We start from the raw sequence: 56,245 nt of genomic DNA, 5'->3' as shown, positions 1-56,245 counted from the left end.
GTAACTCCATACAGTTGTGTTCATGTAGTCAGCTAACAGAACAATCACTTCTCTAAAATTTCTTCTACACTTTTGACAGGTGCCTTTTCCTTTAGCGATAGCTCCTTTCCCAGTCTCACCATTAGTTAGCTTTCTTTCTCCAGTTAGCCTGCTAACACTTATCTACCGCTTCACAATGCCCGCCCAGAGCAATCCATGAGTTTCCTACACAATTTCCAACAACGTTCATTTTGGAATAATTTGGCTGCGCTTGGTTTATAATACCGTGAAGTCTGATATTATTGCTTTTATCGTGGAATTTTCACAAGTTCCCGCTAGTATTATAAATATACTGTATGTGTATATAATATACATATATACACATATAGTATATATATATATATATATATATATATATATATATATACACACACATATTTGTATAGACATATTGTATATTTATACACACACACACACACACACACACACACACAAATGTATATAGTTATAACGTCACACCTTTATTCGTGCAAATAACTGAATCCTCTGTTCTCTGATGGCAGCATTGTATTCAAAATATCAATTATTAATCTAACTGATACTTTCAGTATCAGTTATAACCTTTATCATTTTATTGGATGTTTATTCTCTGGACTCTGATCTCATGTCTGTTCAGTCAGCGTTTGCGTTTGAAGGGTGAATAGAGATCAGTTATGGAAAATAAAGACATTGATTGTGTGTTCCAGGGGTGGTAACAGGAAAGTATGTTTATTCAGTCATTTATAACCAATTTAGAGAAGAAAAACAGAATAAATAGACTTAAAATGAGCCAACATATTTAATGAAATGTTAACTTCCCATTGTAAAAACATTCAGTTAAAGGTTCTAGCTATAATTTCTATTCATACTGACATAGTTCACAGCTGATTGATAAGTTCACAGCTGATTGATAAATCTAATTATGATGAGATCAGTGCCTCACCAGCCATGAACCTCACCTCACGTCACTGATATAAGTTATCTCATAGATAGATAGATAGATAGATAGATATATACTTTAATGATCCCAAGGGAAATTCAGGAAATATTTACTCATTCATATTCCTTTATTCTTTGTACTACATAGCATGACCATATAAATGTTTATATCTATGTGTGAGTGTCTTGCTATGCTTTGAGTTATTTTTCAGGGATACAACAGTCACAATGGGATCACCGGAGTGATAGCAGAAGGGCGAACTCTGAACTGCTGATAAGAAATGTGCCTTCTTGCTTTCAATGCCATAAAAAGAAGATTAATTACTTTTTTATGGCATCATGCCACAGGTGTTGCTTTACTGTTGTTTTCTATCCCCCAGCCCTTAGAAAAATAATGTAAACAGGAAACATACCAGGAAAATAAAAAAGAGGGTTAGATGGAGGCAACTGATTCGCTGTGGCGACCCCTGAAGGAAAAAGCCGAAAGGAGAAGAAGAAGAAGAATATGACTGGAATTGGACAACGACTAGGAAACCCCTTTCAAATATCATGTGATATTTGAGACACTTTCTGTTCCGATCTTAAAAATAATCAGTTAATTTTCTATTGTCCAGCAGTCCTGAATGCAGCACCTGAACCAGGTGTGTCGGTCTCAGCGCTCAGCTGACTGCTGATAAGGAAACAGCCGCCACGAAACGAAAGCGAAATCTTTTTCTCAAACATTATTTAACAGCTCCAGGTTCAGAACTCCCAGGTAGTCAGAAGAGTCCTGAGTGAAGATCTACACATCATGAAGAGGAACACGCCACCGACAGTCAGGTGGGGTTTGATCCAAGTTAAAGTAGTTCTTTATGACAGAATCCTGTCTCCATTCGGTTAACTGCTTCACAGCCTTTCAGCTTTATTTTGATGTTGTGACTATAAAATCAGTTTTATTTGGACCATATTTGAATGAAACAGCATACATGATTATAACATGATTAATTAATCAGTAACATCAGCCTGTCCACAACGTTCATTTCCTGCATTGCATGTTTTTGTTTCTTTCTGTGGTTTTCATGGATTCAGTCGACTTTCTACTTGTTGAGTTGAGTTACTGTTTCTGAACAAACTTTACCCTCCCTGATAAAGATAAAGTAGTACCTTGACATATGAGTTTGTGAGATACAAGCTGTTTCTCTGTCCATATTTTTGCTCGACGTACGAGCGAAAAACTACGTTAGGAGTCGTGCTTTAGGACACCGCCGCTAGTTGGAGGATGGATACATCAGCTGAGACCCTATCTCGTCCTCGTTGGTGGAGTGAAGATGTAGCTCCTGTGTTCTTGTGACTTTTGCGTAATTTACCGTATTGGCCCGAATATAAGACGGTATTTCTTGCATTTGAAATAAGACTGAAAAAGTGGGGGTCGTCTTGTATTCGGGGTCTAGACATTATACCCATTCACAACGCTAGATGGCGCCAGATGTCTCTAAAGCGAAAGCTGAACTTAATTCCCGAGGCCAAAGCGAACCCGTCACGAAAAAAAAAAAAAAAAAAAATAGAGGAAAGAAAGAAAAGAGAACAAAATAAGAAAAGAGATAACAGAAAATGGAGAAACGTAGAGAAAATCTGGAGAAATGTTCTGACATGACAGATCTCAGCTACTCTCAAGTTTAAACCAGTTTGCATCATTTTATTGCAATGTTTTTCCTTATTCAAATTTTTTATAAGACTACAGTTACACTTCACTTTGATGGTTAATGCAGTTATTGCAACTTTGTTGTTTTAACACAGTAGATTCATTCATTTACATTTCAAAAACCAGAAGCCATTCATTTACAAATGTGATTGCACTTTAGTTTACATATTTAAATGTTCAAATATTAAGATGTCATAGACAGTTTTTGCATGATTTGAATGAGGCAAAATAACATGCTTTTTCTCTCGAATATATTGTTATAATCATTTGTTTCAGATGTACTGTAATTATTTTCAGTATAAAATTTGGTGTTCAAAAAGTGTTTTTTCAAACTTGAGTCTTGAAAAAGAGGGGGTCGTCTTATAATCAGGGTCGTCTTATATTCGGGCCAATACGATATATATAATTAATTATACTCGGGGGGTAAAGTCTGCATTTCTATTGGTTGCTAAAAATTGTTTTATTTCATAATTTAGGGGGTTTGGAACGGATGCTGGAACGGTTTAAAGTTATTTTAGTTACACTAATCCCTTGCGGTTTATGCGTTCCATCAACTTCTTCTTTTCCTTTCGGCTTTTCCCTTCAGGGGTCGCCACAGCGAATCAGTGTCCTCCATCTAACCCTGTCTTCTGCATCCTCTTCTCTCACACCAACTACCTTCATGTCTTCCCTCATTACATCCATAAACCTCCTCTTTGGTCTTCCTCTAGGCCTCCTGCCTGGCAGTTCAAAACTCAGCATCCTTCTACCAATATATTCACTGTCTCTCCCCTGGACATGTCCAAACCATCTCAGTCTGGCCTCTCTGACTTTATCTCCAGAACCTCTAACATGTGCTGTCCCTCTGATGTACTCATTCCTGATCCTATCCTTCCTGGTCACTCCCAGAGAGAACCTCAGCATCTTCATCTCTGCTACCTCCAGCTCTGTCTCCTGTCTTTTCCTCAGTGACACTGTCTCTAGACCAAACAACATCGCTGGTCTAACCACAGTTTTGTACACCTTTCCTTTCATTTTAGCTGAAACTCTTCTATCGCACATCACACCTGACACTTTCCTCCACCCGTTCCATCCTGCCTGTACACGCTTCTTCACCTCTTTTCCACATTCTCCATTGCTCTGGACTGTTGACCCTAAGTACTTAAAATCCTCCACCTTCTTGATCTCTTCTCCCTCTAACCTCACTCTTCCACTTGGGTCCCTCTCATTCACACACATGTACTCTGTCTTACTGCGGCTAACCTTCATTCCTCTCCTTTCCAGGACAAACCTCCACCTCTCTAGCTTCTCCTCCACCTGTTCCCTGCTCTCACTACAGATCACAATGTCATCTGCAAACATCATAGTCCATGGAGATTCCTGTCTAACCTCGTCTGTCAGCCTGTCCATCACCATAGCAACAAGAAGGGGCTCAGAGCTGATCCCTGATGCAGTCCCACCTCCACCTTGAACTCCTCTGTCACACCTACAGCACACCTCACCACTGTCTTATCAAAAGCTGTTTAAGTCAATCCACAGGATGTTAAAAAAGTTCCTGAAGATGTTTCGTCAATGAGAGATGAAACGTCTTCAAGAACTTTTTTAACTTCCATCCCTATCCTTAATAATAAAAAAAATAAAAATAAAATAATAATAATAAATTTTATTTATATTGCACTTTACATTATAAAAATCTCAAATTGCTACAAAGACAAAGAGAGCATAAAACCTATGGTGAAGTAAACTAATTAAAACAGCACAACCCATCATAAAGGCATATATGAAAGGCTAAGGAAAGGCTTTTTTAAAAAGATGAGTCTTTAAGACACGTTTAAAAGAATCCACACTCTGTGGGGCTCTCAGATGGTCAGGGAGAGCATTCCACAGACTGGGAGCAGCCGAGCAGAAGACTCGATCACCCATGCTGTGCAACTTGGTTCTGGGGAACTTGAGGAGGTTGGCTGTGCTGGAGCGGAGGATGCGTGAGGTGGTCTGGGGGACGAGGAGTTCCTTTAGGTAGGCTGGAGCGTTACCGTGTACGCACTGGTGGGTGAGGAGGGAGATCTTATATTTGATCCTGAGTTCCACAGGGAGCCAGTGCAGTGATTCCAGGATGGGGGTGATGTGGTCATATTTCCGCACCCTCATCAGGAACCTAGCAGCGCTGTTCTGTATGTATTGGAGCTTGTGAATGCTCTTGTTAGGGATCCCAATGAGGAGCGCATCACAGTAATCCAGCCTGGATTATTATCAATCACCCTAACCTGCTGCACGTCCTTCCCATCTCTGTCTCTCTGTCTTGCCAACCGGTATAGATCAGTCTCTCCCTCCTTACTGTCCAACCTAGCATACAAGTCATCATAAGCTTCTTGTTTGGCCTTTGCTACCTCTACCTTCACCTTACGCTGCATCTCCCTGTACTCCTGTCTACTCTCCTCAGTCCTCTCAGTGTCCAGCTTCTTCTTAGCTAACCTCTTTCTCTGTATAGGCTCCTTCCTAAAAGTCATGCAACACTCTTCCTTTTTCAGCTTCCACCATTTCGACTTCTGCTCTGCCTTTGCCCTCTTCATCTTCCTCACCACCAGAGTCATCCTACACACCACCATCCTATGCTGTTTGGCTACACTCTCACCTACCACTACTTTGCAGTCACTGATCTCCTTCAGGTTACACCGTCTACACAAGATGTAGTCTACCTGTGTGCTCCTACCTCCACTCTTATAGGTCACTCTATGTTCCTGCCTCTTCTGGAAGAAAGTATTCACTGCAGCCATTTCCATTCTTTTTGCAAAGTCAACTACCATCTGTCCTTCTGCGTTCCTCTCCTGAATACCAAACCTGCCCATCACCTCCTCATCATCTCTGTTTCCTGCACCAACATGTCCATTGAATGTCCATTAATGCATTCCATGACCACCCGTCAAAAACAAAATTCTGCGATACAGCGATAAACTTTTATTATTTAAACATTTATAAACCCTTCTCATTCCGATATTAAACCACCTTCTATCTGTATTACCTTTTCCCATCTTCTCATAGACTGTTTAAAACACTTTTGCATTAAAGAGAAGTTTTTCTTCAATACACGGAAATGCGCTGCGTTCTGTGAGTCTCGGAAAGCAGCGCACAGATGGATGTCGTCAGCCAATAGAATGGTATGGTATGATATCACGTGACTGCATACTAAAAATCCACAATGTTGAGAAGCTGTGCATCTTAGAGTGCGAATAAGCGAGGGATTACTGTGTTTAAAATGAGGAAAATTCTTTTGACGTCTGACCTCAGTCAGGAAAAGGATTAAACTTGTATCTCGAGGTACGAATGTACGTAGCTTCTGCGATGTGAGAGTAACAACACATCAGCAGTTCAGCTAAATTCATTTTCACACCTCAAAAATATGTTTTCTGATGATTTGTTTCACAGACAAAAACTGCAGGAGGCCTTTAGCCTATACACTGCAGATACGCTCATTCACATCAACACAGTGACTGAATTCTGTTTCAACATCCCCAAATGGATGCTTCAGAGAGAGTCAGATTTGTTCATGATGATAGACATCAAGGACAGGGCTGACGCCATCTACAAAGGTAAAGCCGGTTGGAACCTGAAGAGCAAGTTCACTTCAGACAACCAGCTGGCTGAGCTGGAGAAGGAACTGGCTGCGGTGCTGAAAGGCACTCTGGCAGGCCTGGAGAAGCTCGACTACTTCCTGGATGCGGTGGAGAAGCTGGCGGTCACTTCGCTCCATGTGTTCATGGAGGACAATCGGGAGCTACATCTACCCAAAGGGTTCAGCCTGGAGCGTGTTCAGGTCATCATCGCTGCTGCCCGGATGACCTGCCCTCTGCTCATGGCGTTCAAGAGAGATGCAAAGGTCTTCTTCCTGCCCAGACTCCAGAACGTAGAAGTGCTGGCCTATCAGCTGGACAGCTACATACTGACCGTCCAGAGAATCTGCATGTGTATGATAATGAGGTAAAGTGTCACGTAGCATACAGCTAGTCCTCAACCTACGAACAAAACTGGTTCTGAGAAGTTAGAAGAAGAAGAAGTACACTTTAATGATCCCCGTACAAAAATTATTATTTTTTCACTCGTGGTTAGTAATCATACATATCCAGTATTTTCTGCACTATAAGGCGCACCTAAAAGCCTATAATTTTCTCAACGACTCGGTTTTTGGTACGTGAGAACAGCCTCTGTGTAACATATATCGCTAACTCGTAGCACCTGGCTAAAGAAAAAAAATTGGTGCCTGACTAAAAATAAATATCACAATAACGTAGAAAAACAGGGAATTTTCAACAGTTCTATTAATAAAGTTTGACTGACTGACTTTTCTTATTATTTCCCAACCACTGTGCCGCCAGAAATAACCCACTTTAAACTTAATTGGTCTAAAAAATGCCATTGTCGAGTGTCAGTGCCAGTGTCAGTGTCAGTAATCTTGAATCTAGTGACGGTTCATTTTATTAGGCCCCTTTCAGACTGCAGGCATATCAGATTTCATTCAATATCTGATTTTTAGGGATGACTGTTCACACTGATTTTAGGAAGTGACCAAATGCGATGGGGCTCTGTTCAGACTGGGCCACATTATCGGCAGATCTGATCGGTTGCCGTAGCAACGATGTCAGGGCGGAGTCTTCGTTCAGTGCGCATAACATTGCAAAGGTGGCAACAACACTAGTCATAAATGTGAAGTTTTGTTACCTTAGTGTATTAGCGATATCACTGTCTGGTAGAGGTGGAGAAAATACACACACACACACACCAGACATCGTCAGTTTCTTCTTCGGTGTTTTACTGCTCTGTGATGCACGACACTCTTCCTCTGGAGCCTCCCTCTCGCATAGCGAATATGACGTCGCGGTCTGCCGTATCCGATCGAGCTGTGACTACAGATGCCTCTGGACCTATTCGCCACGAAACTACCTCCCTAATGTGGTTTCAATCCGTTCCGCAAAAATCTGATTGCGACTATTCAGACTACGTGCGAGACATGCAACATCAATCTGGATGGGCTAAAAATCAGATATAGGCGACTAGTCTGAACAAACTAGTCTGCGGAAACACAGAGAAACTGGCATAAAGGTGAATGAAAGCTGAGTCAGCTAGACAAAGGTGCTTGGTGATGGATGGATGGATGTAGATAGATAGATAGATAGATAGATAGATAGATAGATAGATAGATAGATAGATAGATAGATAGATAGATAGATAGATAGATAGATAGATAGATAGATAGATAGATAGATAGATAGATAGATAGATTACAATCGATTTGCAAATGTAGTTGATACCTGAAACAACAGGTAACTGTGTGTATGTGAGTGTTTTTGTGTGTGTGTGTGGGAGGGGGAGGGGTGTGTCGCAGTTTAGGCTTGTGTATTCTGCCTGGCAGCGACGTGCGGTGAGATTCACGTTGGTAAGGCATCAACTCTAAAGTCAGTTCTAGGAGTAAAACAGCATCGCATTTGCCAGTAAATTATCAGCCTGACATTAAAAACTGGTTACAAAATTATTTAGGACACTGCAGCAGGAAATAGCTGCGCCTCACCTCCGATTGGACTACCGATCGATCGAAAGAATATTTAATTAATAAATAAAGACAAACGTCGGAGTTTAACAATTTGCTTCAAACGTCAGATCAGGAACTAATCCGCCCTTTTCTGCTCTTCTCCTCTCCACTGCTTGCGCCTGGAGAATTCTGTTGGCTTTCTTTAAATAGGCTTGACAAAGTTCTTTAGACCAGCTCTATATTGAAAGATCCATGAGATGACTTCTGTTAGGATGTGGTGCTATCGAAATAAAATCTAATTTGACTATGTTTTTAGATAATTTTGTACTACAGTATTTTGTATTACCTTTATCATTAAATGTCAGCAGCTAAGGCAAAAACTCATGTGTGCTGACTTCTTTCTAAGATGGCAAAGTGATCAGGTTTCCTTGATGAGGCTCAGGCCCCGTCCACACGATAACGGATTTTTTAAAAACGCAACTTTTTTGTTGCGTTTACTCCTTCCGTCCACACGACAACGCTGATATGCGGAACAAAAACGCACTGGTGTGTTTACATGTGGACGAAGATTTTTAAAAAAACGCTGTCGTGTGGACGCGAATCGTTTTCGATGCATTTTTAAAAGGTTGTGTTTTTTAAAAAATCCGTCATCGTGTGGGCGGGGCCTCAGAATGGCCTTGTTGACATAACAATAGGGGCCGTTCACAGCTGATTAAAGGTAGTAAGACAGTCATGAATGCTTCATCTAGTGGACGGATAGCACAACTACAGCCGCTACAGTTTTTAAAAAATCAATTTTAATAATATGCGCCTTATAATCCGGTGCACCCTATATATGAAATAAATTGTAAAATAAACAATTCATTAAAGGTGCGCCTTATAATCCAGTTTGCCTTATAGTACAGAAAATACTCTTTATGCTTTTGTACAGGCCCCTGTAACAACCAAGCACACACACAAGAGGAGTGTAGGCAAGTAGTAAATACAGGGAGGCCGATTGATGGGCAGCCCCATCTTTGGAGCGCCCCCAATGAGCAGCTGGTGGAGGGGACGGTGCGTTGCTCAAGGGCTACTCGGCAGTGCTCAGGAGGTGAGCTGGCACCTCCAACTGCCAGCTCACAGTGAATGGTCGGGAGCTGGAATCGAACTGCCGTTCTTGGATCATTGGACAACTCGCTCTACCGACTAAGCGACAACCACCCCTAGGTTGCTTTAAGTTGAATTATTAAGTCATAATTTATCAAATTTCAATCTATATTCACCATTTGAGGTCATTTTAATGTCATTTTCAATCTAAATACGAATGCACTGTTTTTTAAAACTTACTAAAAACAATGTTCGTATCTTGAGGACTACCTGTACATATTTTATGCACATTTGTAAAGACCAGTTTCATTAAGGAAATTTAACCATGTGTTGCAGCTTTTTCAGTGACAATTACCTGAAGTTGAAAATGAAAACTGTGGTGGACTTTGATGAAGATGTTTCTGATGATGACGTTCAAACAATGCTTCATCACATTAATCAGCTTGAAGATATCAGGTGAGCAGTATGCTTTATGGGCCCATGGGGGATTTTCAAAAGTGGCTTTAAACACTTTTTTACATGTTGAAATTTCTTTTTCACACATCAATATTTGCAGTTCCTGATATGTTTGACATATCAAATGTTCAACAAATAATTTTGGATGTTTCTTTAAATTTCAAAATCCTCATTGGTATTTCTTCCATCTTAATTATTCTTTACCTGTCAATTATTTGGTCTTCACCAGGTCAAACCAGAACTTCAAGATGGTGTTCTTGTTCCAGGACATGTCCTGTTTGAGCTTCATGAAGGAGTTCAGCGACCGTCGGCTCAGGATGCGGGAGTTTCTAACATCCCTGGAGGAGAGTGCTGTTCAGCTAGACAGGATGAAGAAGGGGGCAAAGATCTCCAGTGTAGCCGGCAGCTCAGTGGGGGTTGTTGGAGGTGTGCTTTCCATTGTCGGTTTGGCACTAATTCCTGTAACGGCAGGAGTGTCTGTAGGTCTGACAGCCACTGGGTTGGGATTGGGAGTAGCCAGTGGAGCTAACAGTATTGTCACCACTGCCACTGAGATGGGAGTAAACAGTACACAGACAAAGAAAGCCGAAGAAGCGTTCCAGAGCTTCATGGAGGATGTGGAGATTATTCAGGATTGTATAGAGGATGTCATCAACAGGAGAATGAGCAATGTAAATGTTGCTGTGGAAGTGGGTAAGATACTCTTAAAAGGCGGAGTGCTGGCGATAGCCATTGATGCAGTTTCTGCTCTTAAGCTGTTAAAAAGTGATGAGCTGATCACAAGCGCTGGAAGAGTGGCTGTGCAGGAAGGTAAAGGCTTTTCCAGGGTGGCTTCAGATATCCCAGATATTGGACAGGCAGCAGTCAAAGGGCCTCTGGCTCTCTCCAAGTCAGCCAGGGCAGGTCTCATAGTGGCTAATGCCCTGTTCATAGGCGTAGATGTCTTCTTTATCTGTAAAGACAGCATCAGTCTGCATCAAGACAAGAAGCCTGAAGCCTCCCAGTTCATTAGAGCCAGGACTGAACTTTGGAGCTCAGAGATGGATTCATGGAAGAAGATTCATGACTCCCTACATGAAGGTCTGCTGACGTCACAGAACAACCAAGCTATCCTGGACAAGCCATTTTATCCAGAGATGGAGATGAAGAAGAAAAGAGAAGCCAGGAGAGAAATGGAATCTGATGAAGTGGATGAAAAACCAGGAGAAAACCAGTTTTGCGTAATCCAGTGAGCAGAGGTTCTCTGAGATCATTATGGGATGGAACCGTGCTTGGAAGTTCATCTCCACCAAGCTTGACTTTCTCTGCATGTTTTAGGATCTTATGTGGTAAATCAACAATACAAGTCCAGTTAGTTATGAGTTACTAATTTGTTTCCCCATTGTTTTATGACTTCTGCTGTTTCTGAGGTAATTTAGTCTGGTCAAAATTCATTTTTCTTGTCATAAATTACAGTAATTATGAATTTTGAATGTTTAACTATAAAAAAAAGTTAAATGAATGAAACGGTTACAAGAAGAAAATGAATGGTGAAAATGAATGCAGTAATTTTGAAAATAAATGAAATCATGAAAATGGATGAAATGGTGATTATCAATGATTTTGTAAATGAATGAAATGGGACCTAATGAAATGAATGAATGAATGATGAAAATGAATATGATTATAAAATGTTTATAAATGCTTATAAATATGATTAACAAAGTCTTCATTTTAAATTAAAACTTCAATGCAATAGTGCTGAAAGTGCTTCTGCCAAGACGCCTGTTCTCTTCCGTAGTAACATTGATTGACTGCTGTCTAAAGGGGACATACCAGACGCCCATGATGATGTACCCAAACCCTGAGCCCAACAGATAGGAAACGAAGCACATGTACGTTGGGATACAAAAGTGGTCACATACAGACCACGGTGATGAACTGACAGAGGTTGTAGAGGAACTTCCTAACACTACATACAAAATAAAAGACTGACTTCGCACGTCTGACCATTTTGCACTGGATGTGTAACTTTGGACACACGTAAGCGAGGGGACCGAGAACCTTGGCCATAAGGGGTTCCATTTCACGAAGCAGTGTTAACAAACTCTGAATTAAATCCTTGACTCTGAGCTGACCGATTCTGAGCTTCGAAACTCTGAGTTTTCAGATCCATAACGGCTGTTTTGAGTTAGTTTGATCAACTCAGAGTAGGCTCACTTGGAGCCAAGTGCATGTAACTCTAATAAACTACTATCAATAGAACCCCGTTTGATGAGTCACCATGGCAACAGGCAAGAAATGGTCGACATATTTCACGAGGGTAGAAGTACAGATTTTAACGCAGGCATACAGTGAGTTTGAATGTATTTTTAGAAGAAAGAGCAACAGCGCTGCAGCTGCAAAAGAGAAGGAGATGATGGGGGGGGGGGGGAGATTGCTGCTCAAGTCAATGAGTAAGTTTAAATGAGTAAGTTTAAAGTTTTACTGAGATTGCCTGTTACAAAGTCGATAAAATTGTGGGGAAAACTGCTTGATGGTAGTCTATGAATTTCTTTTATTTAGGCGCAATTCCGCAGGGGAGGATCGCTCGTAGCCACAGCTGAGAATGAAATATAAAAACATTGCTCAAGCAGGTCAGACTTCTGCATCACCTCATGGGGTTCCTGCTCATTTTCATCATGTTTGACATTGTACATTAAATATTAAGGGGTCTTCTGACTCTTCAATTCTTTTATCATCAGCATAATTAAATAATGAAACGTATTTGACAGGTTATTCATTTTAACTATTGGAACCTTAAATATTAGCAAGATACAAAAAAACTAATTTTTACATTTGTGGGAAATTAAATATACATAGAAATATAATGATACATATTCACACACACACATATATACACATATACAGTATGTATATGTACACACATATACATATATATGTATATACAGTACATATACAGTGTGCCCTCATTCTTTGCGGTTAATAGATTCCAGGAACCACACACAATTGAGGAATCCGCGATTGAGATCGCATTCTATTTATTTTAATATTTACGGTAAATTAAACACCTATGAACCCTCCCCATACTGATATTAAACCACCTTATATCTGTATTACCTTTTCCCACACTCTTATCGACTGTTCAAAGCACTTTTGTGTCTCACGAAAGTCTGAGACTGACATTATATATGTATGTATATATATATATATATATATATATATATATATATATATATATATGGACACATGGAGCGATATATATATACATATATATACAGTATATGCATATATACACATATATATGCATATATATATGCATATATATATATGCATATATATATATATACACACACACGCACACACACACATATATATATATACACATTAACAAAGTGTTAATGCACATCAACACACGCAACTTCACCTCATCATTTTTAGTAAGTACTCAAATGATACCGTACACGAATTCTATTGGCTGACATCATCCAGAAGTGCACTACACTCCGTAAGTCTCAGAACGCAGCGCACTTCTGTGAGACACAAAAGTGCTTTACATAGTTGATAAGAGTGTGGGAAAAGGTAATATATATAAGGCGGGTTAATATCACTCTGGGAAGGGTTCATAAACATTAAAGTTACTGTAAATACTAAGATAGTTTGTCACTCCATCACGGAATTTGTTATTCGCGTGTTGTTCCTGGAACGCATTAACTGCGAGTAACGAGGGCGCACTGTAACTTACATATTTAGTTATAACGTCACACCTCTACTTGTGCAAATAACTGAATCCTCTGTTCTCTGATGGCAGCATTGTATTCAAAGTATCAATTCTTAATCCATTTTAAATTTTTACCCAAGAGTATATTTCAGAGACACACAATTTTAAGTGCATTGATTTACTGAGTAATAAAAACATTTGATAATGAAAGTAAAATTCCATTTAATGTCTGTTGAACACAAAATTGTTCGACAATATTCCATGTGAAGATGGGAGCGGTGCTTTGGGTCTGTTGTATGATGTGTTGGTGAACGTTTGTAGATTGACATGCTGTAAATAAACACTTATTTACTACAACCCCAGATCCATTCTGTCCATCTGGAAGAAGAGGACAGACCTGATAAGATGATTAATCCTGAAAATTTTACTTTGTCTTAATTTGTGTTTGAATAATTGAGATGGATTTTAACAATTTACAGCATGAATATGTACTTCTTTTTTCATCATTTTACTTTCACTTTTAGTCATTTTACCAATTTAGATTACAAAAAATCAGAAGACTTAATATAAGACAACATATTTAATCAAATGTTCACTTCCCATTGTAAAAACATTCAGTTAGTTTTTCTTCACAGCTGTTTACTAGCTATAGGTTCTATTCATATTGATACTGTTCACAGTTCACAGCTGATTTCCCTCCTTTGACAACTTCCTCTGATTCCTTCCGGTGGGCTGGCCTTGCTGATCCGTTTGTCACCACTAGATGGCGCAGTTACGCAACACTGTAACGCAACCGGGAGCGCTTTAAATATCTACTCTGTTACGTTACCTGGCCACCACCATTTAGCAATGTGTGTGTGTGTGTGTGTGTGTGTGTGTGTGTGTGTGTGTGTGTGTGTGTGTATATGTGTGTGTGTGTGTGTGTGTGTGTGTGTGTGTGTGTGTGTGTGTGTGTGTGTGTGTGTGTGTGTGTGTGTGTGTGAGCGAAGCACCGACACCGGCTCTGCCTTGCGGCTCTTTCACCTGTTGCGTCTCCTCTAACGCGTCTGCCGCAAATATGACGTCATCAAACAATGAAATGTAGAACCGTTCCCCTAAATAATATTTCTATTACTTGAAAATACCCACATAACTTATGCAAATTACGGCGATGCTAGACTGACGACTGAAATCGACTTGTTGCACCGGTCTTCCTGTTTAGATCTTAAAAATAATAAATTAATTTTCTATTGTCCGACAGTCCTGAATGCAGCACCTGAACCAGGTGAGCCAGTCTCAGCGCTCAGCTGACTGCTGACGAGTAAACATCCGCCATGAAACGAAACTGAATTTGAAATCTTTTTCTCCAACCTAATTTAACAGCTCCAGGTTCAGAACTCACAGGTAGTCAGAAGAGTCCTGAGTGAAGATCTACACATCATGAAGAGGAACACGCCACCGACAGTCAGGTGGGGTTTGATCCAAGTTAAAGTAGTTCTTTATGACAGAATCCTGTCTTCATTCGGTTAACTGCTTCACAGCCTTTCAGCTTTATTTTGGTTTTGTAAATTTAAAGGCGGAATTAATAATTGTATTTGGACCATATTTGAACGAGACAACACCTGGACCCAATACATACATGATTATAACATGATTAATTAATCAGTCACACCATAACGTCAGCCTGTCCACAAAATTAATTTCCTGCATTGTATGTTTTTGTTTCTTTGTGTGTTTTTCACTGACTTAGACTTTCTAATTGTTTTGTGTCTCTTTTCATGAGATGTTACAGGTGTTAGCTGGACATAAACTTGGAGTTACTGTTACTGAACAAACTTTACTCACCTTGGTGAAGACACAGTAGTACCTTGACATACTAGCTGCTCGACATATACATTTTTTAAGATACAAGCCATCGCTCTGTCCATACTTTTGCTCGATGTACGAGCGAAAAACCGACTTACGAGTCATGCTTCGGGAGAACGCTGCTAGCTGGTGGATGGATACGACATCAGTGAGACCGGATCTCATTATTTACCATGTGTTTGCGGATGGATACTGCATCAGTGAGACCGGATCTTGTTCTTGTTGGTGGAGTACAGAAGAAGCTTGTGTGTTCTCGTGATCTTTGCAGTTCTTTTCATTCTCTATCATTGTTTTGTAACTTATATATAATTACACACAGGTGAAGTCTGCATGTCAGTTGGTTGATAGAAATATGCTGTTGTGTCACAATTTATGGGGTTTGGGGCTTTCTAACAAGGCCGGAATGGATCAAGTTATTTTTGTTATTTATAACAGGGAAAAGTCGTTTGACTTCTGAGCTCAGTCAGGGAAGGGATTAAACTCGTACTTCAAGGTACAACTGTATGTAGCTTCGGTGATGTGAGAGTAACAACACATCAGTAGTCCACTTTATCTTCACATCTCAAAAAATGGATTTTCCAATATTTTGTCTTACAGGCAAGAACTGCAGGAGGCCTTTGGCCGATACACCGCTGATACGTTCTCCTACATCGACACAGTGAGTGGATTCTGTTTCAACATCCCCAAATGGATGCTTCAGAGGGAGTCAGAGTTGTTCACTATGATGGACATTAAGGACAGGGCTGACGCCATCGACCTAGACATTGGCCATGTCACAAATTCAGAGAACAAAGGTGAAGCTTTTAGGCAGTACGTAAAGAGCAAGTTCACGGGGTTCACTGCAGACAACAGACTGGCTGAGCTGGAGAAGGAACTAGCTGCAGTGCTGAAGGGTACTCTGGCAGGCCTGGAGAAGCTCGACTACTTCCTGGATGCGGTGGAGAAGCTGGCGGTCACTTCGCTCCATGTGTTCATGGAGGACAATCGGGAGCTACATCTACCCAAAGGGTTCAGCCTGGAGCGTGTTCAGGTCATCATCGCTGCTGCCCGGATGACCTGCCCTCTGCTCCTGGAGTTCAAGAGAGATGCAAAGGTCTTCTTCCTGCCCAGACTCCAGAACGTAGAGGTGTTGGCCTATCAGCTGGACAGCTACATACAGACCACCCAGAAAATCTGTGTGTGTTTGATGACGAGGTAAAGTGTAACATAGAATACAGCTACTCCTCAACCTACGAACACAATTGGTTCCGAGCGGTTGTTCGTAAGTTGAATTGTTTGTTAAGTCATTATTTATTCGATGTCATTGCTACTCTAAATATGAATGTATTATTTCCTGACTTACTAAAAACAATGTCCATATCTTGAGGACTACCTGTACACATTTTATGCACATTTGTAAAGACCAGTTTTATTAAGGAAATTTAACCATGTGTTGCAGCTTTTTCAGTGACAATTCCCTGAAGTTGAAATTGAAAACTGTGGTGGACTTTGATGAAGATATTTCTGATGATGACGTTCAAACAATGCTTCATCACATTAATCAGCTTGAAGATATCAGGTGAGCAGTATGCTTTATGGGCCCATGGGGGATTTTCAAAAGTGGCATTAAACACTTTTTTACATGTTGAAATTTCTTTTTCACACATCAATATTTGCAGTTCCTGATATGTTTGACATATCAAATGTTCAAACAAATCATTTTGGATGTTTCCTTAAATTGCAAAATATTCATTGCTATTTCTTCCATCTTAATTATTCTTTGCCTGTCAATTATTTGGTCTTCACCAGGTCAAACCAGAACTTCAAGATGGTGTTCTTGTTCCAGGACATGTCCTGTGAGAGCTTCATGAAGGAGTTCAGCGACCGTCGGCTCAGGATGCGGGAGTTTCTAACATCCCTGGAGGACAGTGCTGTTCAGCTAGACAGGATGAAGAAGGGGGCAAAGATCTCCAGTGTAGCCGGCAGCTCAGTGGGGGTCGTTGGAGGTGTGCTTTCCATTGTCGGTTTGGCACTAATTCCTGTAACGGCAGGAGTATCTCTAAGTCTGACACTTGCCGGGTTGGGATTGGGAGTAACCAGTGGAGCTAACAGTATCATCACCACTGCCACTGAGATGGGAGTAAACAGTACACAGACAAAGAAAGCAAGAGAAGCGTTCCAGAGCTTCATGGAGGATGTGAAGATTCTTCAGGATTGTCTGGAAGATGTCATCAACAGGGGAATGAGCAATGTAAATGTTGCTGTGGAAGTAGGCAAGTTGCTTGTTAAAGCCGGTGCGCTGGCGAAAAGCATTGATGCAATTGTTGATGCTGCCTCCACTGTTAAGCTGTTAAAAAGTGATGAGCTGATTACAAGCGCTGGAAGAGTGGCTGTGCAGGAAGGTAAAGGCTTTTCCAGGGTGGCTTCAGATATCCCAGATATTGGACAGGCAGCAGTCAAAGGGCCTCTGGCTCTCTCCAAGTCAGCCAGGGCAGGTCTCATAGTGGTTAATGCCCTGTTCATAGGCGTAGATGTCTTCTTTATCTGTAAAGACAGCATCAGTCTGCATCAAGACAAGAAGCCTGAAGCCTCCCAGTTCATTAGAGCCAGGGCTGAACTTTGGAGCTCAGAGATGGATTCATGGAAGAAGATTCACGACTCCCTACATGAAGGTCTGCCGTTGTCACAGAACAACCAAGCTACCCTGGACAAGCCATTTTATACAGAGATGGAGATGAAGAAGAAAAGGGAAGCCAAGAGAGAAATGGAATCTGATAAAGTGGATGAAAAACCAGGAGAAAACCAGTTCTGCGTAATACAGTGAGCAGAGGTTCCCCTGGGATCATAACGGAATGGAACCATGCTTGAAAGTTTATCTCCACTAAGGTTAACTTTCTCTGCAGGTTTTAGGATCTTATGTAGTAAATCCTACTGTGTTTTCACAGGGAGTTTAACACTATGACACTGAAGCAACTTAGCCTGAAATGAACTTTAAACATCACCTGAACAAAAGGGTATTTTCTTAAATTGACTTTTCTTGTGTTCCAGGTACAGCCTATAGTCTGCTTCCTTTTCATGATATGAAGGATATTTGCACATATGCACTTGCTAATAAATGTAACCTGTGGTGGGTAATGGTTTGGTATGGTTTTATGACTTCTAATATAATAGTGTCATATCTTGTTAATTGAGTCTGGCCATAATTTATTGATTTTCCTTTTTATTCATTAATTGTAAGTTTTGTATGTTTAGCTGCCCAGAAAAGAGGAATGTAAAGTGAATGAAATGTTGACAAGAAGCGAATTAATGATCAAAATGAATGCAATAACTTTAAAATAAATGAACTAATGAAAGTGGATGAAATGGTGATGATCAATGATTTTGGAAATGAATCAAATGGGGACTAATGAAACGAATGAATGAATGCTGAAATTTAATTTAAAGATATGATTTTTTTAAATAAATATAATGAGCAAAGTCTTCATTTTATATGAAAACTTCAATGTCAACACAATAAAGTCAACACAATAATAACAGGTCTTGTTATTATGAAGACAGAAGTGAAGTTCATCAGTTCAGGAAATATTTCTGGAGCTTTACAGCCCAGTTCTGGCAATTTCCTACAAAATCGAAGATGAGTGTTTGTTTGAAATAAAAAATAAAAAGGATGAAAAAAAAATGTTTTAAAGCAGTTCTCCAGAATCCCCAACAACAACCATTTAAAAAGATTTTACTGACACACTAATGCCACGCCTTCACTGTCGCTAATGCCACGCCTTCTCTAAAAGAAGATTTACAACATTATGAATTCCTTGGGGTTTTTTTCCACTCAATATACAGTATTTTTACACACACAAAGGGCCTGTAGACATGCAATGTTAAGGAGAGAGATAGTACAGTGATGGGTAGACACGTGGCAGCGCCCTAAGAGCAGCTTGTGGGGTGTAGTGCAAGCGTTGGAGACACATTCATCATTCACATTCACAGTTCCGATCACCAACCGAAGGTTGTGAAGCAATTAGTACACATAAACCATCTTATTGGGGGCGGCGGTGGCTCAGCCATAGAGCGGGTGGCCTATGATCAGAGATTGGCAGTTCGATTCCTGCTCTGGCCAGCCATCTTCAGAGAGTGAGCTGACAGTGGGAGGTGTCTGAATACAGGTGCCTTCTGAATACATAAGGAAGTGAAACAACATGCGTGGCTTTGAAAGAGGGCGGAGACAGAAGAAAATTCCAAGCTCATTAAGTTAAACCTGCCCCCGACCAGGTTAGTTCCAGAGAGTCTGTTACTACGACAGTTACCAGTTAACAAACTCAGAGTTTTCTCTAAACCTGCTTCGTGAAACGGAGCAAAGCACCATCTGAAGGATTTTTTGTTCATTCTCCAGGAATACTGTCAATACAGTCATAAGGAGACAGCAAAGGCAGGTGAGAGCATTGGGAAAAACACAACTATTAACACACACATAGCCTACACACATCAGACACACAACATCATAATTATGATTCTAATGGCTGAAGAAGAAGCAATGTTGTAATCAATTCCTGATTATTTGTGAGCTTGTAGGTGGATCTTAGAAGCAAAGGATGCAACCCATGCTACTGTTCACTGAGACCAGAAGCAAATCAGGGTGTTTCTCTCTCTGTTCAGTCACTCATGAATCAAGCTGAAATTGTTGTTGAATGACTTATTTCATCACAACACACACACTTCTTGCCTGTTGACAACCCAACGGTAGCTGGAAATCCGCCAGCCCCACGTGATCCACATGGTCTAACAGGTTCTGGATGGTGAACCTTTTGATTGACTGATTGTCTGATTTGGCACATGCATGGCTTGACACAATTTTGGTTTGCTTGTATTTTCAAAGGTAAACATTTTCTACACATAGACAAATGCCACAGGGTTTGGCCTCAAACCCAATTCTGTTTGTTAGGTGTGACTGAGAACAGGTCACATTGGCAACGGGCACAACTGTTCATTATGTGAGTGTCGTTAGTGTGTTCCACCACAAAATAAGGTTGTGAGAACCTATAACTGTCTCTAGTCTGTTACATTCGTGGAACAATCAGTAGGGTATTTCGGCCATATTGACAGAGCAGAGGTGTGCCACTTAGGTCTGGACCCCACCCAAACCATCTTCAGTGAACAAACCACATAGTCCAGTGATGACTGAAAGCAAACAAAGTTATTCTTCACAATGTCTAAAACAGACAGAGCTGTAACGATGTATGATTCTATAAAATTACTACAGCATCAACTTTGCTCTAAAATCAGAGCATGCCAGTCAGAAATTAAAAAAGTCTTCATGTGCAAAAACATTTTAAAGTCAACCCCAGTCCTCAACAACCCAACACCAGGAAAAACTGCCTTTCTTCTTTTGTCTTGTCTGTTTATGGGTCAGAAATAACATGGAGGAGATCAGCAAAAGTCTCTTCAGGTATAAAAACTGCACCTTCTACCTTGGACAAACAACTCCAGAGTACATTGATTCACTTCAGAGCTTCGAAATACGAGACAGTGACATATTCCTGGTCACTTATCCAAAATCAGGTCAGTGAGACTCATCACCAGACCAGCATTTATTTTCCTTGGCTGGGAAACGGATGTGTTTATTGATCTGATATCTGGATCCAGGAACCATATGGACTCAGCAGATCATCATCTCCATCTGTGAGTTAAGTGGAGGTCTGAATGAATATCCAAACAATCGTGAGCAGATGCCGTGGTTGGAGTACCTGGTTGGTCAAGAGCCTTATTCTCTCCGACCCTCTCCACGACTCTTCTCCTCTCATCTGATTCCAGATCTTATGCCTCCAGGACTAAAGAAGAAGGCAAAGGTTGGTGTCTGATGACAAATCCAACATCACATTAGAAAGCAGAGAGCAGAACTTCACATAATGACACAACATGCATGTTCATCATGTTTCTATGGCCTGTTGTTGTTCTGTCAGATTGTCTACGTGATGAGGAATCCAAAGGACAACATTGTCTCTTTTCATCAATTCAGTCATGTCTACACCTTCCAGGAGATTCCCAAGAGCTTTGATGACTTTTTTGAGGACTATCTGAAGGGAAAAAGTGAGAAACCTCAGCGCCTGAAGACTAACACCTAAGATATTCAATTTAACTTATAATGAAGAATTGGCTGAAAATTGGGAAAAAAATGTCGATTTTATTCTGTTATTTAAAAACATTTTATTCAAAGAACGCTGCAACAATACGAATGAAGGAGCTTCATCTGACTCCTCATCATCAGCTGACACATGGCGAATGTTTCAGATATGGGTGAACTGTTCCTTTACAAAATATGGTTCTATTTTACAGTGTTAGCATCTTCCTGGTTTGACCACATCAGAGAATGGAAATCAAAGAGCAACCAGTACGACATCCTCTTCCTGACATACGAGGACATGATCATGGTGACAAGACTTCACTGTTATTCAGCATCTTCAAATCTTTACTATCATTTGACTCATTGCCTCTATTGTTTCACTCTTAGGATCTTACGACAGCGGTAACTAAGATCTGCACTTTCTTGGGTAAAAATCTGAGTGAAGCAGACATTGAGAAAGTTGTGGAGAAATCTACATTCAAGAACATGAAGCAGGATCAAAAAGCAAACTACAAGTTTCTACCAGATTCGTGGTTGAAGGGAGACTTCATGCGTAAAGGTGACATAAGAGAACCGAAGAAACAGTGCAATGATAACTGGAGTATTTTTAATTTAATTTCCTTTTCATTACAGGTCAGATCGGTGACTGGAAGAACTACTTGACTGTAGCTCAGAGCGAAAGAGTCGATCGACTCCTTCAAGAGAAACTCGGTGATTTGCCTCTGAAGTTCATCTGGGAATAAATGCTAACATATTCATATTCATGCAGTAGCTCTTCTTACGCGAAATGAATTAATTAAATATGTATTATAATAATTTATGACAAGTTTGGCTGTATGTACTGTATGTGGAAACACTGATTTAATTTTTTTTTAAAAAGGTGAAACCGCAGCAAAACAATGTAATTAAAATGACTTAATACAACTCCAAAGATATCAGGTAATGCTATGAAAATTAATTGTTGTGACTTTTTCAGCGTTGCCTTGAAGCAAAAAGCGTTTGTGTGAAATCCAGTATTTATTTTTCTTATCCAGACCAGATCAACAACAATGTCATATATACACACACATGATGGAACTAAAATGACACTTCAAGGTATTGAATTAGTATAATTACTCTTATTTTGTCATGGAAGAAATTAGAGACCGTTCTGCTTCAAAGTTGCATCCAGTTTAAACCACCACAGACACACAGACACACCAAAAAGCACCATAGCCACAAGACATACACACAGACACTGATTCATGATCTCCACCTGTGAGGGACGGAGCTAGTTTCGATAAAACTATAACAGTCCTTTGTTCTGAGTTCCTCACAGAAGTCTTAAAGTCCCTGTCAGGAGAAAACAGCGCTCAAAAGCTTCTGGAAATCAAAATCACAACAGAGGTCAATAAAAAACAACAAACATCATCTCACAGGTTCATGGACTGAGCAAATCCATGTCCCTTAGTAGTTTGAGACTTTTTCCTGAACCAATCTAGGAAGCTCCACAGCAGTTCTCTGGGGTCGAGGGGTTACAGTGAAGGGGATGAGATTCTAACCTCCATCCATTCATCCTCTCTATGATCTTTGACAACTTTTCTCACATTCACGACACTCTTTCTCCTCGAACTACCTATACCATTTGTCTGACTCACAATGTTTCACGATTGTCTCCGCTCCTCCTGCACTCTTCTCAAATTTTCTGTATGCTGGTCTCTCCTCTAAAAGCAGAATTGCTGCCACCTACAGGCAATTAGCGCCTCAATACACAAGTGAAGATATCGAAAGAGTTTCCCTGACTCCACTTGCTGAAAAACATAACTGAAGTCTTTCAGTGGCAGGGTAAAATGTGATGGACATACAGTATATTTGTTTAAAAACCTTCTGAAATCACCAAGTACGAGTTTTTTATTCATTGTGGGTTTTTCAAAATGGCTGAAAAATCACTGAAAAACATTTTATCAAATGGCCAAAGCTGTTTAAATCAATCCACTGGACTTTAAGAAAGTTTCTTGAAAACGTTTCGCCTCTCATCCAAGAGGCTTCTTCAGTTCTTAAAGTCCAGTGGATTGATAACCATGGATAACCATGACTGGATAACTGAGAACCTACACAGATGTTTTATCAAATGGTTTTGCATATTCAAGATGCTGGTACAAAGATAAAAAATCAGATTACAAGATCTGATCTCAACCATTTCACTTCAACAATGAAGAACACAACCGGCTCAATCAAGACTGAAACGATCTCTACATGACTTCTTTCAGAAAAGTACAGTAAGATCTTTATCCCATGGTACTTTCAGTAATATTTTTAACAGTACCCTCCGCTGAAAACTCAACAATGGAATGATGCAGACACAACTATCTTCACAAGGCAGACTTGATTTGAAAATCCTCTAAAAATATATTCCACCTGGCATAAATAAAACTGTACATTTGTGATATAACACAAGACACCACATACAATGTTAACAAAAAATATTATATTAGGATGTGGTTTTTCTGTTAGTTTTGTTTTTGAAAGTCAGCAAATCAATAACATTGATGATCAAACTAACAGCAGTATATCCCCATTGATACACACAAAAGACCAGACTGTACAGTATAATACAGTTTTGTTACACGTTAAGTTTAATTTTCTGCTTTTTTAATCGTGTTTATCCATTTACAAATCAAAAAAAAAAGTCAGACATGATGCCTTACTGGTTTTCATAGTTTGTCTCTATAGGACCTATCAATAAAGATACTGATAACATAAAGTTTACTATAAACAGTTGGCAGCATGTCAGAAACTATTCTAGAGGAAGATTCCAACCCCCACTGTCATGTGAAAAGCAAAGTCCAGATTTTTTAGATAACACCCCAAAGCCTTTGCGCCTTCCCTGAGCCTTCTCCAATTGTTCAAGCAGAAGGCAGCGCTACCATGGAACGAATCAGTAAATACCTGGGCAGATATAAAGGCTTTATTTTTCCGATAGGATTCACATCAGCAGAAGTCATTGACTCACTCCAGAGCTTTGAAATCAAAAGCAGTGACGTATTCCTCATCTCTTACCCAAAGTCAGGTCAGTGAGACGAACTCTTCTCCTGCAAACACAACATTTGTGAGGCTGGCATCAGTCTCTGACCATATAATTTAATGGATCAGTTAATGTCCACAAACAGGAACTGTATGGACTCAGCAGATTATCATCTCCATCTACGAGCCTGACGGTGGTCTGAGTCAATATTCAACCAACATGGAGAAAATGCCGTGGCTTGAGTACATCGATAATCGAGAAAACTTCCCTCTACGATTATCTCCACGGCTCTTTGCCTGTCATCTCCCCCCAAAACTCATGCCTCCAGGACTGGAGGATAAAAAACCAAAGGTCAGTATTTTATGAAAAGCATCAAATAAGTATTGCTCACACCTATCCAAAAGGATTTGTTTTGAAAGTTCAAGCCATCAGGATATCGTTTCCATTCCAAACTAACACAATCGCAAGAAGAATGAAGTTGTGACCCTATTCAGACAGTGTCTGAGTAGGGTAATCTAGTACATGGTATTATGGGGTCCCGCAGGCTAAGAAGGACATTCCTGAAGTCTCTCTTTCCAGCAACAATGTCCAGGTACTTCTGAGGGACCAAGGTAAGATATATTGTAGGTCCAGGTAAGATACACTGGAAATTAAAATTCAAGAATTATTTATAAACTATTTATTTTTTCTGTAAAGAATTTAATCAATGCTCAGCGGGTCTCTCACACTGCTCTGGTGGGATTCTGGTGAAGTCTTCTTCCACAGTTCGGTGACTGTTGTGGGCTTCTTGGCCAGCACTTTGTTGCCAAGGATTTTCCACAGGTTCTGTATTGGGTTTGTATCATGGTCCGTGGTCGGATTTATATGGTCTGTGCCTTATGTCTAAAAATGTGTTTTATTTGACCCGCCAGACAAATCGTAAACTGAGCATGCACTTTCTTTACTCATGGATGTAGCCTTGATTGTCAACTGGAAAGTAAACAATCAAGGCTGCAGCTCTAAATTCTGCTGTCCCTTCCTGTTGGGGGTTTGGATCATTTCCATTGAAGTCAACCTTAAATCCTGGAATCCTCTCACATGCAGACTTTTGATTAAGGTCTTCTGGCCTTGCTCTACCAAACTGCTTTGGGAGACCACCGCGCCAGCCAGGCCAGAAAGGCCTGCATGTGATAGAGTTTTAAAATGGTGTATACTTGGTTTCCAGGCCACATCCTTCTCTTGTTAATAGATTTTTTTCTGGTATTAATGTATTAAACTTTGGTAAAATTTCTGTTGTTTCCATGTCAGATTGTCTACGTTATGAGGAATCCAAAGGATGTCATCGTTTCTTACTACCACTTTTCACAAATCTTCAGTATACTTGATACTCCTGAGAGTTTTGATCAATTCTTTGAGGATTTCTTGAAGGGAGAAGGTGAGAAACGTCAGAGCTCACCTTCGTCAGATGTACTGATCTATATATCAACGTCTTCCGTGCTCCTATATGCAAATAAAATATTTCATCAAATAAACTGCTAATAACTTAAAAATATACACTGATCATAATCATTGGACAAATATTGGAAATAATTCATAAATTCATGGTTTTAAAAAAATATTTAAGTTGCGTGAAATGACTAAACAGTTTTTGAAAACATTATTCCGTCTTGCAGTGGGAGTATCGTCCTGGTTTGACCATATAAGAGAATGGAAATCAAAGGCAGGCCAGTACGACATCCTCTATCTGACCTATGAGGACATGATTGTGGTAAGATTATCAATCCAAATAATTTGAAAAATAATTTAATGAAAATGATTCATAAACTACATCACTGTTTGACTACTTTATTCTTTAAAGCATTGTTTTGTCTTGTAGGACCTGAAGGCAGCAGTTATTAAGATCTGCACCTTCTTGGGTAAAAACCTGAGTGAAGCAGATGTTGAGAAAGTTGTAGAAAAATCTACATTCAAGAACATGAAGGAGAATCCAAAAGCAAACTACAAGTTTATGTCAAAGGTGAAAGGAGACTTTCTCCGCAAAGGTAATGTAACATAATTAATATCTATGTTAGCACGTAAACAAACATCAGAAGTATTTCATTTATTTTTTCATTACAGGTCAGATCGGTGACTGGAAGAACTACTTAACTGTAGCTCAGAGTGAAAGAGTTGATCGACTCCTTCAGGAAAGACTCGGTGATTTGTCTCTGAACTTCATCTGGGAATGAACCACCCTGCCCTGACAGTCACGACCACCGTATCATTCTACATGCACTTATTACTTTACAACGTAGACACTAACTGTTAGTGCACAAAACAAAATCTCCCTAAAAATGCTTGAATAAACTCAGCTGTCCAATCTGTTGTCTTCAGTGAATGTCACAAGAAATAAATCACATCTTTACATATCATGAAGATTTATAGAGCCATGACATACAGCGGTCATTATGGACAAAGGGTATTAAGAATAAAATCCCCTGATTTTTTCCTCTTATCACCCAATGAAGTTGAGACAGAGTCAACAAAAGACTGGTAAACTTGTTTCTGAGAACACTATTTCACAGATAAAGAGTTTAATTGGATACCAAGTAAAATTGGGTCTGAATGAGGCAAAAATAATGTAGTACATTAAGTATAGTGAGGATTTTTAAGATTTCACCATTCCCAATCAATAATACCACCAAAACAGAAGAATCTGAAAGTGGAGCCATCTCTCAGTTGAAGGGTAAGCACCAAAAGCAGCAATGACTGACAGCAACCATGTTCCCTCATTGAAAATTGCATCATAACCAACATGTTTAGTTAATTTAGTTTAGACTACCAGTGGTAGCACAAGTCCTTCAACCAGGGTAAATGTTGGTGGAGATGTTTTTGTAGTATACCTGCTTAAGTCATGTCAGGGAAATTCTTTCTGGCTCAATGAGAGTTGCTAATTCTTAGAAGAATAACTAGAATAAGAATTTATGACACCCAGTTGTTCCACCACCTGCTTCCTGGAAAGTTTATCAATCGTGAACATCTTCTGGAATGTCCTATTTGGGTCAGTAACCTGCCCTCCAACCTTGTTTTAGGTTGGCTGGCTCCCAGTAAAGCCAGCCAACCTAAAACACGTCCCCTTGATTCTTTTTTGCTCCACTGTTGGAATAACCCTTCACGTCAGGCTGTCATAAATACCGTGACCATTTCCCACAGACACACTGTCTTCCAGAAGTTAAAAAAAAAAGGGATTATCAAATGATTTTGCATATTTAAGGTGCTGGTACAAGACATAAAATGAGATTACAGGATCTAATCTTAAAAATTTCACTTAAACAATGAAGGACACAACTGGCTCAATCAAGATTGAAGTCTACATGAAGTAGACAATATTTTATATTTTAATCCTATTGGTTTCTTCAGTGATATTATTAAAAGTACCTTCCATTGAATACTGTACTCAATTTCATTTCCACACTGTCATAATGCAGAACTCTAGACACCTCTAGAAACATTTCAGCCTGGCATAACCTGTTTCATTGCTCTGACAGAGTCTCCTGGAACACACCTCTCTTCACAATCCAGACTTTGTTTGAAAATCCCCCAAAATAATAGTAATAATAATAATAATAATATTTTTTTTTAATAATGCACTTTACATTACGAAAATCTCAAAGTGCTACAAAGACAAAGAAAGCATAACACCTATGGTGAAGCAAACTAATAAAACAACACAACCCAACAATAAGGCATATATAAAAGGCAAAGGAATGGCCTTTTTAAAAAGGTGAGTCTTTAGGCTACGTTTCAAAGAATCCACAGTCTGTGGGGCTCTCAGATGGTCAGGGAGAGCATTCCACAGACTGGGAGCAGCCGAGCAGAAGACTCGATCACCCATGCTGTGCAACTTGGTTCTGGGGACCCTGAGAAGGTTGGCTGTGCTGGAGCGGAGGGTGCGTGAGGTGGTCTGGGGGACGAGGAGTTCCTTTAGGTGGGCTAGAGCGTTACCATGTACGCACTGGTGGGTGAGGAGGGAAATCTTATATTTGATCCTGAGTTCCACAGGGAGCCAGTGCAGTGATTCCAGGATGGGGGTGATGTGGTCATATTTCCGCACCCTCATCAGGATCCTAGCAGCGCTGTTCTGTATGTATTGGAGCTTGTGAATGCTCTTGCTAGGGATCCCGATGAGGAGCACATTACAATAATCCAGCCTGGAGGAGACAAAGGTGTGTACCAGTTTTTCAGCATCGGACAGAGAGAGTGTGGGGCGGAGATTGGCAATGTTCCTAAGGTGGTAGAAGGAGGTCTTACACAGATGCTTGATGTGGGTGTCAAATGTCAAGTGGGGTCCATTCTCACGCCCAGGTTGGTGACTGCTGTGGAGAGTGGAATGAGCCGACCAGCAAGGGTGATAGAGGTTATGGGGGGATGATCGTACTTGGTATGGAGTACCAACAACTATGGCTTCGGTTTTGGAGCTGTTGAGTTGAAGGAAGTTGTGATTCATCAACGCCTTAGTCTCCTCCAGACAGGCTGACAGTGCAGATGGTGATGGAGATTGTATAAATAAAACTCTAGGTATGTGACCTAACACAAGACATCACACACACTGTTAACAAAAATATTATGGCCTTTATACAGTATGTTAAGTAATTTTTCTTTTACTTTTACTTTTGAAAGCCAGCAAATCAATGACAATGATAATCAAAACATCAGCATTGTTCTCAAGCTTTCTCTTATTGGCAGGACTCCCAGTCGGCCTATGCAGGAAGGTTCCACCCCCACTATCATGTGTGCAAATCAGAATTCACATTCCAGCTATTTAATCCTTGTGAGTTGAGTTTGTCCTTCTATTTCTGTCTTATTTTCCGTAGCCAGAGGTAACATGGAGAAGATCAGTAATTATCTTGGCAGGTATAAAAACTATACTTTTCCAATGGGATTCACATCGGCAGAGATCATTGATTCCCTTCAGAGATTTGAAATTCGAGATAGTGACCTATTTCTTGTCACTTATCCAAAATCAGGTCAGTGAAACAAACTTCTCTTTGCTGCATTTATCTTCATCCCATGATGAAATTTATTGTAATTGCCCATTTATTGTAATTGCCAGTGTTTGTGTGTTTGTCCGTCCGTCCGTCCACCAAATACCTTCACAACCGTTGCAGATAGAAAGAAAAAGCACATTACTCGGGCGGAAAAGGGGATGCAAATGAGATGATGACCTTGACCTTGAGAAAACTATGTCAAGGTTCAACTGTTGTACATTTTTTGGCACATATTTCAGGAACTGGATAAGATAAATGATGAAGCAAAAGGCATTATATTCAGGGAGGCAAGGGGAGGAAAATTAGATCACACCCTGACCTTGAAAAACTAGGTCTAGGTCAAATTTTCACTTTTATATCTTTTTAGGTACACATAGGTCAGAGTAAAATTTTGAATTCAGGGGTGTTGCGAGATGTTGCAGTCTTTGACCACCTTATTTCATTTAGTTTTATTCTGTCGGTGCAGATTAACCGATCAGGTCCAACATCTCTGCACACAGGAAGTATATGGGCTCAGCAGATCATCATCTCCATCTACCAGTTAGATGGAGGTCTGAATGAATATACAAACAACTTGGAGCACATGCCGTGGTTGGAGTATCTGGAAGGACAAGACTCATACCCAAACAGACCCTCTCCACGATTGTTCTCATGTCATTTTATACCAGATCTTATGCCTCCTCAGGTGAAGGACAAGAAGGCAAAGGTATTTCATTCAACAATATGTTTACTTATAATGTACCGACAAATGATAATACTATTGGCAAAAGGACTAACAGTTTTCATTGCATGTAGCACTCAAGATCCTCCCATGCAAGAAGTTTTCAGTGCGAGAGAGATACCAAAGAAATGCGAATGTGGCATAAAGCAGAGAAATGCACTCATTTAATTGTGATGATTGTTCTATACTCTGTTTTCCTGTCAGATCATCTATGTGATGAGGAATCCAAAGGACAATATAGTCTCTTATTATCACTTCAGTAAAATCTGCAGCGCAATGGAGACGCCAACGAGCTTTGAGGACTTTCTTGAGGATTATCTACAAGGAAACGGTGAGAAACCTCAGAGTCTGGAGGATGACACAAAAGTTTTCAAAATATTGCTTGACCTTCACAACAAAACAGTGTTGCAGCATTTTCCTTAACAAACGAAGGAAATTGTGTTAATGTAAATGTAAACAGAATTCCTCACTAGCCGTTATGTCATCCATCCCTCAAGCAGTGCAGGAATCTTACAATTACAAAAAAAGCAATCGTTTCAGCACAAATCTTCACTAAAGCCTCTAAACCAACAGTGTTACCCTAGCTGAGGTGGGTGGAGGGGCTCCAACACAGACATGTACTGAGAAATAGACTTCATGAGTGCGTAAACAAGCCTCTGCATGACTTCACCCTGCTTCAAATACTTTTGAGGACTAGATCAGTGACAGGAAGATGCATTCAACAACAAGTCCACGCACATGAGATGACTTTGAGGCTACAGGCAAGACAATGGGTTCAACAAGATGTCAAGGACTTTTAGAATCAGTGGAGGATTCCTTCTTATTTGTTTCTATTGGTTGTGATGAATGAAGAGACATTTTCCTTGTTGTTGATTTTGTGTATTATATAATGCCATGACTCTCATTTGCTAAAAAGAAAAAAAAAATATTTCGTTTTACAGAAAAGCACAAAAAATACTTTTGATTGATGCGAGAGGGGAAAGATGATTTAAATATCAGTTTTGGGTGAATAGTTTTTGAAGAACTATATTATTCCATCCGCGGTGCACTGGCGTCGTGCCCAGAGTGTCCCCACCTCAAACCCTATGTCAGCTGGGATAGGCTCCAGCTCCCCGTGACCCGCTACGGCAGATACAGCGGTGGTACATGACAATGAATGAATGAATGAATATTATTCCATCAAACAGTGGGATCAGGATCCTGGTTTGACCACATCAGAGAGTGGCACACAAAGAGAGACCAGTACAACATTTTGTACCTGAACTACGAGGACATGATTATGGTAAGAGTATTTTATATCATTTTAGTGGTTTGAGAATGAAATACTAAGAAACAGTCACCAATTATTTATGTTTTAGCTCATTCTCTTTACAGCCTCCATTTCTCTTTTAGGACCTGAAGACAGAGGTCACTAAGATCTGCAGCTTCTTAGGTAAAAACCTGAGTGAAGCAGATGTTGAGAAAGTCGTAGAGAAATCGACATTTAAGAACATGAAGGAGGATCCAAAAGCAAACTATCAGTTTCTGCCAGAGACTGTGGTAAAGGGGATCTTCATGCGCAAAGGTAAGATATCTAACATCTGTCCCAAAACGTGTGAACAGATATCAGGTGTAGTGTTATTTCTTCACAGGTCAGATCGGTGACTGGAAAAACTACTTTACTGCGGCCCAGAGCAAAACAGTTGATCGACTCCTTCTAGAGAGACTCGGTGATTTGTCTCTGAAGTTCATCTGGGAGTAAACCAAAGAAGCCACACCCACCACGAGATGCTAAGTAGCTTATTAATTTACAGTATATACAGTATAATATTTGTGTAGACCTGCTTTAGACTGCTGTAAAACTGTCATTGTGCTTAACAGACACATTCACACGAAGACACATTCAACAGAAACTAATAAACTTTGTTGTCCCATCTTTTGGCTTCATTTACTGACAAACAGGAAATTAATTCTTGATTGGGTGCCTTGAATGTCCTTAATTGTTTATATTGTTTTAATTTGTATCATTTATGATTTAAAATAAAATCTATATCCGTGTATAATTTCGTTTTACAATCAAGAGAAAATCTGAGGAATAACAGTTTAACAACAAAGTTTCTCACCAACTACATATAGAAAAATATCTCAGAGCAACGATGTGAATGAAAACCAGCGATAAACTATTTCAGTTTAACTCCAGCTGGCACCATTTCAGATATAAACCTAATAAGGAAACATGTGACCAGTCACTGTCAAAAGCAAATGTGTAAATCAAAGTCCACATTCCTGTTATACCGCTGAACGGTGGCGTTTCCTCTCTTCGCTCATTTCTCTACCATGGAAAAAATCAATGACTATCTCTTCAAATATAAAAACTACACCTTTGCCAGTGGATTCACATCTCCAGAGGTCCTCGACTCACTGCAGAGCTTTGAAATTCGAGAAAGTGATGTATTCCTTGTCACTTATCCAAAGTCAGGTCAGTGAAAGAACTTCTTCTGTATCATGTTACTCGTGTGTACTGTGATGAACTGACTGGTACCACATCTATTGATTGGGCACATCTCTAAATGTCTGAAAACACACCGCAGGAACTATATGGACTCAGCAGATCATCATCTCCATTTTTGAGCTAGCTGGAGATGTGTTTGAATACTCAAACAACCACAAGAAGATGCCGTGGCTGGAGCACTGGGAGGAAAGAGAAGATTACGTGGAGACGTGGAGACCTTCTCCCCGTCTCTTCACTAGTCATCTCAGACCAGCTTTCATGCCTCCAGGAGTGAAAGAGAGGAAGGCAAAGGTTGGTATGGACTGGAATTTTGATCAAGTCGGGAAAAAAAAAGATAAACCAGACAGTCCTCTGAAAGCGAGCAAAACTTTTACAGACCACCACACGACAGCCGAGAGTGACCCCAAAAGTAATTAATTCTTCTTTGGAAAAGGTTGTCTCCTCCACAAACATTCAAATTAAAGTTTAAAATCTCTTAACAACCTTTGAGTTACCATGTGTACAAAGAGCAAATTAAAAAAAAAAAAAAGGGATTTAATAACGTCTGCCAGATGGTTAACTCATGGGCTGCCAGCCATTCTCAGAGCAGCCCACGGAATTTTGTGTTCTATGACTGTAAATACCAAAACCACCAGAAGAGTAAAATCTTCTTCCATCAGGAAAAAAAGTCCTATGTTTTTTTATTCTTTAGTGATCAACAGTAGAACATAGGCTGATTTTCCAATTACACCAGTGTCTTTGGAAGTCTTTAGCCATCATTGGCAATCAACGGTTGGAAATACTGTACATCAGCATTCTTTAGTGAGATTCTCATTAATGGACACATTTTTTCCTTTCAGTTTGAAGCCTTGTTTCAGAAGAGCAATCTTGTGTTCATGACTGTCAAATTTTGTCAACACCTTAGGTGGTCTCCTACCTCCAGATGGCAGTGGATAACATGTCTCAATCTGGTCCGAATCTATAGTTATCTGCCGATCCCTCAGTTGAGAAATCACAAGTTGCTCCATAGTCTCGGTGTCAGCGCTGTGCTCAGTTCCCTCTCCACTTCCCCTGGCCACAGCATTTGCATAATTCCAGTTTGATTTTGATGCCAGTGATGATTCATATGAATGCTTTGTTCCAAATCATTCATTCTTAGTTGCCCCTACTCCAAGACAACAATGCGCTGGCCTTTCTCTTCCATATCTTTCTGCATTTTCTTCATTTCATTCCTCATTTCTTCTATGGCGCCTAGCACTGGTTTTAACTTTTCTCCAAAGTCACCTTTGAGGTCACTCCTTAACTTTTCCATAGAACAGAAGATCCAGTCCAGATGATCCTTCATATTTTTGCTTCCATACTCATCCGCTTTTGCTTTTCCTCTTCTCATTTTAATATTGCAGAGAGTCAGTGAGAGTTTGAGTATGAGAAAGTGACAAAAGGTACATAAGAAAAACTTTTAAAAAAACTTTACAAAAAATCAATCAAATTAAATTCACAATGACGTCAAGCGAATTCATATTCATTGGGGAAGACTTGATTAGATTGTAAATTACTACTCTTTTCTTGAAAGTAAATCTTCTGTCACAGCAGGACAATTCAAAACATTGTGAAAGATCTTCAATGATATTATACTTTTTGGTGTGGTGGTAATTTCAGTCCAAACATTCATATATAGGGAGAATGAAATCCCTCAGGACTTAGAGAGAACTGGTTTGGATGGTTTGGATATGTCCAAAACAGAGATGGTGAGCATATTGGTCTTTCCTGTTTGAGGACTTTGTAATGTTCACAGTACAACATGTCATGGTTTCACTATGGGCTGATTGTGTCTCTGTCAGATCATCTATGTGATGAGGAATCCAAAAGACAACATCGTCTCTGCTTACCACTTCGGTCAAATCTGCAGCAAACTGGAGACCCAGAGCTTTGAGCATTATTTGGAGGATTATCTGAAGGGCAATGGTGAGAGTCTTGACAAAGCATTTTAAATAACACCCACATAATTATTTTTGTAATAAACTGTCCAACAGGAGGAGTTATCCTGTTACAGTTACTGTAACTCATGGGATGAATCTGAATCCAGGACGCACAGTGTCTGGTCAGAGAATACTAATAGATTATAACAAATATAAAAGGTGATAACATATTCACCACATCACAACCACGAGCCCTGATCCAACAATGTACCGACTCCACTAGACCTCTGAAGGTGCGCTGCAGAGTGGTAGCTCCACAGGATGGACTTGTTTGTCCAGCGCGCCCCAGGACTGGGTTGTTGGATTGAGATCAGGGAAACCTGGAGGCCAAGTCAAAACCTCAGACTAGTTCTTCCATTCCTCAAACCACTCCTGAACCGTTATGATTCCATTTCACAGTGGGGGCATCTTGCTGGTTTGACCACATCAGACAGTGGCATTCAGTGAGAGACCAGTACAACATCCTCTACCTGACATATGAGGACATGATTGGGGTAGGAAGACTTCACTTTTGTGCAATAGTATCTTAAGCCTATATGTCAATATATCGTGCAACAGGCCAGTAATTATCAGTAAAATTATACCTCAAACAAAGAATAATAAATTACGGATCAGTATTTAGATGTTCAGAAATAAACATCTAAATCATGATCATAAACATGATTTCTCAAACAAAGAAAAATAACTTTTTATTTACATTTTAGGACCTGAGGACAGCGGTAACTAAGATCTGCACCTTCTTGGGTAAAAACCTGAGTGAAGCAGACGTTGACATAGTCGTAGAGAAATCTACATTCAAGAACATGAAGGAGGATCCAAAAGCAAACTATAACAATTCACTTCAAGTTGGTGTGAAGGGAGACTTCATGAGAAGAGGTACACTGTCCACCTACTTTGCCTCCGGTGACTCACACTGGTGTGTTCAGTGTCATGTGATCAGATATCAGGTGAAATTTTTTTCCCATTACAGGTCAGATCGGTGACTGGAAGAACTATTTTACTGTAGCTCAGAGTGAAAGAGTTGATCAACTCCTTCAGGAGAGACTTGGTGATTTGTCTCTGAAGTTCATCTGGGAATAAACCAAAGAAGCCACACCCACCATAAGATGCTAAATAGCTGAATATTTTAGAGCATATACAGTATAATATTTGTGTAGACCTGCTTTAGACTGCTGTAAAACTGTCGCTGCGCTTAAGAAACATGAAGACACATTCAATGGAAACTAATAAACTTGTTATCCCATCATTTCGGCTTCATTTACTGACAACAGGAAATTAATCGTGGATTGGGTGCCTTTAATGTCCTAAAATGTTTTTTGTTATTATCTCATTATCATCATTTATGATTTAAAATAAAAATCTACATCCTTGTATGATTTAGTTTTAAATCCAACAGAAAATCTGAGGGCCAACTACCTATAGATAAATATCTCTAGGGAAGGAGCGTGAATGAAAACCAGCAATAAACTACTTCAGTTTAACTCCGCGTTTTTCCAGCTGGCACCATTTCAGATAAAAATCTAAAGAGGAAACATGTGACCAGCCAAAGTCCATATTCCTGTTATACTGCTGAATGGTGAGGTGTTTCCACTCTTCTCTCATTTCTCTACCATGGAAAAAATCAATGACTATCTCTTCAAATATAAAAACTACACCTTTGCCAGTGGATTCACATCTCCAGAGGTCCTCGACTCACTGCAGAGCTTTGAAATTAGAGAAAGTGATGTATTCCTTGTCACTTATCCAAAGTCAGGTCAGTGAAAGAACTTCTTCTGTATCAACGTTACTCACATTCACTGTGATGAACCGACTGGTATCAGACTTATTGATTGGGCATGTCTCTAAATGTCTCATGTAAACCCACAGGAACTATATGGACTCAGCAGATCATCATCTCCATTTTTGAGTTTGCTGGAGATGTGTTTGAATACTCAAACAACCATGAGAAGATGCCGTGGCTGGAGCACTGGGAAAAGAGAGATGATTACTCAGTAAGACCTTCTCCACGTCTCTTCACTAGTCATCTCAGACCAGCTTTCATGCCTCCTGGAGTGAAGGAGAGGAAGGCAAAGGTTGGTATGGACTGGAATTTTGATCAAGTCAAGAAAAAACAAGCGTAAACCAAACAGTCCTCTGAAAGTGAGCAAAAACTTTACAGGCCACAACACAACAGCTAAGAGCAACCCCAAAAGATAGCTAGAACCAAAGCAGTCACAGACTGCAACATTCCGCGACACCCATAATTTGAAATTTTACCCTGACTTACTTGCATAGGTCAAAGATCAAAGCTAGTGCTCTGTCCTACTTTCTTTTGACCTATGTTCTTACTCACACAGGCCTTCTCCCTCGTCTTTCTATCTCATCCAGTTTCTGAGTGTACAAAAGTTGAAATTTGACCTTAACGTAGTTTTCTCAAGGTCAAGGTCATCATCTCATTTTCATTCCCTTTTCTGCCCCAGTAATGTGCTGTTTGTTTCATCTTTCTATCTGCATTGGTTGAGAAGATATTTGGTGGACTATCCAACGAACGAACGGACGGATGGACGGACGAACGAACGAACGAACACACGAACACTGACAATTTCAATACATCACTGCTTTGAAGTGGAATGTAATCAATTATTCCTTGGAACAGGTTTGTTTTCTTCCCAAACATTCAAATTGAAGGTCAAAGTCTCTTAATACCTTTATCATGTGTACAAAGAGCAAAAAAAAAAAGTGATTCAATAACCTCTACAATGTTTGTAATGTTCACAGTACAACATGTCATGGTTTCACTGTGGGCTGATTGTTTCTCTGTCAGATTATTTATGTGCTGAGGAATCCAAAAGACAACGTCGTCTCTTATTACTACTTCAGTCAAATCTGCAGCAAAATGGAGACGCCAGAGAGTTTTGAGCATTATTTGGAGGATTATCTGGACGGCAATGGTGAGAGTCTAGACAAAGAATTGTAAATAACACCCACACACTCAATGATATCTGTAATAAACTGTCAAACAGGAGGAGTTATCCTGTTACAGAGTTACTGAAATTCACGGGATGAATCTCAATGCTGGAGCCACAGTGTCTGGTCAGAGAATATTAATACATTATAACAAGTATATAATAAAAGGTGAAAACATACATACCAGCACATTATGACCATTTGCCTAATAGGAGTAAGTCCTCCTTTCGCTGCCTAAACAGCCCTGATCCAACAATGTACCAACTCCTCTAGACCTCTGAAAATGCGCTGCAGAGTTGTAGCTTCACGGGACGAACTTGTTTGTCAAGCACGCCCCAGGGCTGGGTGGTTGGATTGAGATCAGGGAAACCTGGAGGCCAAGTCAAAACCTCAGACTAGTTCTTCCATTCCTCAAACCACTCCTGAACCGTTATGATTCCATTTCACAGTGAGCGTATCTTCCTGGTTTGACCACATCAGACAGTGGCATTCAGTGAGAGACCAGTACAACATCCTCTACCTGACCTACGAGGACATGATTGTGGTAGGAAGACTTCACTTTTGTGAAATAGTATGTTAAGGCCATAAATAAATATATCACGCAACAGGCCAACAACTATCAGAAAAAATAATTTCTCGAAGAAAGAATAAAAAGTATTTAAATGTTTGTTTACATTTTAGGACCTGAAGTCAGCAGTAACTAAGATCTGCAACTTCTTGGGTAAAAACCTGAGTGAAGCAGACATTGAGAAAGTCGTACAGAAATCTACATTCAAGAACATGAAGGAGGATCCGAAAGCAAACTATAAGCATTCCCTACAAATTGGTGTGAAGGGACACTTCATGAGAAGTGGTACACTGTCCACCTAGTGAATTGCCTCCAGTGAATCACACGGGTGTGTGAATGTGAATGTGTGTTTTGTGAAAATATGTCAACGAATCATACACCATTCAAACATGTTAAATATCATGTGATCAGATATCAGGCGTAATTTTTTTAACCTTTACAGGTCAGATCGGTGACTGGAAGAACTACTTTACTTTAGCTCAGAGCGAAAGAGTTGACCGACTCCTTCAAGAGAGACTCGGTGACTTGTCCCTGAAGTTCATCTGGGAATAAAGGAAGAAGCCACACCCACCACAACATCACAAGTTCTTTAACAATTTACAATATGAACACTGATGATTGATGTAACTGATTTAAGAAGTTAATATGAATAAAATGTTGTCCAACCTGTCATCGTCATTTAGTGCCCAAATGCCCAAAAGAATTACAGGAACTACGGTTTTTCACATGATTCGAACCCTGTGGCTTCAACAATGATGCGGCTGATCTATATGTAATTAAGGGCTAATGGCCTCTAGGGGGTGCTCTAGCAGGAAGTAAAAGAGTGAGACGGACAGGTGGAAGAGATAATGCCGCGAGGAAGACGCTACTGTAGTTTGATCGTGTTTTAACGAGACATTTTGCACAACTTTTACACCGTTGAAGATGGAAAACCCCCAGAGAATGGTGTAGCTTTTTAAAGGCAATGGATCTGGCTGTCTAAGTTGGAAACAGAGCTGCTGCACATAGGATCGGCACAAATGAATCAATGGGGAGATGTTGAAGATGTCAGCGTTGTTTTACTGCTGTGTTTCAAGCACTGTTCAGAAAAAAGCAGTAATTAAAAATCATTCTGTGTCAATATCTCATGTTACAACACCTCAACGCCTGCGGTTTACAGACAGGTGCTTTGTATATATGTACAAAGTTTTTTCCTTTTGAAATTTAGTTGGTGCAGCTTGTATTTAGGTGCGATCAATAATCCAGAATTTACAATAAAAGTTTTTCAGAAAATGCTAATGCAGACATGGGTTGGAAAGCCCAATGGTTGCTTGTCATTATTAAGATTGCTTCGATGCATCTGTCGATCAAAACATCCATATTTAATCATGGCTACATTTCTTTCTTTTCACTTACCTGGATTCCCTCGGAGGTTAATAAACTGACCTGATTCTGATTGTAACTTCATAGGGACTATTAACAGGGGGGGTGTTCACTGTGATTTTCAACATGTTGACACTCAAGTATTTTGGAAGGTGAAATCGCTGAAGTCTGCTCCAAGATTCCTGTGTACCCAGTTCGCAGCATGACAGATACTCACCTGTGAAGAAAGACTCCACCCCCGACAATCATATACATATCAAAGTCCAAATTCGAGCTATTTAATCTGTGAGGTTTATCTTCGGTTCTATTCCTCTCTTTTTCTTAGCCAGAAACATCATGGAAAAGGTGAATAAATATCTCGGCAGGTATAAAAACTATATTTTTCCAACAGCCTTCACATCTGCAGAAGCCATGAATCACTGCAGAGCTTTGACATCAGAGACAGTGACCTGTTCCTCATTACTTACCCAAAGTCAGGTCAGTGACACAAGCTCCTCTGTAAAGCATTACTCATTTTCGTCTGACGCTTCTGCTTACATCACACACAGGAACTATTTGGACTCAACAGATCATCATCTCCATCTGTGAGTTAGACGGAGGTCTGAATGAATACCCAAACAACTTACTTACAATGCCATGGCTGGAGCAGGAGGAGGGTCGAGAAGACTACCCTCTACGACCTTCTCCACGGTTCTTCTCCACTCATCTCACTCCAGATCTTATGCCTCTGGGACTGTGGAACAAGAACGCAAAGGTCAGGGTTTTGTAGAAAATATATTTTGGAGCAAACAGACAGCCGTTGACAACTCTGATTGCGCAATAGTACCCCAGAAGGCAGCGTTCTAGAATTGCCCTATTTAAACTGAATAGCACCAGCTTGATTGTACTGATCTTTTTATGCTTCCAATCAAGCCAAGCAGTTGGAAAAATGTCACATGCCATGTTAAAGGTCACTGACTGGTTGAGACCTGGCAATAAATTGTGTAGATCAGTGGTTCAAAAAAGATTTTCTGTTTTTATTTAAATTATATAAATTACCCAAAACACAATCTAAATTGCAAAACTGACTCAAAAAACTCAATAAATTGCAAAATTGACTCATAAAGGAACATTTCTGACCAGTTTTGCTGTTGTCTTCTGATCAACTTATGATCTTGAAAAGGTAAGCCAGCAAGCTTCTGTGTGAAAGGCTTTACATTCAAATTACAGCTAAATGTGTATTTATACTGTATATTTTATTCTGTAGCAGGCAGAAATCAGTACAGATATCAGTACAATGCCTGGAACATCATTGACTTTTTAAATTGCGTACAAACACTATTATTTCAAACTATGTGCTTATTTGTTCCAATGTCAGATTATCTACGTGATGAGGAATCCAAAGGACAACATCGTCTCTTATTACAACTTTTATAAAATCTGTTATGAAGCGGAAATGCCCGAGAGCTTTGACGGCTTTCTTGAGGACTATTTGAAAGGAAACGGTGAGAAACGTCAGAGTCCCCAGGATGACGACCAATACTAAATAAATCCATGCTGATAAATGAATCAAAGTTATAAAGTTCATCTTAAGTTAATCATTATCTACTCGCCATGAAGTGTCAGTTCTTTAATCCAGAGCTTGTTTTGTCCATGTTGAAGGAGACATTTGAAGGCATTTTATTTTCCTGTTGCTGAAGCAAATTATTGTTTTGCATTGAAAATCACTAAATGTTTCCTGTACATAGACTACTTTTAGGTGTAATGAAGGCGGTAGACATTGAATTAATTCTCAGATTTGGGTGAAATGCTTTGGAACATTATTCTATCACAGTGGTATCAAGCTCCTGGTTTGACCACATCCGACAGTGGCATTCGATGAGAGACCAGTACAACATCCTCTACATGACCTACGAGGACATGATAGTGGTAGGACTATTTAGATTTTTTAATAAAACTGTGAAGACTCATGAATTATTCATATATTAAAAGTCCTTATTGAGACCCTTCTCTTGAAGGACCTGAAAACAGCGGTGACTAAGATCTGCAGCTTCTTGGGTAAAAACCTGAGTGAAGCAGACGTTGAGAAGGTTGTAGAGAAATCTACATTCAAGAACATGAAAGAGAATCCAAAAGCAAACTACCAATTCCTAACAGAGAAGTGGCTAAGGGGAGACTTCATGCGTAAAGGTAACGCAGCGGAACAGTAGAACCTGCGCAGAACCGTGTGAGCAGATGAGGTGGAATTTTTATTTCTTGATTGCAGGTCAGATCGGTGACTGGAAGAACTACTTCACTGTAGCTCAGAGTGAAAGACTTGATCGACTCTTTCAGGAGAGACTTGGTGATTTGCCTCTGAAGTTCATCTGGGAATGAATGAAGAGGCCACGCCCACCATGAGATGCTACCTGGAGTCATTCATTTAGTGTAAAACATACACAGTACCTGTTGTTGAAACAGAACCGCTGCTATAAAAGGCTTTCTGAACAATGATTGTGTGGTTATTTTTACCACAAAGAAATGAACCAATGACAAAACACACACAAACAAAGCTATACTAAATAAATAACTAGTAATGTCCTTGAGTTATATCTTAATTATATAATTATAGTTAATTATATAGTTAATTATATGTTATTATATAGTTAATTATATGTTATTATATAATGAACACTACAAGTTCTTGTAGCTGTGGGATTCAAACCAGACCTGGAGACGAAGTATTCTCTTCTTCCTCCTTCCACCACTTTACAGTTGTTTTCACAGTTTTTGGTTTCCATATAAAGTCCGTTCAGCAACCTGAGGACAGCTCCAGCTACAGCCTCCCAGATACTCCGGAGATCTTTACTAATCTTTACGATACGTTCTCACCCAATTAAAAAAAAAAAAGCAAATAAATGAAGTTGTTTGTATAACATACAAGCTCAAAGGAATGTCAAAACAATTTGCCACTAGTGCAAGAAATTCTTCACATCAGGGTATCAGTGAGACCTTAAAGTTGTTCATAGCTGTATCTCAGGGCACTGCTCTAAACACAGACACTACCAGGTTTGCGTTTCTGGTCTATTAGTGACGTCTACCAACAACCCCAGGAAGCAACTGTGTTCATAATGAGATAGATTAGCTTTGAGCGCATCTGTACGTCTTCCTGCAATGATAAAGTGTTAATGAACAAGTGTTTTCATAATGGATTGCATAAGGACATCAAATGAACCCATGACTGGAACAACACCATACACAGAGAGTATAAAGTCCACATCCCAGCTGTAAAGTTTTGTTCTTTACTTCTCCCATTAGTCTGACTCAAGAGGAACATGGAGCAGATCAGCGACTATCTCCTCAGGTATAAAAACTTTAACTTTCCCATTGGTTTCACAACAGCAGACATCATTGATTCCCTCCAGAGCTTTGAAATTCGAGATAGTGACGTATTCCTCGTCTCCTATCCAAAGTCAGGTCAGTGAAAGCCTCTTTAAATCAGATCACTTGTGTTCAGTGTTATTGTGGCTGAGATCAGAGTTACTGACCTGGTGGGATGTGTCACAATTCATATCTTCTCCACTCAGGAACTATATGGACTCAGCAGATCATCATCTCCATCTTTGAGTTAGATGGAGGTCTGGATGAATATCCAAACAACATGGAGAAGATGCCGTGGCTGGAGTATGTGGAAAACCATGAAAGTTACCCTTTTAGACCTTCTCCACGACTCTTTACGTCTCATCTCACACCAGCTCTGTTGCCTCCAGGACTGAAGGACAAAAAGGCAAAGGTTAGTATGTTAGGTACTCTGTCCTGCTAGGTAAGTCAGAGGGACAGGGATCGAGGTAGGCTTGTATTGTAGTTACTGTGTATGAGTTCCTTAAAGGCATTCAGAACAAATATTTTGCGTCTGTTCCTTTAAACTGTGGACTGACTGCTGCTTGTTTCCATGTCAGATCATCTATGTGATGAGAAATCCAAAGGACAACATTGCCTCTTATTATCACTTCAGTCAAATCAGCAGTGATCTGGAGACGCCCAAGAGTTTTGAGAACTTGCTTGAAAACAGTTTGAAGGGAAACGGTGAGGATCGTCAGATACTGGAAGACAACGAGTCATCACAACCAAATCAAAACAGTAAACCTGTTGATGAAACAAATGTAGCTCAGTGAGACTGACTCCTTAGTAGCTCTTTTACTGCATAGCCACATCCAGATGTCATTTACGTCGATACATGGACTAAAAACTGAAGACGATGGGCGTCTCAAAACCTTAATCAACAAGCTGAATAAAGTTGTAAAGAACATCCTTTGGACTTCATTCTGTTTTTCAGGAGGATACTGGAATAATATTTTGTTAAGAAACTTCACGTTCTTTCACACTGCTTAAAGACGAGTCAAGTTTTTAGGTCGGTTAGTCAAACTCTTATGGTTCTATTTCACAGTGGGCGCATCCTCCTGGTTTGACCACGTCAGAGAGTGGCACTCAAAGAAAGACCAGTACAACATCCTTTACCTGAGCTACGAGGACATGATTGTAGTAAGACTATTGTCTGTAGTAGTTTGGAAGTTTTACACAACTATGATTACATATTTATGTAGACAATGAACATTTTTTAAAAATATGTGCTTTCTCTTGTAGGACCTGAAGAGGGAGGTAACTAAGATCTGCACCTTCTTGGGTAAAAACCTGAGTGAAGCAGACATTGAGAAAGTTGTAGAGAAATCTACATTCAAGAATATGAAGGAGGATCCAAAAGCAAACTACCAGTTTGTACCAGAAACAACAATAAAGGGAGACTTCATGAGGAAAGGTAACGCGACATAAGTGTAAAACATGTGCAGAAACATGTGACCAGATGTCAGGTGGAATCTTAATTTCTTGATTGCAGGTCAGATCGGTGACTGGAAGAACTACTTTACTGTAGCTCAGAGTGAAAGAGTCGATCGAGTCCTTCAGGAGAAACTCGGTGACCTGTCCCTAAAGTTCATCTGGGAGTAAAGGGAGAAGCCACGCCCACCACGAGATGCTACCTGGAGTCATTCATTTAGTGTAAAACACACAGCAACTGTTGATGAAACAGAACCGCTTCTATAAAAGCATTTCTGAACAATGTTTGTCTGGTTTTTACGATGAAAAAAAAAGTACCAATGACGAGATAATGCAAATATACCCAATTTAGTCAATTCATTGTTGTCATTGTGACTTAAAAACAATTTAATTTTGTCGTAACTCATGAAGAAACCCAACGGGAGCAGATGGACACCACCCATCGCTAGCATTTTGTTAGATGCTTAGTCATCCATACGTTAGATTTGTAATGTCAGACACTAACGTGGGGAAAAAAAGATACTAAAATTAAAATCTAAAAATTTAACGTCAAAACATCTGAAATACATAGAAATCCAGTTACAGCAACCCCCAACCTGAAGTCTTTGAATCACTATCTTCTAGCTTCTATCTTTGTTATGACGTTCTCGGTGACGTTACACACAAGGGGCGGAGAGTGAACTAGTGACGTAACAAAGAATTTAACTTACCAGTTCCGGTTCGACGTGACTCGTTAATGTCCTCGGTTACATTAAAATCCTAGCTTTAGGTACAACAGAAGTCCTACGTATCGCCGCAGGTTTATCTTTTTGAGGGGATGAAGTCGTTTTCGGATCTCTCCTCTCTGAACCCGCTCGTTTCCGTCTCTGTCCAGTAGGCGGAGCTAGAGTCACGCGATTGGCTGCTGGCGTCACGTGTCATTAAAGGAGCAGTACAACTATTTACGGCTCCTTTTAGACGTCGACAATGCCTTTAATTTTTAGTAAACATTTGACTCCTTTTCAACATGCCTACCTAACTTATTGAATTATCTCATTTTAATTTACCTAGATTAAATTAATAATAGATTTTCCTATATTAATTATAATTAATTAACATTCTAACATTGCACATATGTACAACGTAAACATTGAGAATTAAAGTTTTTAGAATTAATTTGAAAGGAAACATATTGGTTCTCGTTCATGTAAAGTGATCAAATGTCAAGTTCCACAGACGTCATGGCCTTGGAATGTAATTCAAATCATTGATCCATTCATTGTTGCAGATTAATTTCTCTTGGCTTGTTTCCATACACCTGGTTGTTTGTAACCATCCTGTTGGTAGGTCCACTGTAGAACTTTATGGTTTAATATAACATCATGTGCAAATCAAAGTCCACGTTCCTTGCCCTTACAGTCTCAGTTGAAGTCTTAGGTCATTTTTGGTTACAGAGAAGAAACATGGATCATAACAGCAAGTATTTAACTCAATATAAAAACTTTAACCTTGTCGTTGGGTTCTCATCTGCAGAGTCCATTCAGGCGCTTCAGAGCTTTGAAATTCAAGATAGTGACATCATTCTGGTCACTTATCCAAAGTCAGGTCAGTAAATTGTTCTGAATAACAGTCTTTGCCTTTACAATTTTGTTCCGGCTGGAAACAGATTTAATAATCAATCTAAAATGTCTCTTCATTTATCTTGTGTTCCCACTCAGGAACTATATGGACTCAGCAGATCATCATCTCCATCTGCGAGTTAGATGGAACATCTGACTGAATATCAATACAACTTGGATAAGATGCCGTGGTTGGAGTGGCAGGAGAAACGAGAACAAAGCATTGGCAGACCTTCACCACGACTCTTCACCACCCACCTCAGATCTGATCTCCTGCCTCAAGAGGTGAAAGACAAGAAAATAAAGGTCAGTATTTCGTGTGATGAGTTCATTGAGCAGGAATATTCTACACAAAGTGGCTGGATAAAGGGCAAATAAATTGGGTTTGCCATACAGGACACAACAGGACATGTTAAACAACGGGCAAATTGTTGTTTGTTTCTGTGACAGCTAATCTATGCGATGAGGAACCCAAAGGACAACATCGTCTCTTATTATCACTTCCATAACATATGTGAGCCCTTGGACACCCAAGAGTTTTCAACAATTCTTTGAAGATTATCTGGTGGGAAATGGTGAGTAACAAAAAATATTAACCGTCGGACCACTGACCACATATAATCATTTTTAGACATTTTAACATTAATTGCTCAAATAGATGTTAAAGCAGCTAAAGGAGATTAACAAGAACTTGATTGATTTATTAAATACCCACAAATTCTATTAATGCAAGCTTATCAAAGAAGGATTTTTCTAGTTAGTGTTGCTCCATAAAAAGTTCCACATCATGAAAACTGTTTTACTAAGGAAATTTATTCTGTAAAAGATAGCCCAGTGCTAAGGCTAACTATACTAATGCCAACTATATTGCTAGTTGTCTGAAAAAGCCTCAGTTAATCATTAAACACTCAAAAGTAAAAGTAAATAAAAAATCTTGAAATAACTAATTTAAAGTACAATAAAACAATTCTAAATGAAAAAATAAAATTGAAGACAGAGGGAATGCCACAGAAGCACCTGTACCTCCTGTCCAGCTAGTACCACTAAATCTGTATTTTTATTACAGCCAATGACCACTTCTTTAAAAGGTCGCTGCAAGACTCAAAGAACGTTTACAAATCTTGGGTTGTTTTTTTATTTTATTATACAGTGGGATCGTCTTCCTGGTTTGACCACATCAGACACTGGCTTTGAGTGAGAGACCAGTTCAGAATCCTCTACCTGACCTATGAGGACATGATTGTGGTAGGATTATGTTGGCCCGTAAATAAAACTGTTGAAAGTGAAAGATTCATGAATTATTCACGTTTTCAAACCCGTTTCTGTTTTAGGACCTGAAGACAGCGGTAACTAAGATCTGCACCTTCTTAGGTAAAAACCTGAGTGAAACGGACATTGAGAAAGTCGTTGAGAAATCTACATTCAAGAACATGAAGGAGGATCCAAAAGCAAATTATGAGTTTGTGCCAGAAGCAACAAAGACAGGAGGCTTCATGCGGAAAGGTAACGTGACGTAAGTGCAGAACAAGTGCAGAAACATGTGACCAGATGTCGGGTGGAATTTTTTTTCTTGATTGCAGGTCAGATCGGTGACTGGAAGAACTACTTAACTGTTGCTCAGAGTGAAAGAGTTGATCGAGTCCTTCAGGAGAAACTCGGTGACTTGTCTCTACAGTTCATCTGGGAGTAAATGATGTACATGATGAGAAAACACCAATAAAGCTACCTGGCCAATCTATCTTCACTGTTAGAGGACAAAAGGAATTAAAATGTGAAAATGTCTCTACAAATGTGGGATCCAGTTGGGGCCGAGGGTAAACCACCCACTCAGACACAACCCCCTGCTGGCAACCCAACTTGCTTATGCATGATGCCCTGACATTGTTTACTATGACTGTGTTAGTCTGTTCCAATCCAAAGTATTAGTGATGTGACTCAAGTTACAAATTTGACATTTGTGAAATGTTCAAGTCATGAAAAGGAATGATTGAAGCTACTTTTATACACAGAGATAGTCATCGTTAACAACGTGCTGTCACCTCAAGGCAAGAAGGTTCTGGGTTCAATTCCATTCTCAATGTTTCACAGAGTTTATGTTTTCTCCAGGTTCTCTCCGAGTTCTCCAGATTCCTTCTACCTCCAAAAACATGAAATTTGGGAGATTGTGTGTGTGTGTTCATGGTCGACTGTCTATGGATAGATATACTTTAATGATCCCAAACTGGGATATTCACAATGTGTGTGGCCCTGTATGTGTGACCCTGTGATGTGCTGCTGGCGCGTCTGGGGTGTACCCCACTTCTCGTTTGAGCAACAACCGGTTGAATATGTTAAATTTCACAAGTAGCTGAGAAGCAACCCCAATGAATGCTGCTGCCACCAACTTGATTGGTAGTGGACACTGAATTCAGGGTGGTTTGTTCAGGCTAACGTTCAGTCGTAGTTTTGCGCCACACATAGCGTGTTCTTTATCAATTCTATTCTGTTGGCCACTTTTCCGAAAAGGCCCGATTCGAGCAGTGTACGACCAATTATTGTCCCGTGTACAGATTCCCCCACCTGAGCTGTGGATCTCTGCAGTTCGTCCAGAGTCATCGTGGGCGTCTTGGCTGCATCTCGCATTGGTGCTGTCAATCTTTGGCCTGTAAGTTTAAGTGGTAGGTTTCAATATCCGATGATGGATAATTCTGCTTGAAAATTTTACTCAACTTTATCACATTATTTTTATGTATAGGTTTGTTTGGTGTAATGATCAGGCAGAAAAAACAGACAGGGAGCAGGCTAACAAGCAGAACTAGAACACAATAATCTCACAAACAGGACCACTCCAGAGCAAGACAAGTCGCTAACAACCTGGTAAAGACTGAGCGTGCAGGACGGGCTTATATACAGGGCAGATTAGGAAGAGCAGCAGCTGTGCAGACAGGTGAACAGAGTTGGACCTGATATGGGGGGGGAAATACAATTAGGAGAGGAAATACATGGAGAGGAAATACAATTAGTGCAAAAAGGAGAAAACTGGAACTGGAGCAGTGATGACTATAGAGTGTTGCTTATGGAATCCATGACATACTACAGCAACAATGAAGTTTTATCTGTCATTAACACACTGTGAACGTTTTGAACTGTTAAAATAATAATAACACAAACAGGCCGAGCTGAAGATCTCTTTCAAAAGAATTAAAAAGCTGAACTTAAATTATCCTTACAGCAAATAAAACATACCGTGAGCCGTAAGTGTGATTCACTGTGAGCTTTTTGAGCGTGTAGCAATGTCTTGACATGAATTTATTAAAAAAATAAAAAAAATTCACAGAACAATGAAAAATAAATATTTGAAAATATCTGCATAAGACATTTATTTTACCATGGTTACCGCGACTTCTACTCCTACAGGCTTTTGGTAAGTATGATGTATATTTTGAGCAATGAAAAATAACAAATTCATAAAATTGTATTTTAATGTTTCAAGATCACATTAATCTTACAATTTACCACTAAAATAAAAAATACAAACTTATACAAATAAAATATACTTCAACTGGGTATATACATTTACATATTTTACCAAGCCACACAGAGTTGTGGAGTTTCCAGTAACTGTGGCCCAAAATCAGGAACACACTTCACACAGACATAGTTTATCAAATGCTGCTGAGAACTTTGATTTCTTTCCCCACCATTAAAATATCTTTAAACAGTGACAATCAATGAAGACAAGGATTGGCCAAATGGATTTATTAGTGTTCATTTCATCTGTCATCATTCTTCAGTGGTAGAGAGGTCTAAACATGAGTCAAACACATTATAAAGCATTAACTACCCAAGGAATTAACATCTATAATTGAAAATGTGTTGAAGTCTAAAGGGTTTTTCCTTTATTCCCAGATGAACTTCAGAGCCAAATCACAGAGTCTCTCCTGAAGGAGTAGATCGACTGTTTTGCTCTGAGCTACAGTAAACTTGTTCTTCCAGTCACCGATCTGACCTGTGATGGCAAACAAAGTAATATCTGTTCGATTGGTTCTGTACAGGTTCAGTGGGTACAGTTATATTACCTTTCTGCATGAAATTATTCAATACCCTCGATTTTGGCGTGAACTCATAGTTTGCTTTTGGATCCTTCTTCATGTTCTTGAATGTAGATTTCTCTGCAACTTTCTCAATGTCTGCTTCACTCAGGTTTTTCCCCAAGAAGGTGCAGATCTTAGCTATGACCGTCTTCAGGTCCAAAGAGAGAAACTTCAATAAGGTCACAGGTTTTCAGGTTTCAAACAATCACTGACTAATCTCAGACTATCTAACCAACATGAAATGTACATATCCAAACATCACTGTGCAGCGATTAGTCTTACCAAACCCATGTCCTCATAGGTCAGGTAGAGGATGTCGTACTGGTCTCTCACTGATTGGTCAAACCAGGAAGATCCTATCACTGTAAAATTAAATAATGTTTACTATACTGTCAATAAAAAATACTGATCCAAAGAAATTAAGCTTATTCACATCTGAGCTGATCAATCTACGATTGAAATGATCACATGATTGTTTAAGCGTGAAAGTTTTGATCTAGTCATCATCCTCCAGACTGTGAGGTTTCTCACCGTTTCCCCTTCAAATAGTCCTCAAGGAAGTCCTCACAGCTCTCAGGAGTGTCCATGACGGAACAGACGTGACTGAAGTGGCATTTTTTATCTTAAAGAAAAGTAAATGTCAAGATCTCTTGTTCAAGTCCCTTCATGTTATTAACAGACTTAGAGTAAATGTCGTGGAGGGACAGACCAATGACAGTAAAGAGGTAAAATCTCTATGTTCATGTTAGACTTCTAGTTTTCTGGTTGGTTGAGTTTCCATGAACTGACCTTTGCCTTCTTGTCCTTCAGTCCTGGAGGCATGAGATCTGGTTTTAGATGAGTGGAAAAGAGTTGTGGAGATGGTCGTAGAGAATAATCTTCAAGACCCCACTGGATCTCCAGCTATGGCATCAGCTCCCTGTTGTTAGCATATTCATTCAGACCTCCATCTAACTCACAGATGGAGATGATGACCTGCTGAGAAAATATAGATCCTGTGTGGCGACATGAGAAGAACCTCCCAGGTGTCCACTCTGATCCACAGCTGGATGCCAACTATACCCGACTGTTTGAAACAGGATGTGTTCATAATTTAATATTAAAACCACAGTCTAGTCTAAAGAGGGAAGTGTCTGTACAAAATGACATTATTATATCATTACATTAATATTTAAAACACTTCCAGGCCCTAGAATGTTAGTTTATCTGACTTAATCTGTTAGGAATTAATTTTCTACACGTTTTTAAAGTGTAAGAAAGACAGGATGGAGATTTGAGGGACGAAGAGGATCTTTGTGTCAGGAGTCAGATGTTTTCTAAATACACTACAGGAAAATAAAATGTGGTTATATTTTAAATATTCTATCAATTCTCAATTCTGTTTCATGAGAGTAATTAATATTGTTTTCTTACCCGCTCAGAGCCATTGTGTTCAACCACAAACTCCCTTCACCATAAATATCAACACAGCTTCCTGCTAAACATCATATTTATTCATAATCTTTAGCTCCGCCCCTTATCATCTAATTTTCCCACAGATTCCAAAGACACCTCATCACTATTTTACTCACCATGTTGTTAGACTGGAAATCAGTGTATATTTTACTTCCTCTAGTGGAAAAAGTTTCACACTGAGTCCAACATAAAAAACAGCAACTTTAAAATGTTCTGGTTAAATACATTTTATATTCAATTTTCTTCGAGTAATTGAAATAAATGTTGGTATTTTGATATTACTGTTTTTGGAATGTCTAACTTCATAATGTTCAAGTTTACATTTATTTTACAGTATATTCTTTTTTATTGTCTTTCTGTGGCTTTTAAGACTCTGTTAACAAATTCTGGGTTGTAAAGCCTTTTGAGCTTCAGCTCTTCTATAAATAGTCTTGTCCAAAGTCATCCTCTACCTGACCTTTAAGATCTGTGGTAAAATAAGTTAACTGTTGTAAATTGTCATGTGGGTTAACCAGTTTCATATCTGATACTCTGAAGCTAAGCAATCAATGATCATCTGTAATAAAAATCATAAATTATACATCAATGTTCAAAGTGTTTTCTGTCTACTGTAGGACTTGAAGGCAGCGGTGATTAAAATCTGCAACTTCTTAGTTAAAAACCTGAGTGAGACTTGGTGTCTCTGAGGTTCATTTGGGGACAAAGATAATCATTCATCCTTAAACTTTCAACTGTTTCCATGTTTGGACTCCTGCCAACACTGAACCAACACTCGAAGGAAGGAACTGGTGGCGGACTCGAAAAGTACGAAGGGACAGGTAACCCCGGTCTACATTCAGGGTGTAATGTGGATATTGTCAAGGACTACAAGTACTTTGAGGTCTACATTGACAATAAGCTACAGTGGGGGAGGCACACCTTAACCCCCCCACCAACCAACAGGGGAATGGTGAATTGCTTTGATCCCCCCTAAAGCCTTGGAACTGTTTTTTCTTCTCTGTTAACCTTTTGTTCAATAGAAGAGTATGAGTACATCCCCTCCACGACTCTTCAAGTGTCATACCAACTCTGATCTCATTTAGTACTAACGAACAAAAAGAAAATGTCTTTATTTAAATAACTAAAACGATGAATTTTAAACTACCCAAAGAGCTCGTACTGCAATCTGGAAATACACAATACTCAGGGAATCTCTGGAAGAGAGGGTGTTTGAGAAAAAGATCTAATCTTTGTTTGTTTCCTGATAACTCATGTCAGGTTTCGAAGTGAGGCAATATTTGTTTTATTAGACAGTGGGTGGAGTCGAGTGCTTCTCAGTCAGTACCTGCTGGAAACTAATGCTAGCTAACACCCGCCTGCAGACATCAGGGAACAGAAACAGCAGCAGATGAATGTGTGTGATGACTTTTTTATGTTATCTCTCTTCTCTTTTACAGAAGAACCAAAGACTGAAGTAATCCCATGAAAACCTCTATAAGCAGTGACATTCAATAAAGACAGACTGGTTATTTGGTTTTATTAGTTTTCTTTCATGTGTCATCATTCTCCCTTGGTGCAGATGTATAAATACAGGTCTTTATAAAGCATTAATTATGGAGGATTCTTACACATCTATAATTAAAAATATGCTGAAGTGTAATGGCTTCTTTCTTTACTCCCAGATGAACTTCAGAGACAAATCACCAAGTTTCTCCTGAAGGAGTTGATCCACTCTCTCGCTCTGAGCTACAGTTAAGTAGTTCTTCCAGTCACCGATCTGACCTGTGATTGCAAACAGACTATAAATATTTATTCACACGGTTCTGCACAGGTTTCAACAGGCAGTTACGTTACCTTTGCGCATAAAATCTTTCTGTATTCTCGATTTTGGCATGAACTCATAGTTTGCTTTTGGATCCTTCTTCATGTTCTTGAATGTAGATTTCTCTACAACTTTCTCAATGTCTGCTTCACTCAGGTTTTTACCCAAGAAGGTGCAGATCTTAGCTACGACCGTCTTCAGGTCCTAAGAGAGAAACTCCAATGTGTTCAAAGGCTCTCAGGTTTCAAACAACCACTGACTAATCTCAAACTATCTAACCAACAGGTAATTAGTCTTACCAAAACCATGTCCTCATAGGTCAGGTAGAGGATGTCGTACTGGTCTCTCACTGAATGCCACTCTCTAACGTGGTCAAACCAGGAAGATCCTATCACTGTAAAATTAAATAATGTTTACTGTCTTGTCAATGAAAAATATTTATCCAAATAAATTGAAGCTATTCAGATCTGAACCGATCTGTGACGAAATGATCACATGATTATTTAAAGCATGTCAGTTTTGGTCTACTCATCATCCTCCACACTCTGAGGTTTCTCACCGTTTCCCTTCAGATAGTCTTCAAGGTAGTCCTCAAAGCTCTGAGGAGTGTCCATGACGGTACAGACGTGACTGAAGTGGTAATAAGAGACGATGTTATCTTTTGGATTCCTCATCACATAGATGATCTGACATGGAAACAAACATCAGCACATTGTTTGAGATTATCAAGATTCCATTCCATTACAAGCTCCATGAATCAATTGATGGAGTCTTCAGTTTTACTTTAAATAAAATTAAATATGAAGGTCTCCAGTTCACGTCCTTTCATGTTATTAACAGACTAAGAGTAAATGTCGTGGAGGGACAGACCAACGAGAGTAAAGAGGTAAAATCACCTTTTTCAGGTTAGACTTCTAGTTTTCTGGTTGACTGAGTTTCCATGAACTGACCTTTGCCTTCGTGTCCTTCAGTCCTGGAGGCATCAGATGTGCCTTTAGATGAGTGGAAAAGAGTCGTGGAGATGGCTTGAGAGAATAATCTTCAAGACCCCACAGGATCTCCAGCCACGGCATCAGCTCTCTGTTGTTAGCATATTCCTTCAGACCTCCATCTAACTCACAGATGGAGATGATGACCTGCTGAGAAAATATAGTTCCTGCGTGGAGACATGAGAGGAATTGAGGTTACATTACAGGTAATTCTATGAGACCAGTGAATCTGATGATGGCCAGAACAAAACTTTTGAGGCCAGTAACATGATTTCAAGAGTTTGTCTCACTGACCTGACTTTGGATAAGTCACAACGAACAAGTCAGAGTCTCGAACTTCAAAGTTCTGAATTGAATCAATGATCTCCGGAGACGTGAAGTCAGCGGAAAAGTTGAAATTTTTATACCTGTAGAGGTAGCTGTTTATCTGCTCCACTTTATTTCTGAAGAAAAACAAGAGAAGACAAGAAGAGAAGAACCTCCCAGGTGTCCACTCTGATCCACAGCTGGATGCTAACTATACCCGACTGTTTGAAACAGGATGTGTTCATAATTTAATATTAAAACCACAGTCTAGTCTAAAGAGGGAAGTGTCTGTACAAAATGACATTATTATATCATTACATTAATATTTTAAACACTTCCAGGTCCTAGAGTTTTAGTTTGTATAACTTTAACTGTTATCAGTCAGTTTTCTACACTTTTTTAATATGTAAGAAAGACAAGTTGGAGATTTAAAGGAAGAAGAGGATTTTTGTGTCAGGAGTCAGATGTTTTCCTGTAACAACAAACAGTGAACTAAAGGAAAAGTAGAATGTGGTAATATTTTAAATATTCTATCAATTCTCAATGGTGTTTCATGAAAGCAATAAATATAGTTTCCTTACCCGCTCAGGGCCATTGTGAGTTCAACCACAAACCCCCTTCACCATGAATTTCACCACAGCCTAGTGTTAACCATCATATTTATCAGTAATGTTTAGCTCCGCCCCTTCTCGCCTCACATTCTTCGAGATTCCCAGGACACTGTGTTAACAAATTCTGGGTTGTAAAGTTTTTTGAGCTTCAGCTCTTCTATAAATAGTCTTGTCCAAAGTCATCCTCTACCTGACATTTAAGATCTGTGGTAAAATAAGTTAACTGTTGTAAATTGTCATGTGGGTTAACCAATTTCATATCCGATACTCTGAAGCTAAGCAATCAATGATCATCTGTAATAAAAATCATAAATTATACATCAATGTTATACATTATACATCTGTCTACTGTAGGACTTGAAGGCAGCGGTGATTAAAATCTGCAACTTCTTAGTTAAAAACCTGAGTGAGACTTGGTGTCTCTGAGGTTCATTTGGGGACAAAGATAATCATTCATCCTTAAACTTTAAACTGTTTCCATGTTTGGACTCCTACCAACACTGAACCAACACTCGAAGAGAAATCACTACCAAACCGAGTGGTTTAATCTGTTTCCTTATTTAACGTGAAGAATTTAAATGTTTCTTCATGTGTGATGAAGACTGCTTTGGTCACCGAAGCTGACTTCACAGTTTGTGTCTTTTCTTATCAACTTACTCTCCAGTTGGAGGTCAATGTAACATTCAACAACTGCCCATCTGTCCCTCTGCCCATCAGAGCTGACAGGAACTCTGTCCCCTTTACTAGTTGCTTGTTGGGGCACATCTTTAATCTTTAAGATACCATGTTTGGGAGTTCTGGTTTGTGAATGAGGTGACAGGCAGCAGAAAAGAGGAGCTCACGGTCAAAAACATTGGAATACAAAATAACCCAGATAACCATAACTCAATGACGGAATAAGAACCATCATGGATAAAACATTCAACACAAGGACAAAAGAGAGGATGACAAGGTATGAACTACCTGGAAAGACGCTGATTGAGAGCGCAGTTAACGAAAAGCTAGCTTGCAAAAACAACTTACCCAGCTGGCTGAAAGAGCTACAAGCCAATGTAGCTGAAATAGAAACGGGCCAGAACAATGTGGGCATTAAATTGGACAAATTTGGAAGAAGACAGAGTACATTTTGAGAGATGCACAAGAAGAAATGGGACAACAGTGTGTGTTTATGGGTCAATTAAGGAAAGAAATGAACAGAGGACTGGACAGCTTCAGAGAAGAAGCTAACAAAAAGTTCGAGACT

General features: G+C 39.6%; 9 protein-coding genes and 2 pseudogenes across 10 annotated transcripts; 10 read left to right on the top strand and 1 right to left on the bottom strand.

Moving 5' to 3' along the window:
* The first annotated feature begins 852 nt into the window (after positions 1–852).
* LOC137609799 (uncharacterized) lies at positions 853–11,092 on the top strand. Its single transcript, XM_068337099.1, has 4 exons — positions 853–1,776; positions 6,041–6,592; positions 9,561–9,680; positions 9,910–11,092. The coding sequence occupies exons 1-4, from the start codon at positions 1,748–1,750 to the stop codon at positions 10,910–10,912; spliced, it is 1,704 nt and encodes a 567-aa protein (XP_068193200.1). The 5' UTR covers positions 853–1,747; the 3' UTR covers positions 10,913–11,092.
* A 3,595-nt stretch (positions 11,093–14,687) lies between these two features.
* Positions 14,688–18,554, top strand: apol (apolipoprotein L). The gene is made up of 4 exons (XM_068337098.1): positions 14,688–14,828; positions 15,823–16,419; positions 16,664–16,783; positions 17,014–18,554. Exons 1-4 carry the CDS (start codon positions 14,800–14,802, stop codon positions 18,026–18,028), a joined length of 1,761 nt encoding a protein of 586 aa, XP_068193199.1. The 5' UTR covers positions 14,688–14,799; the 3' UTR covers positions 18,029–18,554.
* A 938-nt stretch (positions 18,555–19,492) lies between these two features.
* On the top strand, positions 19,493–22,158 carry LOC137610044 (amine sulfotransferase-like). The gene is made up of 7 exons (XM_068337465.1): positions 19,493–19,634; positions 20,612–20,760; positions 20,845–21,047; positions 21,162–21,288; positions 21,535–21,629; positions 21,710–21,881; positions 21,956–22,158. Exons 2-7 carry the CDS (start codon positions 20,619–20,621, stop codon positions 22,063–22,065), a joined length of 849 nt encoding a protein of 282 aa, XP_068193566.1. The 5' UTR covers positions 19,493–19,634; positions 20,612–20,618; the 3' UTR covers positions 22,066–22,158.
* A 2,071-nt stretch (positions 22,159–24,229) lies between these two features.
* On the top strand, positions 24,230–26,533 carry LOC137609449 (amine sulfotransferase-like). Its single transcript, XM_068336468.1, has 6 exons — positions 24,230–24,371; positions 24,472–24,677; positions 25,614–25,740; positions 25,979–26,073; positions 26,182–26,347; positions 26,424–26,533. Exons 1-6 carry the CDS (start codon positions 24,230–24,232, stop codon positions 26,531–26,533), a joined length of 846 nt encoding a protein of 281 aa, XP_068192569.1.
* Positions 26,534–29,123: 2,590 nt separating this feature from the next.
* Positions 29,124–31,968, top strand: LOC137609443 (amine sulfotransferase-like). The gene is made up of 6 exons (XM_068336464.1): positions 29,124–29,311; positions 29,833–30,038; positions 30,258–30,384; positions 31,241–31,335; positions 31,446–31,617; positions 31,685–31,968. Exons 1-6 carry the CDS (start codon positions 29,170–29,172, stop codon positions 31,792–31,794), a joined length of 852 nt encoding a protein of 283 aa, XP_068192565.1. The 5' UTR covers positions 29,124–29,169; the 3' UTR covers positions 31,795–31,968.
* A 150-nt stretch (positions 31,969–32,118) lies between these two features.
* LOC137609442 (amine sulfotransferase-like) lies at positions 32,119–35,723 on the top strand. The gene is made up of 6 exons (XM_068336463.1): positions 32,119–32,511; positions 32,624–32,835; positions 34,365–34,488; positions 34,902–34,996; positions 35,207–35,378; positions 35,473–35,723. Exons 1-6 carry the CDS (start codon positions 32,370–32,372, stop codon positions 35,580–35,582), a joined length of 855 nt encoding a protein of 284 aa, XP_068192564.1. The 5' UTR covers positions 32,119–32,369; the 3' UTR covers positions 35,583–35,723.
* A 182-nt stretch (positions 35,724–35,905) lies between these two features.
* Positions 35,906–38,657, top strand: LOC137609444 (amine sulfotransferase-like). Of its 2 annotated transcripts, none has more exons than XM_068336465.1 (6): positions 35,906–36,255; positions 36,369–36,574; positions 37,306–37,432; positions 37,898–37,992; positions 38,130–38,301; positions 38,459–38,657. In XM_068336465.1, exons 1-6 carry the CDS (start codon positions 36,114–36,116, stop codon positions 38,566–38,568), a joined length of 852 nt encoding a protein of 283 aa, XP_068192566.1. In that variant the 5' UTR covers positions 35,906–36,113; the 3' UTR covers positions 38,569–38,657. The 2 variants fall into 2 exon arrangements, with proteins under 2 accessions (XP_068192566.1, XP_068192567.1); XM_068336466.1 differs by having other exon boundaries at positions 38,130–38,344; positions 38,459–38,587.
* A 1,057-nt stretch (positions 38,658–39,714) lies between these two features.
* On the top strand, positions 39,715–41,765 carry LOC137609446 (amine sulfotransferase-like; annotated as a pseudogene).
* A 906-nt stretch (positions 41,766–42,671) lies between these two features.
* Positions 42,672–44,340, top strand: LOC137609445 (amine sulfotransferase-like). The gene is made up of 6 exons (XM_068336467.1): positions 42,672–42,813; positions 42,924–43,129; positions 43,296–43,422; positions 43,784–43,878; positions 43,981–44,152; positions 44,231–44,340. The coding sequence occupies exons 1-6, from the start codon at positions 42,672–42,674 to the stop codon at positions 44,338–44,340; spliced, it is 852 nt and encodes a 283-aa protein (XP_068192568.1).
* A 1,271-nt stretch (positions 44,341–45,611) lies between these two features.
* On the top strand, positions 45,612–47,457 carry LOC137609448 (amine sulfotransferase-like; annotated as a pseudogene).
* Positions 47,458–52,801: 5,344 nt separating this feature from the next.
* On the bottom strand, positions 52,802–55,112 carry LOC137609807 (amine sulfotransferase-like). Its single transcript, XM_068337111.1, has 7 exons — positions 54,973–55,112; positions 54,380–54,528; positions 54,047–54,252; positions 53,656–53,782; positions 53,396–53,490; positions 53,129–53,300; positions 52,802–53,056 (listed from the first exon to the last, which is right to left on the bottom strand). Exons 1-7 carry the CDS (start codon positions 54,984–54,986, stop codon positions 52,947–52,949), a joined length of 873 nt encoding a protein of 290 aa, XP_068193212.1. The 5' UTR covers positions 54,987–55,112; the 3' UTR covers positions 52,802–52,946.
* Between the last annotated feature and the right edge of the window lie 1,133 nt (positions 55,113–56,245).

This window comes from Antennarius striatus, chromosome 16, assembly GCF_040054535.1.
Source record: "Antennarius striatus isolate MH-2024 chromosome 16, ASM4005453v1, whole genome shotgun sequence".
NCBI lineage: Eukaryota > Metazoa > Chordata > Actinopteri > Lophiiformes > Antennariidae > Antennarius > Antennarius striatus.
This window is presented reverse-complemented; position numbering and strand designations above follow the sequence as displayed.

What these genes read in the sequence shown, in the direction of transcription:
- LOC137609444 (XM_068336465.1), top strand. Translation starts at nt 36,114, where the DNA reads ATGGAAAAAATCAATGACTATCTCTTCAAATATAAAAACTACACCTTT. An exon ending in TGTCACTTATCCAAAGTCAG is followed by an intron (nt 36,256 to 36,368) that starts GTCAGTGAAAGA and finishes GTAAACCCACAG; the next exon opens with GAACTATATGGACTCAGCAG. An exon ending in CCTACGAGGACATGATTGTG is followed by an intron (nt 37,993 to 38,129) that starts GTAGGAAGACTT and finishes TTTACATTTTAG; the next exon opens with GACCTGAAGTCAGCAGTAAC.
- LOC137609449 (XM_068336468.1), top strand. Translation starts at nt 24,230, where the DNA reads ATGGAACGAATCAGTAAATACCTGGGCAGATATAAAGGCTTTATTTTT. An exon ending in CCTATGAGGACATGATTGTG is followed by an intron (nt 26,074 to 26,181) that starts GTAAGATTATCA and finishes TTTGTCTTGTAG; the next exon opens with GACCTGAAGGCAGCAGTTAT. An exon ending in AGGAGACTTTCTCCGCAAAG is followed by an intron (nt 26,348 to 26,423) that starts GTAATGTAACAT and finishes TTTTCATTACAG; the next exon opens with GTCAGATCGGTGACTGGAAG.
- LOC137609807 (XM_068337111.1), bottom strand. An exon ending in TGAAGGACACGAAGGCAAAG is followed by an intron (nt 53,783 to 54,046) that starts GTCAGTTCATGG and finishes TTTCCATGTCAG; the next exon opens with ATCATCTATGTGATGAGGAA. An exon ending in GAAAGATTTTATGCGCAAAG is followed by an intron (nt 53,057 to 53,128) that starts GTAACGTAACTG and finishes TTGCAATCACAG; the next exon opens with GTCAGATCGGTGACTGGAAG.
- LOC137609442 (XM_068336463.1), top strand. Translation starts at nt 32,370, where the DNA reads ATGGAAAAAATCAATGACTATCTCTTCAAATATAAAAACTACACCTTT. An exon ending in TGTCACTTATCCAAAGTCAG is followed by an intron (nt 32,512 to 32,623) that starts GTCAGTGAAAGA and finishes AACACACCGCAG; the next exon opens with GAACTATATGGACTCAGCAG. An exon ending in GGGAGACTTCATGAGAAGAG is followed by an intron (nt 35,379 to 35,472) that starts GTACACTGTCCA and finishes TTCCCATTACAG; the next exon opens with GTCAGATCGGTGACTGGAAG.
- apol (XM_068337098.1), top strand. Translation starts at nt 14,800, where the DNA reads ATGAAGAGGAACACGCCACCGACAGTCAG. An exon ending in AACACGCCACCGACAGTCAG is followed by an intron (nt 14,829 to 15,822) that starts GTGGGGTTTGAT and finishes TTTGTCTTACAG; the next exon opens with GCAAGAACTGCAGGAGGCCT. An exon ending in AATCAGCTTGAAGATATCAG is followed by an intron (nt 16,784 to 17,013) that starts GTGAGCAGTATG and finishes GGTCTTCACCAG; the next exon opens with GTCAAACCAGAACTTCAAGA.
- LOC137609445 (XM_068336467.1), top strand. Translation starts at nt 42,672, where the DNA reads ATGGAGCAGATCAGCGACTATCTCCTCAGGTATAAAAACTTTAACTTT. An exon ending in CGTCTCCTATCCAAAGTCAG is followed by an intron (nt 42,814 to 42,923) that starts GTCAGTGAAAGC and finishes TTCTCCACTCAG; the next exon opens with GAACTATATGGACTCAGCAG. An exon ending in AAACAGTTTGAAGGGAAACG is followed by an intron (nt 43,423 to 43,783) that starts GTGAGGATCGTC and finishes TCTATTTCACAG; the next exon opens with TGGGCGCATCCTCCTGGTTT.
- LOC137609443 (XM_068336464.1), top strand. Translation starts at nt 29,170, where the DNA reads ATGGAGAAGATCAGTAATTATCTTGGCAGGTATAAAAACTATACTTTT. An exon ending in GGATTATCTACAAGGAAACG is followed by an intron (nt 30,385 to 31,240) that starts GTGAGAAACCTC and finishes TCCATCAAACAG; the next exon opens with TGGGATCAGGATCCTGGTTT. An exon ending in ACTACGAGGACATGATTATG is followed by an intron (nt 31,336 to 31,445) that starts GTAAGAGTATTT and finishes TTTCTCTTTTAG; the next exon opens with GACCTGAAGACAGAGGTCAC.
- LOC137609799 (XM_068337099.1), top strand. Translation starts at nt 1,748, where the DNA reads ATGAAGAGGAACACGCCACCGACAGTCAG. An exon ending in AACACGCCACCGACAGTCAG is followed by an intron (nt 1,777 to 6,040) that starts GTGGGGTTTGAT and finishes TTTGTTTCACAG; the next exon opens with ACAAAAACTGCAGGAGGCCT. An exon ending in TGCATGTGTATGATAATGAG is followed by an intron (nt 6,593 to 9,560) that starts GTAAAGTGTCAC and finishes CATGTGTTGCAG; the next exon opens with CTTTTTCAGTGACAATTACC.
- LOC137610044 (XM_068337465.1), top strand. Translation starts at nt 20,619, where the DNA reads ATGGAGGAGATCAGCAAAAGTCTCTTCAGGTATAAAAACTGCACCTTC. An exon ending in CATACGAGGACATGATCATG is followed by an intron (nt 21,630 to 21,709) that starts GTGACAAGACTT and finishes TTTCACTCTTAG; the next exon opens with GATCTTACGACAGCGGTAAC. An exon ending in GGGAGACTTCATGCGTAAAG is followed by an intron (nt 21,882 to 21,955) that starts GTGACATAAGAG and finishes TTTTCATTACAG; the next exon opens with GTCAGATCGGTGACTGGAAG.